This window comes from Tamandua tetradactyla, chromosome 1, assembly GCF_023851605.1.
Source record: "Tamandua tetradactyla isolate mTamTet1 chromosome 1, mTamTet1.pri, whole genome shotgun sequence".
NCBI lineage: Eukaryota > Metazoa > Chordata > Mammalia > Pilosa > Myrmecophagidae > Tamandua > Tamandua tetradactyla.
The window spans coordinates 174,039,512-174,111,600 of NC_135327.1; the positions used below are offsets into that span (position 1 = coordinate 174,039,512).

The window sequence follows — 72,089 nt, forward strand, 5'->3', positions numbered from 1 at the left end:
CACCGTTTGCTTAAGAAACACCTCAAACCTAACATGACTGAAATGGAATTTGTGATTTATCCCCACAAACCGGTTCCACCTACCAGTTCCTCAGACCAAAACCCCGGCATCATTCTTGACCTCTCTCTTTTTCTCACATTCCATACCCGATCCATCAGGAAATTCTGTTGGCTCTATGTACAGAATATATCCATAATGGAACCACTTCTTAGCACCTACAGTACCTCTATCTGATCCTCTATCTTCTCTCACCTGAATAATGGCAATAGTCCCTAAGATGACAGTGTATTCTCAACAGAGCTGTCAAAGTCATTCTTTTACAATGTAAGACTATGTGACTCCTCTAATCAGGATCTGCATTAGTTTGTAAGCTGCCAGAATGCAATACACCAGAAATGAAATGGCATTTTTTTTTGGCATGGTAGGCGACAATTCTGCCACTGAGCCACTGTTGCCCACCCAAAATGGCTTTTTAAAAAAAAAAAATTTTGTTAATAAAATCAATCAACATATAACACAAATATTCCTAACATATGAACATTCCCTACTTGGTGTGCAATCAGTGGCTCACAATATCATCACATGATTGTATATTCATCACCATGATCATTTCTTAGAACATTTATATCACTCCAGAAAAAGAAATAAAAAGAAAAAGGACAAACTCATACATACCATACCCCTTACCCCTCACTCTCATTGACCAAAAGTATTTCCCTCTACCCAATTTATTTTAACATTTGTTCCCCTTATTATGTATTTGTTTTTAATCCATATTTTTTACTCGTCTGTCCATACCATAGATAGAAGGAGCATCAGAACAAGGTTTTCACAATCACACAGTAACTTGTGAAAGCTATATCATTATACAATCATCTTAAGGAAACATGGCTGCTGAAACACAGCTGTACAGTTTCAGGCACTTCCCTCTAGCCTCTCTAATACACCTTAAGCTAAAAAGGTGTTATCTATATAATGTGTAAGAATAACCTCCAGGATAATCTCTTGACTCTATTTGAAATCTCTCAGCCACTGACTATTTATTTTGTCTCATTTCTCTCTTTCCCTTTTCATTTGAGAAGGTTTTCTCAATCCCTTAATGCTGAGTGCCAGCTCATTCTAGGATTTCTGTCCCACATTGCCAGGGAGGTTTACAACCCTGAGAGTCATGTCCCACGTAGAGAGGGGGAGGGCAGTGAGTTTGATTGCCGTGTTGACTGAGAGGCTACATCTGAGCAACAAAAGAGGTTCTCTAGGGGTGAATCTTATGCCTAATTGTAAGTAGGCTTAGCCTATCCCTTGTGGAGATAAGTTTCATATGAAAAAACCCAAGATTGAGGGTTCAGCCTATTGATTTTGTTGTCCTCACTGCTTGTGAGAATATCAGTCCTTCTCCATATGGGAAAGTTGAATTTTCCCCCTTTCTCGCCATTCCCCCAAGGGGACTTTGCAAATACTTTTTATTCACTGTTCAAATCATTCTGGGATTTATAAGGGCATCACTCTGGACAAACCTACAAGATCTCATGCCTTACTCAAGGTTCCATGTACTTATGATGTTTAGTTAAACTGTCTATATAAGTTACATTAGGAGATGCACTAGTCCAAATATAAATTTTGTACCAAATAGACATTTTTTGCTTTAGTCTCACACATAAGCTTAAGTTTTAAAATATGAATTACCATCTATTTTCAATACCCTGCAATATTGACATTCCTTTGTTATTCCTCATACCAAAACATTTTTAAATTTGTACATTTAATCACTGTCCTTGTATACTCGAGGCATTCCTAGATTATACCATCTCAGTCTTTATCATCTATCTTTCCTTCTGATTTCATTTGTGCCCCCAGTCCTTCTCCCTCTATCATTCTCACATTCAGCTTCATTCAGTGTACTAACATTATGGTATTACAGTTAGGTAGTATTGTGCTATCCATTTCTGAATTTTTACAATCAGTCCTGTTGCACAATCTGTATCCTTTAAGGTCCAGTTACCCAATATCTAACCATTTCTATCTCTTGATGGTCTCTGTTTTTAACTGAAATTCTCCAAGTTCATTCATTATTGTCGGTTCATATCAGTGAGACCATACAGTATTTGTCCTTTTTTTTTCTGGCACTCTCACTGAGCATAATGTCTTCAAGGTCCATCCATGTTGTTACATACTTCAAAATTTTATTCTGTCTTACAGCTACATAATATTCCACCATATGTATATACCACAGCTTGTTTAGCCACTCACTTATTGATGGAAATTTGGGCTGTTTCCATCTCCTGGCAATTGTCAATAATGCTGCTACAAACATTGGTGTGCAAATGTCCGCTTGTGTCCCTGCCCTCATGTCCTCTAAGTAGATACCTAGCAATGGTATTGCTGGATCCTATGGCAATTCTATACTTAGCTTCCTGAGGAACCACCAAACTGCCTTCCAGAGTGTTGTACCATTTTACATTCCCACCAACAGTGGATAAGTGTACCTCTTTCTCCACATCCTCTCCAGCACTTGTCCTTTTCTGTTTTATTAATAATGGCCATTCTGGTGGATGTGAGATGATATCTCATTGTGGTTTTGATTTACATTTCCCTAAAAGCCTGAGAAGTTGAGCATCTTTTCATGTGCCTTTTGGCCATTTATATTTCCTCTTCTGAGAAGTGTCTGTTCATGTCTCTTGCCCACTTTGTAATTGGGTTGCTTGTCTTTTTGTTATTGAGTTGAACAGTATCTTTATATATTCTGAATACTAGATCCTTATCTGATATATTGTTTCCAAATATTGTCTCCCTTTGTGTAGGCTGTCTTTTTACAGTCTTAACAAAGTTCTTTGATGCACAAAATTGTTTAATTTTGAGGAGTTCCCATTTATCTATTTCTTTCTTCAATGCTTGTGCTTTGGGTGTAAGGTCTAGGAAACCGCCTCCTATTACAAGCTTTATAAGATATTTCCCTACAGTTTCTTCTAACAGTTTTATGGTGTCAGATCTAATGTTTAGGTCTTTGATCCATTTTGAGTTAATTTTTGTATAGGGTGTGAGATATGGATCCTCTTGCATTCCTTTGCATGTGCATATTCAGCTCTCTAGGCACCATGCATTGAAGAGACTGTTCTGTTCTAGGTGAGTTGGCTTGACTGCCTTATCAAAGATCAATTGTCCATAGATGACAGGGTCTATATCTGAACAGCTATTTGATTCCATTGGTCAGTATATCTGTCTTTCTGTCAGTACCATGCTGTTTTGACCACGGTGGCTTGTAATACGCCTTAAAGTCAGGTAGTGTGAAACCTCCAATTTCATTTTTCTTTCTCAGGATGTTTTTAGCTATTCAGGGCACCCTGCCCTTCCAGATAAATTTGGTTATTGGCTTTTCTATTTCTGAACAGTAAGTTTTTGGAATTTTTGAGTGTTGATCTTATAACCTGCCACTTTACTGTACTCATTTATTAGCTCTAGGAGTTTTGCTGTGGATTTTTGGGGTTTTTGACATATAGTATCATATTATCTGCAAACAATGAGAGTTTTACTTCTTCCTTTCCAATTTTGATGCCTTGTATTTCTTTTTCTTGTCTAATTGCTCTGGCTTAAACTTCCAACACAATGTTGAATAACAATGGTGACAGTGGACACTGTGCTGGCCCCGCGGTTCCAAGGTCAGAAAGGGGGCTACACAAGAATGCTGCAAATCCCAAATTGGAGTAAACAGGATCGAGTCAAGATGGCAGTGATCAAATATAAAGGGAACTGCCTCCCACCTCTACCGCTGCCTCACAGAGACAGCAACCTTACACTCTTAAACCCACTGTTGCATGGAATGTGGCAAGATCTCAGCCAGGAACAGGAATCCAGCATCCATAGCTCCCCCACAGCTCAAACACCAGAGATTTAACTGGAGTTGAAGGGTCTATGACCTTATCTGTGCCGGTGATCACAGGCCTTTGCATTTCACTTAATCTGAAAAGACCTGAAGCTAGAGTTGCAGAATGGACAGACTTAACAGGGCCCAAAACTTTCTGGAAGCCAGACAGCCATCTTTTGTACAATAGATAAAATTATTTGTATGGATAGATTTTTAAAAATTGTCTTTTTCCTTGTCTTGTTCCTGATCTTAGGGGGGAAGTTTTCAGTTTTTCCCCATTGAGAATGATGTTAGCTGTGGATTTTTCATATATTCCCTTTATCATGTTGAGGAAGTTCCTGTCTATTCCTATCCTTTTAAGTATTTTCAACAAGATAGGATGGTGAATTTTGTCAAATGCCTTTTCTGCATCAATCAAGGTGATCATGTGGTTTTTCTGCTTTGATTTGTTGATAAGGTGTATTACATTAATTGATTTTCTTATGTTGAAACATCCTTGCATACCTGGGATGATTCTTATTTGGTCATGGTGTATAATTCTTTTAATGTGCTGCTGGATTTGATTTACAAGAAGTTTGTTGAGGATTTTTGCGTCTATATTCACTTGAGAGATTGGTCTGTAATTTTCTTTTCTTGTAGTATCTTTGTCTGGCTTTAGTATGAGGTGATGTTGGCTTCTAGAAAAGTTAGGTAGCCTTACCTCCTCTTCAATTTTTTTGAAAGTTTGAGCAGAATTGGTACTAATTCTTTCTTAAATGTTTGGTAGAATTCACATGTGACACCATCTGGTCCTGGATTTTCTTTTGGGGGAGCTTCCTAATGACTAATTCAATTTCTTTACTTGTGAGTGGTTTGTTGAGATTGTCTATTTCTTCTTGAGCCAATGTTGGTTGTTCGTGCCTATCTAGGAGGTTGTCCATTTCATCTACATTGCCTAGTTTATTAACATAAAGTTGTTCATAGTATCCTCTCATTACCTCCTTTATTTCTGCAGGATCAGTGGTTATGTCTCCTCTTCCATTTCTGATTTTATTTATTTGTATCCTCTGTCTTCTTCTTTTTGTCAACCTTCTAAGGGTCCGTCAATCTTATTGTTTTTCTCATAGAACCAACTTCTGGTTTTGTTGATTTTCTCAATTGTTTTCATGTTCTCAATTTCATTTATTTCTGCTCTGAGCTTCATTATTTCTTTCCTTTTGCTTGCTTTGGGGTTAGTTTGCTGTTCTTTCTCTAGTTCTTCCAAGTGTACAGTTAATTCCTAGATTTTTGCCCTTTCTTCTTTTTTGATATAGGCATTTAGGGCAATAAATTTCCCTCTTAATACTGCCTTTGCTGCATCCCATAAACATATGCTGTGTTTTCATTTTCATTTGCCTCTAGATATTTACTGATTTCTCTGGTAATTTCTTCCTTGACCCAATGGTTGTTAAAGAGTGTGTTGTTGAGCCTCATATATATGTGAATTTTCTGGCCCTCTGCCTATTATTGATTTCCAACTTCATTCCTTTGTGATATGAGAAAATGTTTTGTATGATTTCAGTCTTTTAAAATTTGTTGAGTCTTGCTTTGTAACCCAGCATATGGTCTATCCTTGAGAATGATCCATGAGCACTTGTGAAAAAGGTGTATCCTGCTGTTGTGGGGTGTAATGTTCTATAAATGTCTGCTAAGTTTAGTTCATTTATTGTATTATTCAAATTCTCTGTTTCTTTATTTATCCTCTGTCTAGATGTTCTGTCCATTGATGAGAGTGGGAAATTGAAGTCTCCAACTATTATGGTAGATATGTCTATTTACCTTTTCAGTGTTTTCAGCATTTGCCTCATGTATTTTAGAGCACTCTGGCTCAGTGCATAAATATTTATGATTGTTACGTCTTCCTGTTGAATTGCTCCTTTTATTAATACATAGTGTCCTTCTTTGTCTCTTTTAATTGTTTTACATTTGAAGTCTAATTGTTGGATATTAGTATAGTTATTCCTGCTCTTTTCTGATTGTTGTTTTCATGAAATATCTTTTCTCAACCTTTCACTTTCAACCTATGTTTACCTTTGGGTCTAAAATGTGTTTTCTGTAGGCAGCATATAGATAGCTCCTGTTTTTAATCCATTTTGCCAGTCTATGTCTTTTGATTGGGGGTTTAATCCATTAACATTTAGTGTTATTACTATAAAGGCAGAACTTTCTTCTACCACTTTGCGTTTTGGATTTTATATGTCATATCTAATTTTTCTTCTTTTTACCTTTACTGATAGTTTTCATTTCTACACACCTCTCTCTGCTATCTTTTTCTATCTGTTTCTAGAGCTCCCTTTTGTATTCCCTCCAGAGCTGGTCTCTTGGTCACAAATTCTCTCAGTGATTTTTTTGTCTGAGAGAAATTAAAATGTTTTAATTTCCCCCTTGTTTTTAAAGGACAATTTTGCTGGATATAGATTTCTTGGTTGGCAGTTTTTCTTTCTTAGTATTTTAAATATATCATGCCTGTCTTCTCACCTCCATGGTTTCTGCTGTTAAATCTATGCATAGTCTTATTGGGCTTCCCTTGTATGAGATGGATTGCTTTTCTGTTGCTGCTTTCAAGATTCTCTCTTTCTGTTTGACATCTGACATTCTGAATAGTAAGTGTCTTGAAGTATGTCTATTTGGATCTATTCTGTTTTGGGTATGCTGCACTTCTTGGATCTGTAATTTTAAATCCTTCATAAGAATTGGGAAGTTTTCAGTGATAATTTCCTCCATTAGTTTTTCTCCTCCTTTTGCCTTCTCTTCTCTTTCTGGGATACCCACAACAGATATATTTGTGCGCTTCATGTTGTCATTCAATTCCTTGAGTCCCTGCTCATATATTTCCATTCTTTTCCCTATATTTTCTTTTGCTTGTTGCATTTCAGATGTCCCATCTCCAGTTCACTAATCCTATCTTCTGTCTCTTGAAATCTAGCATTGTAGGTTTATGTTGTTTTTTCATCTCTTCTACTGTGCCTTTCATTCCCTTAAGTTCTGTGATTTGTTTTCTCAGACTTTCAATTTCTTCTTTTTGCTCATCCCTTGCCTTCTTTATATCCTCTCTCAATTCATTGATTTGATTTTTGATGAGGTTTTCCATGTCTGTTCAAACATTCTGAATTAATTGTTCCAACTCCTGTATCTCATTTGAACTGTTGGTTTGTTCCTTTGACTGGGCCGTATCTTCAATTTTCCTAGTATGATTTGTTATTCTTTGCTGGTGTTTAGGCATTTAATTTCTTTAATTAATTTATTCTTGAGATTGTTTTCACTTTTTTTTTTCACCAAGGATTTTCTTGCTGGATGGGTATATTTTCTATCTGTTCTTTGACATTCAGTTCTGCTTATTCTAGACCTCTAGCTTAGGTTTTGTTTAACGAATCAGAATTTTTCAGTTCTTATTTTCTTGTTTCTTGCCTTTTTTTTCCCTCATGAGGGTCTACTTAGGTATCATAGACCCAGTCATATTTCCTAGACCAAACTGGCCTCCTCTCAGAAGGAAAAAGTCATCTGCATCAGTTTTCCCTGAGGGTGAGACCCAGCAGGTTGAAAGACTTTCCTGTGAAGCCTCTAGACTCTGTGTTTTTCCTGTCCTGCCCAGTATGTGGCAATTGTCTGCCTGTGGGTCCCCCAGCATAAGGTGATGTAGTACCTTTAACTTCAGCATGCTCTCCCTGCTGGGGTGTGGTTGAGACAGAGGAGAGGTTGTAGGCTGGCATTAATAGCTTCAGTTTTCCAGATCCTGGGGTCTGAATTCCTTGAGGGAGGGAGTCTACCTGATCTGGGCTCCACCCCTCTCCTGGGGAGGGTTCAGCCTCCAGACAAGCTCAATTTCACCTTTGCTTGGGGCAGTTGGAGCCTGAGAAGTCTTGCAGGTGTATCCAAAGAGCAGTTAAGCTATAGAAACATAGCCATAAAAAAGAGAAAAAAAATCCTTTTCAGAGCAGGATCCTCAGTCCTCAGGTTTGCCAGTCAAGAGCTTAAGTTGGTATGTTGCTCTGTGTATCTCAGGTCTTATGGGCCTCCTCCTTTCCTTCATGGCCTAGACCCTTTCAAGTATTTTGTTCTGTATGATCCAAGAAAACCTCTGTTTTTCTCCTTCCTTTTTCTGTCAGCCCTACCCCATCTGTGCCAGGGCAAAATCAAGCAACCTTAGCTTTTTTACCAGAAGTTCAGCTGAGCTGGGGGCCTATTTTCAGTGATCAAAATTTGTTAATTAATTCCAAAAACTGGAGCTTGGTAGAGCTCAGCCCCTTGCTGCTAGTAAAGTCCCTTTCCTATCCCCTCTGGGAACCAGCCTTCGGGGGACGGCCACTGGCCGCTGTGGCTTGGGGGACTCACAGTTCTGGGTGGGCTCACAGCCTGTCCAGCTTGTCCAGACTGGTGTACGCTGTGTGTCTGGTCACTGACGTGGCCCCAGCAGTTGTTCTGTACTGTTCTTGGCTATTTACTATCTGCTCTGGAGGACAAACTAAATCCCACACCTCACTAAGCCACCATCTTGGCTCCCCCTCCCAAAATAACTCTTTAAAAGGGAAGGTTAATAAGTTGCAAATTTATAGTTCTACACCCATAAAAATGTCCAAACTAAGGCATCCTGGGAAGGATACCTTAATTCAAGGAAGGCTGATGGGTCAGGAACACCTCCGTTGGTTGGGCAGTCACATGGCTGGCATCTGCTTGTCCTTTGCTCCTGGGCTCTGTTGTTTTCAGCCTCTGTACCTGTGGGGATTTCTCACTTTGCTTCTCCAGGACTGACTTTCATCTCTTGGCTTTCCTTGGCTCTCTCCAGGTTCTGGCTTGCTTAACATCTCATGGTGACATCTGCTGGGCTCCAAGCATCTTTAAACATCTGTGTCTCTGCTCTCCAAGTGTCAGCATCTTTGTCAGCTCTGTTCTTTCCACAATGTTTCCTCTTTTAAAGAATTGTCCAGTAAATGAATCAAGACCCACCTGGAATGGGTGAAGTTGCATCTCCATCTAATCAAAAGGTCACACTCATAATTGGGCATAATCTAATCAAAATTTCTGCCCTACAGTGTTGGATTAGGATTAAAAGAAGTGTCTGCTCCCATAATATTGGATCAGGATTAAAACATGGCTTTTCTGGGGGACATAATATTTTCAAACTGGCAAAAGATCCTTTCAAGGGCTTTCAGGTTGAAGCCCAATGCATATAAGGCCCTCTCTAACCCATAACCTCCCTTATTTATCCACCAGTCCAGCCATGCTTGGTTGGCTCCTTGCTGTTCCTGCTCCTGACCTAGGACCTTTGCTCTAACTCAGGTGGTAGCAAACTTTTTCTGCAAAGGGTCAGGGAGTAAATATTTTAGGCTTTGCGGGCCATTTGGTCTCTCTCCTGCTATTGAACTCTGCCCTCACAGCGTGGAAGCAGACATAGACAATACATAGACGAAGGCCCTTTTGGGGCGGGACTCAGATTTGCAGAAGCCTGCCCCTAGCAGCACCACTAGAAGCCTCCAAGGCCCTCTTTCTCTATACTCTGCCTGGGAGGTCAACTGCGACCCGAGGGTGTACAGAGAGTTTTTACTTTTCTCACTGCCTGTTTTGTGCAAGACGGTGTGGAGACTGAGCAGTGTGCGTAAGAAGCTTTGGGTCCAGGGAAGAAAAGACCCTTTAGGCAGAGCTCCTTCCCAAGGCAATGTGTGATTTAAACCAGCCTTGGGAGAGGGGCACCAAAGACTCTAGAGGAAGGAGTGACCACTTCTGGATGGGTGGAGTCAGGGAAGACTTCTGGAAAGGGGTGGCATTTTGAATTACAGGGAAGGAAAATCCACCATAGGAGAGCATGGCATTTGTCTGCAGACAATCTCTGAACCAGCGTCAATGCAAGCAATCTGCTAATGGCATAAGTAAGGATGGTTTCTCAGACAGCCAAAACCTCCAGCCCTAGCAGATGTTGTCAAATGTATCCATTTTGTCCTATAATCTTTAAATAATCTTTTCATAAAGTACCATCTGAAGGAAAGACCTAATCCATCCTCTCCCAGTAGGAGGGGAATTATCTTTCTGATGGTATAAAATAATCCTTTTAGGTGACATGAAACCAATTCTTAGCCTAAATCTCTTCTTTTTCCCCTCCCACAGGTGCCATCATTATTGTTAAGAACTACCTTTAAGAAATAAGTAGAAAGGCTGGAGGGGTTGTTTTGAGGCTCAAATAACATTAAGTTGGAACCTGATTCTCCTAAAATGAAAGCATGGATGTCTGATTGTCTGTGCTGAAGAGCTTGCTGCTTCCAGTTGGAGGGGAGCCCCCCCACCCCCGCTTTCCCTACTGGGAGCAGGAGCTGGGACACTGGCCCATTCTCCTGAGGCTCCGCCCTAATAGGCTCTCCCGGGACTGTGAGGGGTTAGGTGGGAAGAGGGATTAAAGGCAACACACAGTGCAGAGAGCATTGAAGTTGGAGCGTTCTAGAGGTGGTGGGGTGCATGCAGATAATCTATTTTCTAGCAATCTCATTCGAAGGAAAGACAGACTGGCTGGATGAGGAGGGCTCAGAGTTTAGAGTCAGAGATTTTGGGTTTGAGCTCTAACTTTGCTGGTCCCTTTATTGTGTGGTTTTGGCACATCACTTAATTTTTCTTTTAGGATCTGTAAAATGGGAATGACATTAGTAAAGCCTTTTCTTACAAGATGCATGTGGGAAAAGCTATATAAATATTAAATGAGGAAGCCTGGACCAGCATTTAAGAGCCATACTCAAGATGAAAGAACTGGTGAGGACTCAAGCTAAATGAGTACACAGTGTCCTTGGATCTTGGGATCCTCTTCCTATTATATCAGGAGAGTAGCTATTTTTGTAGAGTAACTTTATCAACACAGACTTGCTTATGAGATGAAGAGTGGATCCCACTATGATCAGTTGCAACCTTTTTCCTGGTCATAGCATGAGAACATGTGCCCTTCCTCATGACTGGTTTCTCCCAATCTATTATTTCCATAGTCTCACCTTGTACTTAATACCATCTATTGTAGCTATCTACTTACCCAAACAAGATTTGTTAAGCACATAATATGTACCTATCTGGTTCTGTATGAGGTTTTGGGGGCTCAAACAAGAATGGTTATGTGAGCCCTTAAGGAACACACAGACTTGTAGAGGAGTTTATACTTGAACATTCAAAATAGACATGAGCCTGTGATGTCTTCCAATAGAGGTTTACATAAAATGCAAAAGGGTGAAAGAAGACTGGAGCTCATAATCATAGCTATTTTCATTTTCGCAGAAGGAGGGGAGGAAGGGGAATCGTAGCTGAGAGTCTGAGCAGGGAAGAAGTGAGGCAAGGAGGTTGGAAGGGTCAAGGTCATTTCAGGGAGAGGAAACACTGAGTGCAAACCCATGTTGGAGCAGCTGCCCAGATTCAGCGTGGCAGGATGGAGGTGAGGGGTGAGGCAGTGGTGGGAGAAAAGCTGGGGAGGTTGGAGGAGCCAGAACAGCACGGTATAGCACAGTCTCTAAAGGGTTAAGCTTTATCCTGCAGTGCCTTTGAAATCCTTCTAAACAGGGGAATGACATTATCAGATTTTAGAATGATAATTCTGATGGCAGTGTGTAGCACAGATGGGAGGGGAGCGAGTTGGAAACTGGGACTCCTGTGCTGCAAAGATTGTGATAATCCAGGCAACAGATGATGACGGCCTGAGTGAGGGCAGGTGCATGGGAATGAGGAGAGATGGATGAGGGAGAGATTTTAAAAAGAGAATCAACCTGGAGCCTGATTGGGATGGGGGTGGGGGCTGGAGGGAGGGTGAGGAGAGAAGAGTTACCCTGAGGTTCCAGGTTTGGGTGGTGGTGAATTACAGCATCCTTAATCAGGGAATTCAGGATGAAGAGGAGGTTGGGGTAAAGGGAGGAGAGCAGTTATGATTTCTGCTTTGGGGTTGCTGAGTTTAGGAGTCTGAGAGACTGCCAGGAGGCACTGCCCATTTGGCGGTTGGAAATGGTTTTCAAGTTTAGAAGAGAGTTTCAGTTCTGCATTGTGTAAGTATTTTCATAGTGTCTCTTACGTGCCAGGTTTCTTTCTAGCACCTGGAGATGCAGTAGTAATTATGATGGGCAAGGTCTCTACTCTCACAGAGCTTTTATTCCAATGAAGGAAACAAATCAGTAAACACATGCAAAATAAAACAGGATAATATCATAGAGAGGGACAGGGAGGCTACCTTAGATAAAGGTTCAGAGAATATGTTTCTCAGGAAGAAATTTGAATCAAGGCAAGAATAATGATAAGGACCCAACTGTGTGAAAATCTCAGGGTAAAAAAGCATTTCCAGATAGAGGAAACAGCATATGCAAAGGCTTTGAGAATGTGGTTTGCATGTTCAAGGGAGAGAAAGAAGGTCAGGGTGTCTGGAGTGTGGAGGGTGAAGGGATGGAAGTCAGGACACCAGGCTCCTGACTTCCATCAGGATTAAGATGTATCAGTCAAATTAGGCAAGACAATGCAAGGTAATAAATAGCCTCTAAATCTCAGTGGTACACAATAAAGAGATTTACTTATCATTCATGCTACATGTCCATTATGGATCAGATGCACTGATCTCCACTTCAGGGCCCAAGATAGATGGAATAGCCCCCATCTGGGATACTTCTGGTCTCCTGGAAGATGGGAAAGAGAAGGTAGCCAGATCGTATGATTTAAATCTGTGTGGACGTGGGTGTGACACTTGGCCAAAGCGAATTACTTAGCGAGATCTGCTATGGGGGTGAGGATGTGTAAGCCTCCCAGAAAGAGGAGCAGTAAACACTGAGACCAGCAATACAATCTACCACATAGGCTACAGTGAGGAGATTGGATTTTATTCTAAGTGCTACAGGAAATCACAAGGTTTTCTTTCTTTCTTTTTTGAACAGCAGGACATTGGTATTAATTCCCAAGATGGGTTAAAATGAAAGAAGAATGAAAATAGGAGATAAGGGAAGTTAGGTAACTCAGAAAAGTATGTCTCAGACACTGAGCACATATGACAAGGAAGTTGCATTATGGTAGAGACCTGTAAATAGTATCAGGACAGGGCCCTCTGCACGAGGAACCCTGCGGTTGACCTAGCCCTATCTGGCCTCCTAGAGTCTCCAGTTGTGGAGGTTATTGGTCACTCTTTGGTAGTTTGTAGATAGAGGACCCTGGAGTATCAGCCTCCTGACCAAGATCATAGCTCTGACCTCCCCATGAGTCTCCTAGAGAAAGATGTGTAGGATGAAAATTGGAAAAGAAAAGAAAAGAACGCCTCAGTGCTAGGGAGGGTGGGCTCTTAACCCCAAAGCAGAGAGCTCTGGTAAGTCAGACTGAAGGAAGCCAAAAGAACTGGATTCAAACAGAAGGGGGCTTATGTTTTACCCCCACTTCCTACACATGATAAGAAAAATAAAAAGCTCATCCCTTATTGTGAGTCTTCTTTCCTTCCTACATGGAATGATGAGAGAGAGAAGAGAACAAGATGGCTGGGACTGCTCACCAAGAGCAGGTCCCAGGACAGTGTGCTGCACGAGCTGATGAGAAAACAGGGCGATGAAGCAAGCTGTCTGCAAGTTCACTGAGCAGTGTAGATCAGAGAGCAGACACCAGCCCACCTTTAGGGCAGAGTGGCTCCACTCGCATGCAACTGACCAAGCTATCAAACTCACCAGTCTGAATCAGTCTGCCTCCTTCCATAGGGCGGAGTAAGAAGGGGGTGAAATGGCAGTGTCCTTCCCTCATATGCTTTACTTCCCTTTTGTGCTTCCTACTGCACCTTATCCCTCCATCCCAGGCAAGAGAAAGGAGAAAGCCAGATGGAGGAAGAGAACCTTGACCTGGTATCTTCTGCCAAAGCTCTACCTGGCAATGGTTCCACTGGGTTCCTCAATGCACGGTGATCTCGGAAATAAGGAGGGCAAACGTGGCCAAGATATCTAGGACAGCTGCCTTTCCCCGCTCAGAGATTTCAGAACACCAAATCCGGGCTTCTGTTTTTAGAAGAGAATATCTCCTCTCTCTAACTAAAACTATACACATCTTATGGGCAAAGTCCATAGTTTATACTTCTTTTGACATCCCACCCCTTATGAGCCGAGCATGGAGCAGTCAAAAATGAATAAAAATATTTATATTAATGAATGAGCAAATGAACAAATGATTTCCCAGAAGGTTTATCTGGAAACCACACTTGTGGTCCATCTTTCCCACTAGCCACAATGTCAGTGAGAAAGTTCCCATATGTAGAAGGATGGAGACAGAAGGAAATTCACTGTGCTGTCAGAGAGGGGGAGCGACAACCTCGGCTTTGTGATTCTCTTCCTGCTGCCAGGGCCCCGTGGCCAATGGTTAAGAGAATTACAGCGTGTCACAGTGTTTTCTCAAGGGACTAAGATGGGCTCAGGCCATTACCTGTGGAGCTGGCCAGGGAGCACCTACCTGTCAAATTGGCTGGAACATAGAGAGATATATTCCTGGTGAGTTCTTCTGTGACACCCTGGGGCTTTGGTGACAGAGTTAATTAATCAAGACACCACTGTCAAAATTAAAGTGAGGAGGAAAAGTCAATTAGTGATTGAATAGCTAGTGAGGAGATGTTTTTAATGAGGTTCTCTCTAATTTGAGGTACATCTTTCCCTCCCCTCTTCCTTTTCTAAGTATGCAGGGTTGAGGAGGAGGGAGGGACAAAGAATGTATCTCTCTCCCTAATTTAAACTTATACTCTGGGGCAGTTGGGGATATTAAGTCTGCACTTCCCCAGAACTCCATAAAGCTATTTATCACTGCTCTGAATTCTTTGCAGCAGGATGTTCCTTTCAGTTTGCAGTAGGCTCTTTAACGCCTCTTTGGCAGGCTTGGCCACACTCCTGAAATGATCTGAGCTGAGAAGGGAGGACACAGACAGGGAGGGAGGACGGGCCCGGCTCTCCAGGGGACTAGCTGCCATCACTCCACTGCCCACTATTTCCTTCAACTCTATTTGCTTCTGCAGAGAGAAAGGGGGAGATTATGATGTTTCACAGGCATTCCAAACCCTTGTCACGGCTAATAAAGGTCTGGCCGGAAGACGGAGCAGGCTCTGGTGCTAGGGATTTGGGGAGAGAAGGAGGAGTAGCTATTATTCCAGCAGCACTTCTAAAGCCAAGGAGCTCAGGGACCAAGAGGGAAAAACCCGTCTGAGGGTTCCTGCTTCCCACATTTTACTGAGTCCACATGGGGTGTGTTGACAGTGGGAGAGCAAGGCTGAGGGGCATAAAAGGAAACCACAGAGCATCAGGTAATTATGGTCAAGAGAGCAACACAGAAGGAGGAAATTCAAGGAGCCACTGACTGGAAGTGAAGCATTAAGCCAGAGGACTCGCGACAGCAAGATAAAAGGCGTGGTGTGGACCCTGCTGGCCTCAGGACCCTGACTAGCATCAGGACCCCGGCTTTGGGACAGCTTGAGCTTGAACCTAGGATTTAATTTTACTAGTTTTTTAAAATTAAAAGTGGGGGGGGGGTGCAAGGGTAATTCAGTGGTAGAATTCTCGCATGCTATGTGGGAGAATCGGGTTCGATTCCTCGCTCATGCACTTCTCAAAAACAAATAAGCAAAAACAAAGCAAAGCAAAACAACACAAAAAAACCCCAAATAAGCAAACATTCAACAAATGATGCTGCAATAAGGGGATACTCATATGGAAGAAGAATGAAATGTGACCCCCGCCATATAGTATACAAAAAAACAGAACTTGAACAAATAATACATGTTCATTGTAGGGAAAACAAATGAGGAAAAAGAAGTTAATCATCTTACTATCCACAGATTAGTCACTGCTAATATTTTAAGACCTTTTCAATGTAAATATGTTTAGTGTTTTGTATTAGTAAGCTCATAATGCTATCTGGTAGGCATAAGTATTTGGGTCAGTGGAAAGGCCTATTCAATTTGTTATATTCACAAATTAAAAAAAAAGTTTAAGATTTACTTTCTAGAAATCAAGAACTCTTGGGTAAAACTGAGTTTCTCAACTATCTGGAAAATAATGGAAATGTTGCCATGGATTACTTATGCAATAAAAACAAAACAAAACAAAAAAACACTGTAAACAAAAGAAAATGACCAAAGGACAAAAATGATATATGAATATCCCAAGAGATATACCTTGCTCTTAACAGAAAAGTGCAAAATTGTAAAAATATCAATAAAAAAGAAAAATTGAAAATACTTTCATATAAAGAAAAGCATGAAAATTCAGATAACCAAGCTAAAAAGAAATGATTTCAAATCTAGCACAAAATAAATTATCATTATGTTTTATTTCCTTTTCATAAAAACCTAAAGGACTATAGCATAACTATGTGTTCAGTTTGTTATGTAGTCTTCATACATATGATTTTTAATCACTAGGGTATTCTCTGTAAAGTAAATTCATTGCATTTAGTTTAATTATTGTCCAGTGCTGGATTTAAAAGTGCTTCAGATTATAGTTACAAAAATCCTATAATTAACATTTTTATGTATACAACTTTTTTAGTTTGAATTATTTCTTAAGAATAGATTTGCCTAGCAATGGGGACAACCAATTCAATAGGCTGAGCCCTCGATTTTAGGGCTTGCCCCTATGAATCTTATTCCTACAAAGGACTGGCTAAGCCTACTTATAATTATGCCTAAGAGCCACCCCCAGAGAGCCTCTTTTGCTGCTCAGATGTGGCCTCTCTCTCTAATTCAGCTTGGCAGGTGAACTTACCTATGTGGAACATGACTCCCAGGGGTGTAAGTCTCCCTGACAATGTGGAACTTGACTCCGGGGGATGAGCCAGGACCTAGTTTCATGGGAATGAGAAAGCCTTCTTTTTTTTTTTTTAATTAATTAACGGAAAAAAGGAAATTAACCCAACATTTAGAAATCATACCATTCTACATATGCAATCAGTAATTCTTAACATCATCACATAGATGCATGATCATCGTTTCTTAGTACATTTGCATCGGTTTAGAAGAACTAGCAACACAACCGAAAAAGATATAGAATGTTAATATAGAGAAAAAAATAAAAGTAATAATAGTAAGAACAAAACAAAACAAAACAAAAACCTATAGCTCGGATGCAGCTTCATTCAGTGTTTTAACATGATTACTTTACAATTAGGTATTATTGTGCTGTCCATTTTTGAGTTTTTGTATCTAGTCCTGTTGCACAGTCTGTATCCCATCAGCTCCAATTACCCATTATCTTACCCCATTTCTAACTCCTGCTGAACTCTGTTACCAATGACATATTCCAAGTTTATTCTCGAATGTCGATTCACATCATTGGGACCATACAGTATTTGTCCTTTAGTTTTTGGCTAGACTCACTCAGCATAATGTTCTCTAGGTCCATCCATGTTATTACATGCTTCATAATTTTATCCTGTCTTAAAGCTGCATAATATTCCATCGTATGTATATACCACAGTTTGTTTAGCCACTCGTCTGTTGATGGAGATTTTGGCTGTTTCCATCTCTTTGCAATTGTAAATAACGCTGCTATAAACATTGGTGTGCAAATGTCCATTTGAGTTTTTGCCCTTAGTTCCTTTGAGTAGATTCCCAGCAATGGTATTGCTGGGTTGTATGGCAATTCTATATTCAGCTTTTTGAGGAACTGCCAAACTGCCTTCCACAGTGGTTGCACCATTGCCATTCCCACCAACAGTGGATAAGTGTGCCTCTTTCACCGCATCCTCTCCAGCACTTGTCATTTTCTGTTTTGTTGATAATGGCCATTCTGGTGGGTATGAGATGATATCTCATTGTGGTTTTAATTTGCATTTCTCTAATGGCCAGGGACATTGAGCATCTCTTCATGTGCCTTTTGGTCATTTGTATTTCCTCCTCTGAGAGGTGTCTATTCAAGTCTTTTTCCCATTTTGTAATTGGGTTGGCTGTCTTTTTGTTGTTGAGTTAAATAATCTCTTTATAAATTCTGGATACTAGACCTTTATCTGATATGTCGTTTCCAAATATTGTTTCCCATTGTGTAGGCTGTCTTTCTACTTTCTTGATGAAGTTCTTTGATGCACAAAAGTGTTTAATTTTGAGGAGTTCCCATTTATTTATTTCCTTCTTCAGTGCTCTTGCTTTAGGTTTAAGGTCCATAAAACTGCCTCCAATTGTAAGATTCATAAGATATCTCCCTACATTTTCCTCTGTTTTATGATCTTAGACCTAATGTTTAGATCTTTGATCCATTTTGAGTTAACTTTTGTGTAGGGTGTGAGAGATGGGTCTTCTTTCATTATTTTGCATATGGATATCCAGTTCTCTAGGCATCATTTATTGAAGAGACTGTTCTGTCCCAGGTGAGTTGGCTTGACTGCCTTATCAAAGATCAAATGTCCATAGATGAGAGGGTCTATATTTGAGCACTCTATTCGATTCCATTGGTCGATATATCTATCTTTATGCCAATACCATGCTGTTTTGACCACTGTGGCTTCATAATATGCCTTAAAGTCAGGCAGTGCAAGACCTCCAGCTTCATTTTTTTCCCTCAAGATGTTTTTAGCAATTCGGGGCACCCTGCCCTTCCAGATAAATTTGCTTATTGCTTTTTCTATTTCTGAAAAATAAGTTGTTGGGATTTTGATTGGTATTGCATTGAATCTGTAAATCAATTTAGGTAAGATTGACATCTTAACTATATGTAGTCTTCCAATCCATGAACACGGTATGCCCTTCCATCTATTTAGGTCTTCTGTGATTTCTTTTAGCAGTTTTTTGTAGTTTTCTTTATATAGGTTTTTTGTCTCTTTAGTTAAATTTATTCCTAGGTATTTTTTTCTTTTAGTTGCGATTGTAAATGGAATTCGTTTCTTGATTTCCCCCTCCGCTTGTTCATTGCTAGTGTATAGAAATGCTACAGATTTTTGAATGTTGATCTTGTAACCTGCTACTTTGCTGTACTCATTTATTAGCTCTAGTAGTTTTGTTGTGGATTTTTCTGGGTTTTCAATGTATAGTATCATATTGTCTGCAAACAGTGATAGTTTTACTTCTTCCTTTCCAATTTTGATGCCTTGTATTTCTTTTTCTTGTCTAATTGCTCTGGCTAGAACCTCCAACACAATGTTGAATAATAGTGGTGATAATGGACATCCTTGTCTTGTTCCTGATCTTAGGGGGAACGTTTTCAATTTTTCGCCATTGAGGATGATATTAGCTGTGGGTTTTTCATATATTCCCTCTATCATTTTAAGGAAGTTCCCTTGTATTCCTATCCTTTGAAGTGTTTTCAACAGGAAAGGATGTTGAATCTTGTCAAATGCCTTCTCTGCATCAATTGAGATGATCATGTGATTTCTCTGCTTTGATTTGTTGATATGGTGTATTACATTAATTGATTTTCTTATGTTGAACCATCCTTGCATACCTGGGATGAATCCTACTTGGTCATGATGTATAATTCTTTTAATCTGTTGTTGGATACAATTTGCTAGAATTTTATTGAGGATTTTTGCATCTATATTCATTACAGAGATTGGCCTGTAGTTTTCTTTTTTTGTAATATCTTTGCCTGGTTTTGGTATGAGGGTGATGTTGGCTTCATAGAATGAATTAGGTAGTTTTCCCTCCGCTTTGATTTTTTTGAAGAGTTTGAGGAGAGTTGGTACTAATTCTTTCTGAAATGTTTGATAAAATTGACATGTGAGGCCGTCTGGTCCTGGACTTTTCTTTTTAGGAAGCTTTTGAATGACTAATTCAATTTCTTTACTTGTGATTGGTTTGTTGAGGTCATCTTTGTCTTCTTGAGTCAAAGTTGGTTGTTCACGTCTTTCCAGGAACCCGTCCATTTCCTCTAAATTGTTGTATTTATTAGCATAAAGTTGTTCATAGTATCCTGTTATTACCTCCTTTATTTCTGTGAGGTCAGTAGTTATGTCTCCTCTTCCATTTCTGATCTTATTTATTTGCATCCTCTCTCTTCTTCTTTTTGTCAATCTTGCTAAGGGCCCATCAATCTTATTGATTTTCTCATAGAACCAATTCTGGTCTTATTGATTTTCTCTATTGTTTTCGTGTTTTCAATTTCATTTATTTCTGCTCTAATCTTTGTTATTTCTTTCCTTTTGCTTGCTTTGGGATTAGTTTGCTGTTCTTTCTCCAGTTCTTCCAAGTGGACAGTTAATTCCTGCATTTTTGCCTTTTCTTCTTTTCTGATATAGGCATTTAGGGCAATAAATTTCCCTCTTAGCACTGCCTTTGCTGCGTCCCATAAGTTTTGATATGTTGTGTTTTCATTTTTATTTGCCTCAAGGTATTTGCTAATTTCTCTAGCAATTTCTTCTTTGACCCACTCGTTGTTTAGGAGTGTGTTGTTGAGCCTCCACGTATTTGTGAATTTTCTGGCACTCTGCCTATTATTGATTTCCAACTTCATTCCTTTATGATCCGAGAAAGTGTTGTGTATGGTTTCAATCTTTTTAAATTTGTTAAGACTTGCTTTGTGACACAGCATATGGTCTATCTTTGAGAATGATCCATGAGCACTTGAGAAAAAGGTGTATCCTGCTGTCGTGGGATGTAATGTCCTATAAATGTCTGTTAAGTCTAGCTCATTTATTGTAATATTCAGATTTTCTATTTCTTTATTGATCCTCTGTCTAGATGTTCTGTCCATTGATGAGAGTGGTGAATTGAAGTCTCCAACTATTATGGTATATGTGTCTATTTCCCTTTTCAGTGTTTGCAGTGTATTCCTCACGTATTTTGGGGCATTCTGGTTCGGTGCATAAATATTTATGATTGTTATGTCTTCTTGTTTAATTGTTCCTTTTATTAGTATATAGTGTCCTTCTTTGTCTCTTTTAACTATTTTACATTTGAAGTCTAATTTGTTGGATATCAGTATAGCCACTCCTGCTGTTTTCTGGTTGTTATTTGCATGAAATATCTTTTCCCAACCTTTCACTTTCAACCTATGTTTATCTTTGGGTCTAAGATGTGTTTCCTGTAGACAGCATATAGAAGGATCCTGTTTTTTAATCCATTCTGCCAATCTATGTCTTTTGCTTGGGGAATTCAGTCCATTAACATTTAGTGTTATTACTGGTTGGATAATATTTTCCTCTCCCATTTTACCTTTTGTATTATATATATCATATCTGATTTTCCTTCTTTCTACACTCTTCTCCATACCTCTCTCTTCTGTCTTTTCGTATCTGACTCTAGTGCTCCCTTTAGTATTTCTTGCAGAGCTGGTCTCTTGGTCACAAATTCTCTCAGTGACTTTTTGTCTGAGAATGTTTTAATTTCTCCCTCATTTTTGAAGGACAATTTTGCTGGATATAGGAGTCTTGGTTGGCAGTTTTTCTCTTTTAGTAATTTAAATATATCATCCCACTGTCTTCTAGCTTCCATGGTTTCTGCTAAGAAATCTACACATAGTCTTATTGGGTTTCCCTTGTATGTGATGGATTGCTTTTCTCTTGCTGCTTTCAAGATCCTCTCTTTCTCTTTGACCTCTGACATTCTAACTAGTAAGTGTCTTGGAGAATGCCTATTTGGGTCTAATCTCTTTGGGGTGGGCTGCACCTCTTGGATCTTTAATTTTAGGTCTTTCATAAGAGTTGGGAAATTTTCAGTGAAAATTTCTTCCATTAGTTTTTCTCCTCCTTTTTTCCCTTCTCTTCTCCTTCTGGGACACCCACAACACGTATATTTGTGTGGTTCATATTGTCTTTGAGTTCCCTGATACCCTTTTCAAATTTTTCCATTCTTTTCCCGATAGTTTCTGTTTCTTTTTGGAATTCAGATGTTCCATCCTCCAAATCACTAATTCTATCTTCTGTCTCTTTAAATCTATCATTGTAGATATCCATTGTTTTTTCCATCTTTTCTACTTTATCCTTCACTTCCATAAGTTCTGTGATTTGTTTTTTCAGTTTTTCTATTTCTTCTTTATGTTCAGCCCATGTCTTCTTCATGTCCTCCCTCAATTTATCGACTTTATTTTTGAAGAGGTTTTCCAATTCTGTTCATATATTCAGCATTAGTTTTCTCAGCTCTTGTATCTCATTTGAACTATTGGTTTGTTTCTTTGACTGGGCCATATTCTCAATCTTCTGAGCGTGGACCGTTATCTTCTGCTGCTGGCGCCTGGGCATTTAGTCAGATTTCCCTGGGTGTCGGACCCAACAAGGTTGTAAGATTTTTCTGTGAAATCTCTGGGTTATGTTTTTCTTATCCTGTCCAGTAGGTGGCACTCGTGGCACACGTTTGTCTCACGTGTTTGGAAGGGATCCCCCTGGTCACCGATCTCCGCGGCCTGGGGATTTCCGATCCAATTCTCTCCGTTGGTTCAGGGGGCCGCGCGTGGTGGGGGCGTTAGTCACCGCAGCTTGAGGGGACCCTGTGGCTGGTCGCCGGCCGCAGCGGGCCCGGGGAATTCGCCACCGGACCAGGAAGTTGCCCACGGGGGAGGGGCATCGGTCACTGGTCGCCGTGGCCTGGGGAATTCCCCACCGCACCAGGAAGCCGCCCGTGGGGGAGGGCCACCGCGGCTTGGGTAGCCCTCTGATCCGAGACTCGTAGCCGGACCAGGAAGCCGCCTGCAAAAGAGGGGCGCCGGCCGCCTCAGCTTGGGAAAGTTGCCTCTCCGAGACTCTCAGCCGGCCTGGGAAGGAGGGAGGGAGCAGCTCCAGCCACCACAGCTGCCGCTGCTCGGGAAATAGCGCACCACTTGGGGATCTCACCGCAGCCGCGTCTCGCAGTCAGACTAGCCAGTCCAGACTGGGGTACGCTGTGTGTCCATTCCTTGCCATAGCCCCGGGAGCTGTTCTGCACTGTTTCAGTTCACCTAGTAGTTGCTTTGGAGGAGGAACTAAGACTCATGTACCTTACTAAGCTGCCATCTTGGCCCCCGAGAAAGCCTTCTTGTCCAAAAGGGGGAAGAGAGTAATGAGGCAAAATAAAGTCTCAGTAGCTGATAGCTTTCAAACAGAGCCAAGAGGTTATTCTGGAGGTTATTCTTATGCATTATATAGGTAATCCTTTTTAAATTATAGTGTATGGAGTGACTAAAGGGATGTACCTGAAACTGTGGAGCTGTGTTCCAGGAGCCTTGATTCTTGAAGAGGACTGTATAATATAGCTTTTACAATGTGACTGTGTGATTGTGAAAACCTTGTGTCTGATGTTCCTTTTATCCAGGATATGGACAGATGAGTAAAAAAAAAAGAAGATAGAAAATAAATAAATAATATGGGAGATAAAGGGTAAAAATTGGGTAGATTAAAATACTGTGGGTCAATGAGGGGGAGAGGTAAGACGTATGGGATGTATGAGTTCTGGTTTTTTTCTTTTTATTTCTGTTTCTGTAGAGATACAAATGTTCTAAAAATGATCATGGTGAAGAATACACAACTATGTGATGATATTGTGAGCCACTGATTGTATGATGTGGTTGCATTGTATGTGTGTGGATTTTGCTCAATAAAAAAGATTTGCATAAGTGAAATAACTGGGTTAAAATGTTTGAACAATATAAATCTAGATTAATATTGTAAAATTCCTTTATAAAGTTATTGTCCAATTTATGGGATTATTAGTTTCACTACACCCTTACCAGTCAAAGATGCTGTCATTAAGCTTTTATCAAGGTATAATTATTATAAAATGCAATGCACATTTATTAAGGGTTCAATATGATTAGTTTGGAAATTATATATAGCTGTATAACCACCACCCAAAATAAGATATAAAATATTTTTCTCACCCAAGAAAGTTTCCTGTGTCACCCCCACAACCCATATTAGGCAACCAGTTTTAAATTCTGATCACCATAGAGTTCTTTTGTCTGTTCTTGGACTTCGGATAAAAGGAATTCAAAAGAATACAGCAGAATGGATTTTTTTTCTAGCTCTTGTTGCTGTGTTCAACAAAATACTTCTGAGACTCAGCTATGTTTTTGTATGTATCAGTGGTTCATTCTTTTCTATGATGAGTAGGTTTTCACTTGTATGAATATACCAGTGTGTTCATCCATTCTGTTGATGAACTTTTGGGTTGTTTAAAATTTGGGGCTGTTATGAATAAAGCTATTATGAACATCCATGTATCAGTCTTTTTGTGGACATACATTTTCATTCCTTTTTGATTTTGTACTTCAGAGATACTGGGAACAAGAGGGTTGATGTATGTTGACTTTATATGAAACTGCCAAACGCTTCCCCAAAGTACTTGTGCATTTTTTAGATCAACTAGAAATCTATGAGAGCTGCTCCATATCCTTGCCAAAATTTAAAACCATCAATCTGCTTTATTTTAGCCATTTTAATGGGAGTGAAATAATATCTCATATATATTTTCCTGATGATCTATGATCTTAAATACCTTTCAAACTGCTTTTTACGTACTTATTGTCCATTCCTGTTTTTTCTATTGTGAAATGTATTTTTAAATTGAATTGTGTATCTTTTTATTATTAATTTATAAGAGTTTTTATATTCTGGATATAATTCATTTGTCAGATATACAGAATATTATTTCCCAGTCTCTGGCTTGTTATTCTTTTTAGTAATAGTGTCTTTGATGAGGAGAAATATTTAATTTTTGATGAAGAGCACCTTATCAATTTTAAATTTTAAGTTAGCCCTTTTATGTTCTAAGAAATCTCAAGATTGGAAAGATATTTTTCCTTCTTCTATGGGAATTCTTCTAAAGGTTTGCTTCTAGAGGATTTATGTATCTAGCCTCTATATTTAGAGTTATGACACAGATTAATTTGGGGGTAGAGAATGAAATAAAGTTTGAGGTTCTCTCTTTCTTGTCTTTATTATCCAATTGTTTCAGCACAATTTGCTTAAAAGACAATTATTTTACCTCATGCAGTTGTCTTGGCAATTTGATTGAAAATTGATCGATGGTAAACATGTAGATCTATTTGTGAACCATCTCTTCTATTCACCTGATTTATTTTTAGCTTTGTACCAATTCTCTACTGCCTTAATTACTCTAGCTTTATAGTAAGTGCTAAAATAAGGACTTCATACATTGTTTTTCTTTTTCAATATTGTTTGGCTATTCTAGATCATTTGCATTTCCATATAAATATCAAATGAAATTGTTACATTCTACAAAAAAAAAATCCTGCTGGAATTTTGACTAGGGTTGCTTTTGATTTATAGGTCAACTTTAGAAGAACGAATATTTAACATTATTGAGTCATTCAACCAAAGGATTTGATACATCTATTTAATTAAATCTTCTTTGATTTCTATTAACAAAGTTTTGTAGTTTCAGCATAGAAGTATGGCACATTTTTCATTAAATTTATTCCTAGACATTTAACATTTTTGGTGCTATTGTAAATAATATTTCTAATTTTATTTGCCAATTATTTACTTAGAATATTCATTGAGTGTATAGAACCACAGCTGATTTTTTTATATTGACCCTGTGCTTTGAAACTTTCAAAAAATTTCTAATCATTTATTATAATATTTTCTTAGATTTGTTAAGGGTTTCTACATAAAAATCATGCCCATGAATAAAGAGAATTTTACTTCTTCCTTTCTGACTTGCATATCTTTTATTTCTTTGTCCTATCTTATTGCATCAGCTAGGACCCAATGTTTCATAGAAGTAGTACGAGTGGACTTTGTTCCTAATCTTATTTCATCATTAATTAGGATGTTATTTGTTCATTTTCATACATCCCTTTTATCAAATTGAAGAAGTTTCCTTATATTGCTAGCTTGAAAAAAATAGTAGAGTTTTCTTTTTTAACTATGCAAGGGCATTGAATTTTGTCAAATGCTTCTTTTTTGCATATGTTGAAATGTTCACATAATTTTTATGATGAATTTATATTATGTGAATTTGATGAATTACAATGATTATTTTTGAATGATACATAAACCTTGCATTCTTGGGACAAATCTAACTTGTTCCATAATGTATTATTCTCTTTATAAATAGCTGGATTTGATTTACACTAATATTTTGTTAAGGACCATTGTTTTCATGCTTATGAAATTATTGTTCAGTAATCTCTTTTGTAATGTCTTTTTTTAGGATTCAATATCAGGGTTCTGGTTGCCTTATAAAACAAGCAGGAACTGTTTTATTCTCCATTTCTAAAAGTGTTGGAATAAGATTGGCATTATTATTCCTTAAATGTTTGACATAATTCAACAGTGAAGCCATTTGGGATTGGAGTTTTCTTTGGTGTAGGATTTTTGTTGCTGTTTTAAAATGAATTCAACTTTAAAATAGCTTAAGAGCTATTTAGATTTTCTATCTCATCTTGTGTCAGTTTTTGTAAATTGTTTTTTTTTTTTCCCAAGGAATTTGTCCATTTCATGTAAGTTGTCAAATTTAATAACATTAAGATGGTCACAACAGTCCCTTGTTTTCCTTCTGCTATTGAAAGGCTGTGGAATGATAGCACTTCTTTCATTCCTGGTAATTTTTGTTCTATCTTTTTTTACCCTTGAGCACATTTGCTAGAGGTTTATGAATTTTATTAATCTTTTCAAAGAGCTTAATTATAACTATGAATTTTCTCTGTTGTTTTCCATTTTCTCATTCCTTAATTTCCTCTCTTAATTTTATTACTTTCTTCTACTTGCTTTAGGTTTATTTTGCTGTTCTTCATCAAGCTGTGCAAGGTAGAAGCTTGAAAATTTGACTTTCTACCCTTTTTGTTTCCTGTTATAGGTACTGAATGTAATAAATTTACATCTAAACATTATTTCAAATGCATCCTGTAAGTGTTGATGTGTTGTGTTTTCATTACCATTCAGTTAAAAAATATTTCTAATTTCCCCTATGATCTCTTATCCACTTATGGGTTTGTTTTTGTTTTTGTTTTTTTTTTGAAACGTGTTAATTCCAAAACATTTGGAGTTTTCTAAATATCTTAGTGTTATTTATTTTAAACTTAATATTGCAGTGGTCACATAATTTCCTTTGTATGGCTTCAGTGACTTGAAGTATAATTGAGAGTTGTTTTATGACCTAGGTCCTTAACAAAATGTGTTTGTTTCATGTATATTTGAAGAGTGGTTTTCTGAAAATTTTTGGTGCAGTGTTCTATAAATATCAAATTGTTTTTCAAATCTACTATATCCTTACTGATTTTACTGTGTGCTTTTTCTGTAAATTACTGTAAGAGATATAAAAATCTCCAACTATGACTGGTTTTCTTTCTCCTTTTAGTTTTGTTACTTTTTGCTTCATGTATTTTGATGCTCTATTTTTACAGGTCTATACAATCATGATTGTTATATTATCTTGATGAGTTTAACCTTTTATCACTATGAGTGTCTTAATCTTCAACAGTACTCTTTGTCTTGAAGACTACTTTTTTATTATTGATAGAGCCACATTATGCTTGCTTTCCCCCCATTCTTTTACTTTTATCCTGTAAGTGTCTTTAAGTTTAAGTGTCTTTCTTATAAATGGCTATAATTGGGTCTTGCTTTCTTACACAATCTGACAATCTTTACCTTCAAATTAGAATGGTTAGCTGATTTACATTTAATATAATAATTGATATGGTTGGGTTTAGGTTTATCATCTTGGTATATGTTTTCAGTTTGTCCCATCTGCTTGTTTTTCCTTTTCTGTATTCTTTTAAGTCAATTAAATATTTTTAATATATCAAATTATCTCCTTATTGACTTTTAAGCTATACGTCTTTTTGCCATTTTAGTGGTTCCTCTACAGATTACCCTATGAATCATTTATTTATCAAGATCAACTTTTAGATAATAATGTACTACTTTATGAGCAACATAAATCCCTTCAGCAATATGATTGCATTTACTTCATCCTCATCTTCTATGCTCCTGTTCTCTTATATTTACTATTACATATGCTCTGAAATCTATAATTCGTTCTTATAATATTTCTTTTAAACAATTAAGGGTGTTTTAAAGAATTAATAACATGCCCATTGGTTGTTTTTATAGTTTCCATCTCACTATTGAAATCCCCCATTTATTCAAATTTATTGTCCATCTTTCCCCTAGATTTATCCTGCTTTTTTGTTTTTGTTTTTTATGATCATGGTCTCAATAATTCTAACATCCAGGCCATGTCTGGGTCTTCTTTTTATTGTTCCTCTCTTGACCCTATGTTACATTTTCTTGCTATCTTGTATGCCAAATTTTTAGTTACATTGGGCAATGTGTGTAAAAGAACAGCAGGGTCTGAAGGAAATAATATGAACCCACTGAAAAGGATATATTCCTTCTTTATTTAGACTGCTAGTGTGAGGGATGGAGTCAATTTAAGTTATATTTGGGCAGAGTATGAGCTTTTTGCCACTTTAGTCTTATCCAGTTCACCACTAGCTTTGCATGTCTTGAGGCTGGTATCAGAAACGTCTCTTATTCAGTACTCAGGGGCATTAGTGACACTCAAGGTATCTTTTTTATGCTTCATAGCCCACTGCTGCCAGCTTTCCAAACCACAGAAGGTTTTTCTCTCTTACCACTTTATAGCCAGATGCCACCTTTGGGTTACTGGGAAGTTTTGTCCCCCCTCTTTAGTCCTGTCCCCAGTTTCTACAACTTGGGAAACCTTTTTCTACCTTCTGTTTCGCTCCAAGTCTTTGGAGGGAAATTGTGCTGCAATTGGTGAATGCATTTTGTTCCTTGAAGGGAATCATCTCAGCTGTCCTCTCATGCTTCGAACCTCCATCAGGCCACTCTCTCACACTCAGAGAAGGTTTCTCATGCCTTACGGGAAATCTCTGAGTTCTCCCGCCTTGCCTTTAGACTTGGGTTTGTTATTCTTTTGCACTTGATAAAGACGCATGTGAGAGCATTGGCTTGTGGGTGCGGACTCGCTCTGTGGGATTCTAATCTATCGCATGAACTCACTTGCAGTCATTAAAATGCTGTTAAAAGTTTGACTGATTTATGTAGTTTATAGCAGATTCAACCTCTTCCTGCCACTTCTTAATGGATAGAAGCAGTCATAGATCACTTCTATCCTAGAAAGAGTTTGTCACATTGAAATTTAGTTCATTTGGGTTTCTTTGCATCCATAGCACTCTGAAGGATTTTTAAAAACCATAATTATAATTATGTAGCTTATCTCTCATGGCTGGGACAGGTTCAACAGTCACTTGTGGCTTTGTACATCCTGATCAGAAACAGAAGCCTCAGAGGTAGAACTTTAAAATGTATGCTAATTTAAGAAAATTAAATTTAAGGAAAAAGGTACCGTGGTGTTTAATTTATGCTTTTTATTCTTTGGGAAACAAACATTGTCTCAAATTTTTGTGTGCTAGTTATAATGCTTCTTTTGTATCTTTGGTCCCTTTTATCTGTCAGTCTTAATTTTTGTCTGGTCAATATATCTGAGGTCTTAAATATTGAATATAGTATATCTTTGTTATATTTGCTGCAAGTTTTTATTTCCTGTCTTTTTAAGTTTATATTTTTGTAGTCAAACCTATAGATCTTATTTTTAAAAAATATTTCTTTTATTGCCTCTAAGCTTGTAAGATTATTTCTCCTTTAGAAATTTGGAAAATATTCAATTCTATTTTTCCTGAGATTTTGATGTTTAAAAAGAAAACACTTAGCCCTTACACTCAACCAGAATTTATTTTAGTGCATAACATAAAGTGAGATTCGAAAATTACCGTTTCTCCAAATTGCTAGTTAATTGTTTCAACGCCATTTATTGAGTAATCCTTTCCTTCCCTCGTTGAACTGTAATGAATCTTACATCTCTGTACATAATCAGGTCCATTTCAGTGCCATCTGTTCTTTTACAGTGATCTTTCTGTCTGGTTCTGGGCAAACAGAGATGAATTTTTGAAAATACAAAGCTAAGGAGCTAACTGTGGGCTTGAGATGTTCTCTTTAGAGCCCATGAATTACTTTCTCTCTGAAAGCATCTGAGGGAGCTATATAACTTTTTTTATGTAATTGTTTGTCTAATTGTTAAATCCCCAAGAATTAAAACTCTTTGAGGCCTGGAATTTGTCCTCGACAGTGTTAAACTTTACCTGAAACCTGTTTTTCTAGAAAACATCAATGGTCAAGAAATGTCCACCCTTTTGTGTTCAGGGAAATGGCTTACTGCAAAGAACTACATTTCCCCAAATGACTTACATAAGACTTATGGATAATTTCCTTGTTTACCTGTGACAAGGACAGACACGAATCCTTCAAATTCCCGTTCTTTGTCTTATAAATTATTAGCTGAATTGTTGTCCTCACTGAAAAAGCTGGATGATAAACCTGCCAACTAGTCTTGACCGAACCTTAGTTAGACTTCTACCTTCTCCACAAGCCCTGAACTTTACTCATCTATGATAGTGAATTTCAAGTCTCAACTTGGCTAGGTTATGGTGTCCAATTGTTTGGTCAAGCAAGCACTGGCCTGACTGTTACTGTGAAATTATTTTGTAGACGGATTTAAATCATTAGTCAGTTGACTGCATTTATGGCTGATTGCATCTATGATCAACAAAGGGGGTAGCCTTCAACAATAAGAGAATTCTCCTCATCTCATTGGTTGGAGGACTCAAAGTGAGAACTGAGGATTTCAGCAGGTAGAAGAATTTCTCTCTACTTCAGCCAGCCCACTTCTGCTAGAGAATTCAATGTCATCTTCATTGCCATTTGTAACTTGCAGCCTGCCCTATGGAATTCAACCTTGCCAATCCCCATGGTCTCATGAGATGATTCCTATAATAAATCTCTTAATATTTGCACACATATGCATCTTGTTGGTTCTTTTTCTCTGGAGAATGTGGAACAGCCACTCCTTCATGACCCCTCCTGAAAATAGGCTGACCACAAAGAAAGATACTCTCTGATCAACTGTCCAATCATACTACTCATTCATCCCATTCTCCAGTGCTCAGTTCTTATTCATTTCTCCCTGTAACAGCAAAGCCCTTTTCTGCCTGCCAGTCTAGACACTTGCAGATCTAGTGCTCAGAGCATGCCCCTTATTGTAATCTCCGTATACCACCCGTCTTCTTGAATAAATTCTCTCCTTACTCAACTCGAGATTTGTTTGTATATGACATCCTTCACATCATTGTATCTTCTATGATAAATCACTCAGTGTTTAATCTACAATAGATTCTCATTGTTTATTTATACATTGTCTGAAAAATAAGATCCATTTTTCCTAATTGTGGGTGAAACTCACATTCTCTGAGGACTACTGAGAAGAGACATAGGGTCCACTATGTTTTTCTCAGGGACGCTTTTGGGCAAGAACCTATGCTTTTGGACACTGGAGTTTCCTTGGTGGAAAGTGATTGTAAACCCACCCTTGGCTCTTCTTATCCTCTTTTCAATAGTGTCAATGGAATAATACAATATGCGTTTCTTTTTTAAAGGCTGAGATCTTTAAATTAGCATCATGTTTTCAAGGGTCATCCATACTGTATCAATACTTTATTCCTGTTTCATGACCAAATAATATTCCATTATTTGGATATACTACATTTTATTTATCCATTCATCAGCTGATGGATGTAATTGAGCCGTTTCCACTTTGGGGCTATTATGAATAATTCATGCATGTCTTTGTCTCATATGTTTAATATTTCTTGCATATATGCCAAGGAGGGGAATGGTTGGGTCCTATGGTAACTCTGTGTTTAACATTTTTCAGAACTTCCAAGTTTTCCAGGGTGGCTGTACCATGTTACATTCCATCAGAAATATATGGAGGATTTCAACTTTCCCACATCTTCATCAACACTTGTTTGTGTGTTTGGTTTTTTTGTTTGTTTGTTTTTCACATGGGCAGGCACTGGAAATTGAACCTGGGTCTCCAGCATGGCAGATGAGAATTCAGCCACTGAGCCACCATGGCTCTGTGTGTTTGCCGTTTTAATTATAGCTATCTTAGTGGGAGTGAAATGGCATCTCACTGTGATTTTGATGTGCATTTTCTTAATGTTTCATGATGTTGAGTTTCTTTTTATGTGCTTCTTGGCCATTAGTATATCTTCTTTGGAGAAATGTCTATTTAAATCCATTGCTCATTTTAAAAAATGGGTTATTTTGTCTTTTTATTATTGAGTTGTAAGAACTCTTTATATATTCTGGATACAAGTCCTTTATAAAATATATTATTTGCAAATGTTTTCTCCCTTTTTGTGGGTTTTCTTTTCACTTTTTTAAGGGTGTCATTTGTAGCATAAAAGCTTTTAATTTTGATGAGGGCCATTTTATCTATTTTTTCTTTTGCCACTTCTGCTTTTGATCGATATTATCAAATTGCCCTTCAAAAAGGGTACAACAATTTACACTTTCACCAAAAATGAATGAGAATGCATTTTTCTCTAAATTCTAGTTGTTATTGGACACTATTTTGCCTATATAGAGATGAAAAAATTGAATCTAGCTACTAATACAATTTATATTCCTGTAATTGTGTGAGATGGAGCATCTTTTCTTATGCTTAGGGGCTGTTTTCTATGGACTTGTTGTTTCTTATTGTTACAAAGAATTCTTTTTTATATCAAGCAAATTAGCTTGCCTAATTCATATGCTGCAAATAACTTATCCAATTGTCTTTTGTCTTTTGACTTTGCAATTTCTTTTTTTGCCATCGATGTTTCTTATTTTTACATAGTTAGACTTATTAATCTTTTCTTTTATGGCTTCTACATCACTTTCAATTCAATACATAGGTGATCATAATTTACTTAAAGCCAACATTGTTGAATATTCAAGTTCTTTTTACTTCTTAACTATTTTAAACAAATCTGGTGGCTATATATTTGTACTAATTATTGTCTACTTACTTTGGGCAAATTCCTAAAAGGGGAATTTCGGAGTCAAAAAAGTATGAAAAATGTAAACAGAAAGGTATTGCCAAGTCATGGCCACCAATTTTCACCCCCTTTTGTGACACTGATGTATCAGTAGCTATGCCTCGTCTCTACCAAAAGAGTTAGATGCTGGAGATGAAAAGGGGTGAGGCATAGACATGTGAGGCCTTGAGGTAGAAGAGCATATCAGAGGACATTGTACGGATTACATCATAGGAGCAAATTCAAGCTAATATTTTATTGTTTAGCTTTTACTCCTTCTGCCATAATTTGCTGGAGGTGTTTATTTGGAATCCCTGAATCTTAGGGGTGGGAGTGAGGATTAATTGGAACTCTGCACTATAGCTGGGCTTGTATACAGTGATGAGGACTTTTCCATCATCAAGCAAGTTGGGGCCCCATCTCTCCAATTTCCTGCTAATTTTGTGCTTATGGTCAGTTTATTTTACATATTCCCTCTATGCTGTTCTGTAATCTTTTAAAACTACACTGAAACAAAGGGGGAAATTCTATCCACTTATGGATAATGAATTGGGAATAAGTTTGTTTTCTCTCTCTTAAATATAAATAAAAGTAAATTGAACAAATCCTGGGTATTCGTTGCTACTGATTCTACCAAAAGTAAATTGCTTTCTGCCCTGCATACTTAAAGACAGGCATGAAGCTTAATTTCTCTATTTTCAAAACCGAAACTAGTCTAGACACTTTAGATCAAATGACAGGGTGGCTGATTTGTCTGATTCTTTTTTATAAACTCTAAAGGACTCCATAGTGTTACACCCAGAAATTCGTTTTTACTGATCAATCTTTTACATTAACTTCAAAGATCACACTTCTATTTATGTCCATGCCATCCTCCCAACAAGACGATGAGCTTCTTGAGAGCAGGGTTGCAGTGTGATTGACCCTGATATACTCATAGCTCTGAGCAAGGCACACTGCTCAAAGAGGTGCTAAATAAACAGTTATCAGAGCAGGATGTATAACCACACATTATTTCCTCTGGAAGGCTTACAGCTGTCAGTTTCTCAAAGCAGGATGTTTGCTCTGATCTGACAATGCAGAATCTTACTTCCTGAATAAAAATATTCATTTTACAGAAATTTCTGCAGGGTAATGTATGAGAGGCTGGGGTCTGTGTATATAAAACCATTTGACATTAGTACAAAAATTGGAGTTAGTTTCTCCTCTGCTTAATTTTTGAGTTCCTGTGTGCCTCTGGGCAAGTCCCTTAAGCTCTCTGATCCTTACCTATGGAATGGAAATGAAAATAATGCCTACCCCACAAGACCATTGTTCTCATACATTTGAACATGCCTTTAAGAATCGTAAACAGCAGTATCCAAATGAGTTAGTTGGGCATAAGTTCTGCCACCATTATTCATTTACTTTAGCCAAATACTATGGGAGAGCTCCAAGATTCTTTTTAAATTTTGTTTTAAGTGAATGAATTCCCTTTTAAAATTCTCCTGGTGCTTTAAAAATTAACCTTTATGTCATCCAGGATATTATATTCATATTTGCAAATTTAAATGCAGTTAGCTGGGTCTCATTTTACCTTTTCTCTCCTGATCATTAAAGAGAGGATCTGGTTCCTACTTCCCATTTTGGTCCAAAATGGGACAACCCTGAGGGGAGAAAGGCAGAAGGCCCCACTCTACAGGGATCCTCAGGGCTACATCTCAGACCTGTCAGAGCCAATGTCATAAACCATTATCAGAGCCACATGGAAGGGAAGCTGAATAACTCAAATGATCTTTGCAGTCTTTAAGCACCACATTTATTTGTCCATGTATGATCAATATTCTATGCATTCAGTAGTTTTGAGCATACGTATTGCACTGGGCAATGACTATCTTGGTACGAACCAGGTGTGAACAAAACAATACCGGGGAAATATGGGTGGCCCGGCAACTGGGGACAGGGATGGATAAGCAAAGAGCCCCACATGATGGAGGCAGGAGAGTTCCAGAAATTCCCTCCCACCCACCTATTCATGTATTTGTTCCAGGCACTGGGGATACAGCAGGGAACAAAGCAGACAATGATCCCCCTGCCTTTGGAGAGCTTATTATTCTAAGAAGATGTTGGGACTAGGATGGTGGGTGAGGGAGGGTTTGATTGCTCAGCTCACCTGTAAGTACAGACCTGAAGGAGGTGACTGCATTAACCAGGAGAGGAGCTGGAGAAAAATGTTCCAGGCAGAATAACAAAAATGCAAATGTCCTGAGGGCAGAGGTGCTCTGCATTTGAGGAATGGCCAGGAGTCCATTGTGGCTGGGATTGGGTGAGCAAGGGGGAGAGGGAGGGAGAGGAAGGGAAAGGGGTTTGACATAGAGTGCAGGTAGGGCCTTGAGGACAAGGTCAGCCAGTAGGGGTAGGGTGGGGGTATTAGCTACGGTGGAAGGTGATTCAGCTAGGGCAATTGGAGAAAAGACTTTATAGACTGGGCCTTGGGTGGGGGAGCCCCAGTAGGTATGTCACCTGAGCAGAAGCCAAGGGCAGTGCCTGATGCCCAGTAGGAATGCACTTTGCTTTTCTTGAAGAACTCAGTTAGCTCAGACTAGGGTGGGATAGTGGAGTGGGACAGTACCCCAAAGAATTCTTTGGCTCCCAAGGGCTCAGGACACTCTGCTTCAGAGAGGAGATACTGTGAGTGGTTGCCAGCTTAGTTCTGTCAGGCCACCTAAGTCGTCTGGCCTGGGTTACACCACAGACCCTTGGTGCCCCAGGCTGAGGTTACCCACCTCTGCATACTCCTGACCAGAGCACAGGCTAATTCTTCTTAATTAACTTTTAATTTTAGAATAATTTTAAGTTTATAGTAACGTTAAACAGAAAGTACAGAGTCCCATCTACCCAACACCCAATTTCTCCTATTGTTGACATCGTATGAGTATGGTACATTTTGTCACAATTAGCCATTGTTTTATAATGAAATATAACACACTTACAAAAGCACGTGTGAAACATAAATGTGAAGTTTATAGAAGAGTAATGAAATGAACATTGGTATACCCACTGCCCAGCCCAAAAGACACCCAGAAATCCTGTGTCTCTTCTAATCATATATCCCTGTGCCCTTAGATGATCATTAAATTTTGGATCCATCATTTACTGACCTTCCTTGTAAGTGTTTTTTCAGTCATGTATGTATACATTCCTCAATAATATACTGTTAGTTTTGCCAGTCTTTGAACTTTGCATAAATGTGGTCACATTGCATGTCTTCTATTGTGACTTGCTTCTTTCATCAATATTAAAAATTTCAGGTACATTACATCCACAGTAATGTGAGTAGCTGTAGGTCATTCATTTTCAACTGTTATATGCCACAGATTATCTCTACTCTCCTATCAATGGACATCTGAATGTCCAGTTTGAGGTTAGTCCAAACAATGTACCTACACATATTCCTGTGCACATCTCTTGGTGTCTGTACAAGAGTTTGCTTATTCCTTATAGCGGAATTGGAGCTCAGTGTACTTTTTTTTTAGATGCATGGTCCAGGAACTGAAAGTTTAGTATATTTTTATTAAACATTGTTCAATACCTACTCTGTTCCAGTGCATCAGGTGCTTTATGTATCATGTAATGTTCACAACAAGCCTGTGAAAGAATATAAACTGTCAACTATAGACAAAGAGACAGAAGCTCAGAGAGTTGAAGTTACTCACCTCAGCTGAGAAGCTGTTCAGTGGCTGAACCAGGATTTAAACCCATCTCCAACTGACTTGGGTCCCTCCTCCATGACAGAGGCTGTGAGTATTCTCCAGCAACCTGTGCTTGCCTGGCCTGACCCTAAGGCCCAAACTGGTTTCCAGTACTAAACTGTTTCTATTTATTCTGTCCTGATGCTGACTAAACTTTTGCTATAGCCCAATTTGGGCTCATGTACTACTTAGAGTGAAAAGTATTACGTTGTTACCCCGTCATGTAAGGACATCTTACCCTGAGTTTACCCAAAATGTAAACTAATAAGTACATATCTTAGTTGTTGACTCAAGTTTGACCTACATGCCACAATGTTTAGGTTGTTTGGTATTTTAATGCAAGAAGGTAAGGCTCAAAATATGAACATGGCTATCTTTGTAGTGAAGGAGAAATGTGGCCTGGATGATAGGTCAGGTGAGTGGATTTTAGCTGACTTAACAGCTGGACGTCCAGAGGATTAAGATGAAGTGATGTCAATCTGGAGGAACGTTCTACTGGAATGCTTCAAGGCGCTGTCCTCACTCTGTGTAGTTCAAGTTCTATTGTCAAAGACTTGGATGAATATTTGTTAATATTCATCACATTTGTTAATCATGCCAATCATAGTTAATGTAAAAGATGACAAAATCAGGATTCCAAAGATCTTGAAAAAGAACACAGAAGTTCACCCTGGTATATATGAATATTTAGTGATATCATAAGTCACTTTGGGAAAAGAAAGATAATTTAATGACTGGATCTAGAGCAATTGGATAACTGTGCAAAAATAAAGGTAGATCTTTATTATATTATATACCTGGACTAAAGACTTTAAAATAAATGTTGAAATTTTAATATAACTAGAAGAAAATATAGGTAAATATTTCTCTAATATTATACTAGAGAAAGAGTTCCTTGGGATAAAGGTAATGAAGAAAAAGAAACTTAAAAGGAGAATTGCAGAACTAACTAGATACAAATTTGAAGTTCCCTATATGAAAATTACCATAAAAGTAAAAGTTAAAATACCCAAAGAAATTTTTTCAAAATAAAAGACAAAGAATTGATGCATTTATTATGTAGAGAGCTGTCCCAAATCAATAAGGAAATAAAGATGAACCCTCCAGTAGAAAAATGGGCAAACAATTTAAAGGAAAACTCATAAAAGAAGAAATATTTAATAAAGAACAAGTATACCTGTAATATATATTTTTCACCTAACTGTTATCAAAGAAATCAAGAGAGAAATTTAAAATAAAATAATTTTTCCCCAGGCAAATGTTTTGGAATTATTTCCAGCTCTCTCCCAGCTCTTTTCCAATCAAATCATGCACTGAATTTAGGGATCTATGTCACTCCAGCTTGTGCTTGTTTTGGGTCAATCTTTGCTGGGTAACCCACCCTCTTGGCTATATGACCCAGGTTCTAAATTGAACAACATGGCTCAAAGATTTGATATGTGTTTGGATAGGTTTTGGTTTGCAACTAACTTTTCATTTTAAGTGATTCTTAACACTCTGGTTCTTTTTTGGAGAATTTCTCTCAACTTTGCTCTAGGTTACAACCAGATGTCCTGCTGTACAGACCCAAGTGTCAGAAATTGAGTACATGCATAAAAGTCTAACAATAGAAGATTGGTTAAAATAACCAAGGTGCATCCAATTGGTGGATATAATGAAACCTCCTGAAGATGTGTAGGAGAATATATAATAACTTCAGGAAATGTTCATGATGCAACGTTGGAAACAAAAATGAGAAATTAAGTTGTATATTTCCTAGGACAACTATTAAATAGGCACAGAGGTAGATAGATAGACAGAAAGATAGATGGTAGACAGATAGAGATAGATAGATACCTAAAAGACTGGATGTGAGACAGAAATTTAATGGAATCTATTTGGGTAGTGGTGATTTTTACTTGCCACTTTATACTTGCATATTGTTTCCAAATTTTCAATAGAAGCTATGAATTGCTATCATTAAAAAAGAAGAAAATTGCTTAAAAAGGTTGGAACCAAGAATACAAACCAGGAAGGAGTCATCCAGAAAAACAAATGCAAAGTTTCCTATCAAAGTCAAAGAAACTTATGGCACATGTAAGAACTGAAGCAAACTGAGATTTTGACCAACCACAAAAGTTCAATAAAAGTTCAAAAAAGGTCAAATGTGTCAACTGTGTGAAGTGCACGATTACAAAATTAAATGCTTTCGCAGATGCACTTAAAGGATTGTACCATCCAAATTAAGGTGGGTTAAAATTCCACCAAATTAAAGCCAATGGATAGAAATGTAAAGGCAATTTCAGGTTCACAATAGTGGGAAAACCTTTGATAATTAAGGTTGTCTTAAAGAAAAAAACCAATGGGTACCTCAAGAAGGTCTAGACTCCCCATTTTTCTTTTCCGATATTCTGAACAAACTCGCATACATTTTGTGCTTGGTTTCTCTAAAGTTCTGGCAGGTTCTCAGTCCTGTGTGGGGCTCTCACACCCCACCTACTTCCTCCTTTAGGTTTTTGCAAACTCAATCAACAGAGACATGCCAGTCTTGCTTTTGAAGCCTATGTGGAATGTGATGGACCCTTGGCAAGGAAGCAAGATGGAATGCTGATGGTGGACAGTGGGGAAGGAGCTGTCATTCCTAATCAGAAAGAATTCTGTTTCAGCTCCTAGACAGCTGACATAAAGCAGGGTCTTCAGCTCAGCTGGAGTGGGGAAACATTCCCTGATTGTCACAAATCAGAATTCATTAAGGGACCCCAGCGGGTGATGGATGTGTCTTGCCAAAAGGAGAACCTGATGGGTGCCAGGTTTTCTGTCCCTGCCCTCCTACCTTCCATACTCTGTGACCCATTGCTGGTGGTGAGCACTTCTAACAGAAGATTTGGCCTTTTAAATCCCCAACCTTAGCAACAAGACATGGGCTGGGCAGGGAGGGAAGTAGATTGGGATTTAGGACATCTCACTTCTGACTACCTTTCTTGGAGCTGCTCCCCCCTTCCTAAGTGATGTGGTTGAGTCCATGGCAGGGTGGGCCTCAGTTTTCCTGAGATGAGCAGATGGGAAGGTGAGGTGCCAAGGTGAGTCAACATCTGTGAAGAGTCAGAGACGGTATATTGAAAATGGGTACTGAGCAGGGAGGAAGCAAGAAAGCACAAAATTAGAGTTGGTGCATGAGAGAAAGAGATTAAACAGAAAAAGAAAAATCACCAGCAGCTTTGGATTTACCCAGCCAGAGTTCCTCCACTGGGCAAGGAAAGCTTAAGTAATCCAAATTAATTTCTAGTTAAAGGCAGAGCTCAGAGAGCATTCAAACAGGTTTCCACAGCTGGCATCAAATTTCACTGGGAGATAAACTCCTCATCCTAAAAATAAGCTGTGTGTGCTGAGAGAACAATTGAAAACAGCCCAACTCTAGGCACAATGCTGTGTTTACAAACTTCCAATCATTCATTCAACATGGTTAGAGCAAGTTTCCAGCTATACTAGTCTCTCCGCTTCTACTTTGAGTCACATTCATGGTCCCTGCTGCCTTAGGGTTGCTCACAGTCCAATGCAGGATATACACTGATAAAGAAAGCATTACAGATCAAAAATTACAATATACATTACGATCATGTATATTGATGGCCCTATTCAAAGAGGGCAAGGAAGGAAGCAGGGAAAGATGGAGTGGGAATGGGAAGTTAGGTTGCTGAATTAGACATCTTAACCCAGCCTTGAAGGACCAATTGTTATCAAGGTGAAGAAGGGAGAAACGTGGCTGCAGGCAATTAAGCTAGCAGGTGAGGTGGCAGGAAGGTAAGAGGGAACTTAAGTGTGCTCTGAGGAAATGCCAGTAGTCTGTGACTGCAACATGGCCTGTACCTGTGAACATGCCCCAGGTACACGGCCAGGATGGGATTGGACTGTGCAGTGGAGTTTGGATTATATTTTGGAAGATAAGGAGTTCTTGGAGGTTTTAAGTGGAAAAGCAACACAATCAGATTTACATTTTTGGATGATTGCTCAGATAGCATTTTGGAGGATGGATTGAAGGTAAAGGTGGAGGAAATGAAAGCATCTGCCAGACTCTAGCAGTCTTCTAGGTAAATAGACTGTGGCTCAAACTAAGGTTCTGGCAGTGAGGATCAAGAAAGGAGGTGGATTTGGGAGATCCCAAGGGATAGAATCTCAAGGGTCAGATTTGGTGACCAGGGTGTGCTGGCCTCAGACATGGGGGATAGAAGGAGAAAGGAAGTCTCAGCTGTACAGAGAGGACCAACTGAGACCTGCAAGGTTTGAGGCATCTGTAGGGCATCCACAGAGCAGGCAGGTTAGAGCCACACCCCTTCCTTTTTTGCCATTAATTCCTACCTCTGTAAGGATGCACCATCTGTTGAGCCAACTGAGCTCCACCAAACCCTAAGCAGCAGCACTCCTAGGATGGGGCTGAACACCCCTAGTGGGCTGGGTTGTGGTATTGTGATAAACGATTTCATGGTGTAAATGTCTCATTTCTATTGGGCTGGGCTTTGAGAGCTGTTTTTGAGTGCTAGACCTCAGGGGCTAAATAGGACAGTAGTTTCCAAATTGTGTTTCTTGAAGTCCTAGGCTTCTGGACTGCTAAGCGAGGACTGAGGAGAAGGGTGGGGCACGGAGGGAGAGAGGCAGAGATCAGAGGTGTGCTCCAGGCCCTTGGAGCAACCCTGCTACGTTTAAAAACTAGTTTTGGAGGAAAAGACACTTGCAGATAAATGTATGGTCTATATCCAAGAGAACTTCACATCCTGGTAAGGAGACTAGTATGAAATCTGGGGAGGCAGCAAGTCAGGAAAGAATCCCTCCAGGAACATGCCCAAGAGCTTAACATAGTGCTAACTGCAGCCAGAGCGGGCCATGTTTGTGAGAAGTCCTTGGAGGAGGTGGAAGAGGAATTAATTATGAGGGTATATAAAGCTGGGGCAGGGAAACCACAGAGAAATAATGTAATGCTGAGTGGCAAGCTGGAGTCTACATGCCAATACCAGGTCACAGATATGTTCTAATTGGCTCTCACGTTATTTTGTAAAATATTTTATTTCTTTTGCATGGGCAGGCACCAGGAATCAAACCCAGGTCTCCAGCATGGAGGCAAGAACTCTGCCTGCTGAACCACTGTGGCTCACCCTCTCACGTTATTTTTTGAAATTTGGAATTAGTTACCTGCATTTTAAAATCAGGAGGCTTTAAATAAAATTTTAGACTTTGCACTTCTCTTGAAAAAACAAAGCCAAGTTCTGACCACACCAGGTTGATATTCCCCGCAGGCAAAAATCAGCTCAAATTGGCTTTAGGCAGGCATGGGCTTTCCAGTTTGCACCAGCCCCAGTACCTCTTGCTTACCTTGAACCTACTTTTTTCTTTGATGGTGTTTACTTGGACATCTTGAGCATTAGAAGTTGCAACTTCTGAGTTCAAGGCACCTATCATAAGCTAGCCAGGCAAGGGCCAGGTGCTCATTCTTTTCTTAACTTAATCCTAAACACTTCTCCAGCATGAGATGACTGTTTTCTCTCTCCCCAACAAAGACTTTTGCTTAAATTGAGTTCCTACCATAGGCACTATCTCCCTTCTACTATCCAACCTCTGTACACGGATGCAGATGTCAATTCTGGGCTGGGATGCCACTGTACAATTGCATCTGGGACGGACGTGATGAAAGAGAAGTATATTAGAGCCTACAATAGAGGGCTTTGACCCTTTAAAGAATGGGCAGGATTTCTCTGAGATCTGGTGGGTAAGAAGGAAATAACAATGAGAAGCTAGGAGGGAAAAGTGTGGCAGGTAGAGGGGAGAGTAGAGTGGAGAGATGATAGGGAGGGAAGACATGGGTAGATGAGCTTGGAGGCAACCACAGAAGCCTGGGAGAAAGGTGCTGACTTGGATTAAAGCAATGGAAGGGGATGGATTTGAGGGAGTTTTAGGAATTAAATAGATGGCACTGAGGAATAGATTTGTGATAAGGAGAGAGGAAAGGAATATGAAATCATGTCCTCTCAGTTTCTGGTTTAGGTAACTGAGTGGTGGCATTTACAGTGATTGGGAGTTATAGGGAAGCATGTGCAAGGGACAGTCATGCCTTTGTACCTTCTGAGTTTGAATTAACTTTGAGAAATCTAAGAAGAATTGACTAATAGCTAGAAATGCAGGTCTAGAGCTCAGAGGAAAAGTTTGGACTCTCTAAGAAAAGCTTTCTGCAACCACACTGGTTTGATGGTTGGCTGCATACTGGGCATCTTGCATTCTCAGATATGGACAATCGCATCATTAATCCTTTCATTCATTAAATGAACATTTACTGGACACCTACGGCTGTGTTAGGCCCTCTACTAGGTGCTGGCTATATAGGGGTGAACAACAGATGCCATCTCTCCACTCAAGGAATTAAGCCAGGGAGGCATATAAGAAGTGTGGGCATAATTTGATGCTCTTACCTCTAGTTTGAGTCTACCGCCTTACACTGTTGGGGTCATAAAATGGGAGGTTGGTGTCATTCTTATTTTCTTTTCCCTCCCTAGGCTGGGAATAACTATTTAGAACAGACATACTCAAGTTTTCAAACTTGACAGCTACCTTTCAAAAGGAGTTTCAAACCATCTATGCAGATTATTTATCTTGAAACTTTGAATAGGAAGCTCTGAATCCTCTGAGGATGGGAAACAGACTTTGAACAACTTTGTGCTTAAAATATTAGAACTGATCTCCTAGCCCTGAAAGAAATATTTCAAGTGCTGTGCAACTTATCCTTTTTCAATATTCATGGCCAAAAGAGTAAATTAATCATGAGCATGATTTGCTCACCTGTCTACTTCTCTAGATGTTAAATATCTGGAGGGAGGAACTATGCTATATGTTGTCTAGTACAGTCCATGGCACACAGTAGGCAATTAATGAATATATGCTGAATAATTAAATGGATACAGAGCATCTTTTGAATAGTGTCTCATTCTTTTAGTTGATTCTTGTCTTATTTAACCTTGTATGCTTTAGTCTCTTCTCAGCTGTAACGGAAATTGCTATGGGTAAGAATTTTGGTTGTATCATGACGCTGCATTCCCAGAAAAGACACACTACATATTTGTTGATCAATTGCTTAGAGTTAGAAAGATTGACCCTCTAATCATTCTCCGTCATCTATAATGACTTCCTCAGTGAGGTTTTCAGTTTTCTCTGGTTGTTAATAGCAAATCCAAGTCATTTCTTGAACACTTACTATATATATTAGGCAGTGTTCCAGTTTGGTAGCTGCTGGAATGCAACACACCAGAGACGGATTGGCTTTCAATAAAAAGGGATTTATTTAGTTAAGTATAGTTCTTCAGAGGAAAGGCAACTAACTTTCAACTGAGGTTCTTTCTTATGTGGGTAGGCACAGGGTGATCTCTCCATGTTTCTGGGTTCCAACAACTTTCCCAGGGGTGATTCCTTTCTGCATCTTCAAAGGCCTGGGCTGAGCTGCGAGTGTGAGATGAAGTATGCTGAGCTGCTTTAGCTGTGCCACATTGAGCTCTCTCGTTTAAGCACCAGCCAATTAAATAAAATATCATTCATTGCAGCAGTCATGCCTCCTAGCCAACTGCAGATGTAATGAGCAACAGATGAGGTTCACATGCCATTGGCTCATGTCCACAACAATAGAACTAGGCACCTTCACCTAGCCAAGTTGACACCTGAATCCAACTACCACAGGCAGTATATATAGATTTTGTATGGAAGGACTTTGAGGTAAGAAAACTTGGTTCTTCAGCTGTCACACACTAAGCATTTTGTCTTTGTCTGCTCCTAATGTCCTAGGAAGCAGGTACTATTCTAATTCTTATTTTACAGATAAGAGAACTGAAGCTTAAAGAGATTAAACAACTTGTAAATGGGGATCTCAATCCAGGTGTCCTGATTCCACCACCCACACTCTGAGACAGAGATTCCCCAGTTTCAGTGAATATCAGAATCACCTGGGAGCCTGGGAATATTCCTGGCCATGTGATTTGGTGAGTGCAATGGGGCACCAGAGTCTGTATTTGGACAATCACCCAGGGAGGATTCTGAAAGAAGCAGCTCTGTGGGCCACTGTGCCATCATCAACACGGAAGCATTTGTCCAGAGGCTTAGACTGACCATGTCTCATGGCCACAGACCTTTCGCTGAACCTCTGGGGAAGATGGGTATGACATTTTCCCACTCAGTGTTTCCAGAAACCTATAAATCTGGAACAAAGCTATGCTGAGAGTTCTTGCAAGCAGGACTTTGTCATGATGCACTCCCGTAAATTTGGAAGCTCTTATGCATTTGATAAACAAGGTCTCCAAACACCTAGAATCAGTCCTGTAAATGAGATTATCTTTCTCTCCCCATGTCACTACCTTGGAAATAAAACAAATGAACCTCAAGGAGGGACAGGAAAAGAAAACCCATATTTACCCCCCCGGTGGGGTTGTGTGTAAGGCTAGAATTCACGAGGGACCACTTGCATTGCTGATGGGAGGGTGAAACCCTTTTTGGTACACAGGGAAGAGGGCGGAGGAAAGGTGACTCAGTTTTAGGATAGATACAGGATTCTTATCCAGAGGGAGAAAATAGAGTATTCTGGAGTGGGAAGAGCTCAGGCTCTAGAGCTAAGTGGACCTAGGTCAAATCCTTCGGGGCTGTCATCTTTGGCCATCTTCTTATCTTCTCTAGATTCAATCTCCTTATACATAAATTACCTACTTTGCAATGTATTGTACAGATTAGAGATTACAAGGACACATTGTCCTGCACAGGCTAGATCCTCAACAGAATGCATCTGTTAGCACGGGACAGGAGTTTTCAAGAGCTTCACGGTGAAGGAAATTGGCATCCAGTTTTCCCCTAATCTAGGGCTAAAAATCCTCCATATAACACCCAAGGGAGAGTACTGGTTTAAACATTAACTCATCAAGTGGGAATGAATATTTATTAATGGTTACCAAATTTCTTCCCTACTCTTTGGCCCTGGCTCCCCTATTTTAATAGTTGATACCTACAATATTTCTGCAGAGCTGGGCTCAGCATTTCAAAAGACCAAGAGAAGGGATCCAGGAGCAAGGAAGTTGGAAGAACTTATTAGCTGATGTTAAAGATACAAGTGATGTTAAAGATGGAAGATTGAAAATGTTTTAGAGCCTGAAATGGAGTAACTATTTGTTTTCTGAGCCTTTGATTCACTGTTGGCATATTTATAGGAGACTATAGGCTATTAAAGTATGTGCAGGCTAGGCTACCTGCCAAGGAAATCCTGGCTTGGTTCCTCCTGGAGCTTGCCAAGACTTTGCTGTCCTTGGTAGCCTTGAAGCCAGGGGACATTAGGAGGCCACAAGACAGTTCTAGGATAATAATGTGGAAACAGGAATACTAACTAATATCTAGAAAGGTACTGTGATGAGTGCTTTATCTTTACAGCAAATCCTGTGAGTCAGATAATAACACTACGGCAATATCCTTTAATGATTGCATTCAAGGACTCGGGGAAGAGGAGTGCACGAGAGAAAGTCCTGACTTGTACTTACTATGTGAACGTGAGTAAGTTCTTAACTTCTCCAGGTTTTGGTTTCCTTACCTGAAAAGTGGGAATAAAAGTACCTATCTCATAGGGTTATTCCTTTGATATTTTACAGGTAAAACATGACCAATATCTAGTATAACACTCAGTAAAAATTAGATATTGTTACCTCCATTATGTAGATGCAAGCCCTGAGGCATACAATAAATAGCATGCTCAAAGCCACACAGGAAGATATGGAGGAGCCAGAATCCCAGCTTAAGGATGTTTGACATCATGCCGTTATTTGTTTTTGTTTTTTTTAACAGTGTTTTTCATACACTATACAATCCATCCTAAGTGTACAATCAATGGCTCCTAGTATAATCACGTTATGCATTCACCAGCATAATCTATATGAGAACATTCCCATTTCCTCCAAAAAGAAAGAAAAAAAATCCATATCCTTCCCTTATATTCCTGTATTTTTTATATTTAGCCTTGATATGGTGCCTTTGTCATAATTAATAAAAGAATATTACAATGTCACTGTTAATTATAACCCTTAGTTTGCATTAATTGTATTTTCCCATATACCATCCCATTATTAAACCTTATAATAGTGACATACATTTGTTCTAGTTCATGAAAAAACTTTCTTATATTTGTACAATTAACCACCTTCATCGTCCATTCTAGGTTTTGCTAAGGTATACAATCCCAGTTTTTATCTTCTAGCTTTTCTTCTGGTGACATAAGTGACCCTAATATTCCTCTTTCAGCCATTCTCACACTCAGCTTTGTTAATTACTCTTACAGTATTGTGTCACCATCACCCAGTATTGTGCTATTCAAGCTGAACCTTTGCAATCCACCTTATTAAACTTTCTATATTCCTTAAGCACCAATTGCCCAGTCTCCTTCTATCTCCTGATAACTTATGCTCTCGAATTTAACCCTCAGAGTTTGCTCATTATAGTGAGTCCATATTAAGACCATACAATACTTAAACCCTTGTTTTTTTGTTTGTCTTTTTTTTTTTTAAACATGGGCAGGCACCGGGAAGCGAACCTGGGCCTCCGGCATGGCAGGCGAGAATTCTCCCACTGAGTCACCATCACACCGCCCTATGCCCTTGTTCTTGATCACTGAACATCCTGCCTGCACTGAAACATTTCCTCAGGGAGTCTTGCTCAATTCCAGTGACAGGGAGAGGCATGGCTTCTGGTGTCCCCATACTTTTAAGAGGCAAGACCCTCCAGACTAGAAGGGTAGAAGAGAGAGGGTGTTGGGAGGCCCAAAGTGCACCCAGGGTGGTTGCTGCTGTGAGGGCTCGTGTTTTCCAACGGTGTTGGGTGTTGTCTTGCTTTGGGCTTTCTGGGTAAGCCACCTAGAGAGGCTGCGGGTATGGCATATTGCCTTCATTTTGACTTGTTCCTTGGCCATCATCCCAGGAAAGGGTGTTTGAAAGGACTGGATTTGTGGTGTCACTGAGTTGGAAGGCTGACTGTCCAGTCCCAGGAAGAGCATGCTCTGTGAGAAGGGTGCAGTTTCTCTCTGTCCACTAGTCTGCCCACCTCTTTCTTCCCTCTCCTCTCCTCCCCTCCCATCCCTTCCCTCTCGTCTCTCCTCGCCTCTCCTCTCTTCTCCCTCCCTCCTCCCCACCGCCCTCTCTCTCTGTCTTTCTCTCAGTCTCTCACTGTTGCTCTTCTTCAGAATTCCTAAGACAAGAACAAAGAGTCAGCAGCCTGGTGGCTTTCAGCCCACATTCTTGGAGCAGTGGGCTGGAACAGGACCCATGTTTCTCAAACTGTCTGTGAGGAAGGCACAGTGCTTTCCTTTTTTTCAATTAGCTGCAGAATGATATGCTAATATAAAATATCTGTTTATCTGTTACAGAATGATATTTTTATAAAATAAAACTAAATTTCTCGAAAAATGAAATGAAAGACATAAAAATGCAAGTCCCCCTTTTTTTATTATTAGGAAAATACAGACATAACATTACTTTTCAAATTGCTGTAAGAGTTTCAAAATGCTTCTTTGAACTTCTGTACTTATCTTGCTGTGGACTAGTAAAAGACAATCTGTAGATTGGCCCTGAAAGCCACTTTGAATGGCCCTAGTCTAAATAACCTGAAGTGGGAGTATTGACCCTTCAGCTTGAGGGGTTTGAGGAACCCCCCATCTAGAGACGGTAGGCCCAGCTTGCAGCCATCAGTTTCAGCAATGGAGTGGCCCTTTACTGGGGGCTGTGCTGTGTCAACTGTGGCATTGGCCATGGCCAGCAGGATGCAAAGGATGTGTATAAGTGCTGTCTCCTGTCCCCTGCAGACTGGGTGCCATACTGTGCGTCAGCTTCCATGTGGTTCTACTGCAGCAGCACATGGGAAGGAGGCCCCAGGCTTGAGGCTGATAGACACTGAAGAGCTCCCATAAATAATTGCCTTTGAGGCATAGGCTCCAGGAGGAGGACAAAGAGACAGCTTCTTATCTTTGCCTCTGATTGGCAGGACCATGTGAGACACACTGGAGGGTTATTTGGAGAGGGAACCAGAGGGAAGCCAGGGGCCCCCTCCACGCAAACTTGCCTGTCATGGACCTGAGAAGCATGATAGCATATCAGATCTCTTCTCCCCTTAACCTTGTCAGCCTGTCTTCCAGCTCAGACAGTGCCAGCAGTTGACAAGAGGGAGGGAGGATGATGGGAAAATTCTTCTTCTGGCAACAGGGAATCTGTTATGGGGTCTCTGAGGGAAGGGAGCATGCTCTAGAGTCTTATTTGCCAACATCTTGAATCAAACTTGCCCAAGCAATGGTCCCTACCCATCTACCATTTACACTCACCCTGAGCTGTGTCAGCCCATGCACACTCTATTGCCTGAATCACAGTTTAAAGTAGCTTTAGCTTGATTTCTGAAAAAAGCTAGCGTAAGGATTGAGGGAGAAAGAAAGACCCTTGTGGCATTGGGTGGGTGTTTGTGCCCCCATGGAGGCTGCATGGGCACCTGCTTCTCCACCTGTTGTCTCTCCTTACCCCTTCTGATTCAAAGCCTAGATCCACTTTTGCACAACCCATTATTTTCCTCTCTGAGAAGGGTTTCTTCCTGCTCTCAGTCTATTTATAGCATAACTGATGACTGACAGGTCCTAACTCAATTAGTCAATCCAGTTTATGACTCATTCCTGAGCTGCCCCAGGTAGGGCCATTCATAGTCCTGTCATTACCGTTTCACATTCCAAAATACTTTAAGCTCTGAGTAACAAAAGGGACAAGTTCCACTGAGTAAAAAGGAGTCTTCTGTAAGTCAAGGATGGCAGCTGATGGTGTCTGCTTCCCAACTTCTGCAAGGCTGGCAGGGACGTGAGGCCAGCAGGGAAAGGTGACAGAGCCTTTCCCACTGCAGGAATGGCTGCCCCAACCTCCCAGGGAGCTTTGCTCTCAGCTTCTTTCCTTTTTCTCACCTTTATTCCTAAACAGCAGCCTTTGTGATTCTTTCCCATGAAATCAAGACATGACAAGGACCAGGTAGTTGGGATTTAGGCACAGATGGAACAGGAAGGGGCATTTTGGCCATGCAAGGTATCAAAGCCTAAAAATTCAAGGCTAGGACAATAATCCTGGCACTCCAATTGGGGTGTCTTGGGACCTGTCAGCCAGATCAATCTGCAAACCACATTTACTCCCAAAATGGTATAGTAAAGTGGTTGAGTGCAGGGTTTTGCACTCAGACAGAATGGGACCTCTCTGCATTAAAATACCTCTTTTCCAGGGGTTTTTCAAGTGTCAGAGGATCCCATTCATTGCCTGTCCTGTGGTTTAGGCAAGTCTGCGAATCTCAGCATTATCATTGTTTTATAGACGGGGGAGAAATCTTTCTTTTACCCTATTAGCATCACCAAAAGCCACAGTTGTTTAGATGCATCCAATCAAGGGTTAACCACTGGAAAAAATCTCTGCAGAAATCCATCCCAAATCGTACAAATACCCAGGAGAAAGCTGGAGAGTAATTGCAGGTAGCTGGAGAGCCAGCGCGTCTCCACAAATACCTTTTAAATGTGATTGGAAGGTACTTGGTGGATGTAGCCATTCAATATAAATGCTAAGTAATGATGACGGAGCCCATGGAAATAAGGAGTACTTTCTGCCTACCGATGGCATCTGGCTTAAAAAGCTCAAGCCACAAAAGCTCCTTCTGCAGGCCAGCCAAATCCAGATCATCTTGCCTCCCTGTGCTCCTGAAAAACAGGAGTGAGGTGTTTACTTGTGGGGTGGGATGGATTTGAAGAGAGGAGCAGAGGCCACTTGATTTCATTCCAGGAGGGCCCAAACCCACCTTCTCCTGTCTTTGTGTAATGGCAAGAATGTACCCATCATTCTTCTTGCTTCCTTCATTTTTTCTTTTTTCTTTTTCTGCTCCATTCCTTGTCTGGCCTGACCTGGAAGTAGCACATCCAGAAGCTGCCTCATCCTTCCCTTACAGTATATGGTGCTAAGGTGGCTGTAGGGGTGAACTTTGGGGTCTTGGCTCTACCTTGGAAGATCCAGTGGTCAAGAAAACATATTGAAACTTTACACAATGGGGAAAATGGTTGATGCTGGGCAATTTGGAGGAAAAAACAGCAGAAATTTAAGAGGATGACAAGGTCCATCAGGGAAAGAAAGTGGGATGGGGTCTATAAACCAAAGGAAGACGCTCCCCTTCCTTCTCTGCTCCTCTGGGACCTCCTCTCCTCTCCTTTTGCTTTCTCAATCACTTTTGCTCTCTTTTCTTTGCCTATATTCCTGCTGTACGTAGGATGAGAGAGGATAGGGGGTCAGTGAAGCTCACCAATTCAGGGCAGACCGCTCAGGATGGGCTCACAGACTGGGGAAACTGCTACCCACTGGGGTTTGGGGTTTCTTGGGCAATTTCTTTCTACGGCGGGGGTAGGGCAGAGACACCTTGCTGGGAGTTTTGGGGAACACCATTCTCTACCCCCATTTTCTAAAGCATCTGTACAGATAAAAGCAATTCATTGTTTCATCTTTGTCGTAGAAAATAGAATTAACTTAGATTAGGCAAGGAAAGTTACATTATCGATGGAATCCTCCTTCTAACCTCCCTCCCTTTGAGGAAAAAAAAAATCAGAACATACAGAAAAGCCCAAATAAGAAAATAGAAATCTCCTACAATCCCATTACTCAGAATTAAATACAGTTAGCTTTTGCTATAACTTATTTCACTCTTTTTCCCTCGGGAAAAATATAGTTTTAGCAAAAATAGGCATCATACAGTAATAAAACCTACTTCTTGAACTTAACAATATCCATAAACATTTTCTAGTTTCATTAGATAGTTTCCTACAGCATCCTTTTTATGTTTGCAATGAATTTTATTATATGGTAATAGTATAATTTATTTTATAATAGCAAACATTTATAAAATGCTTCCTATGGGCTAAACTTTACACACATCATATAATTTATTTCTCACCATAGATCTTTGAAATAAATATTGGTGTTTTCCTCTTGTATAAAAAAGAAAACAGATTTGGAGACAATATTTTGTCCCAGGTCACATGAGGAGTGGCTATAAGAGCTGGGATTTGAATTCTGCTCTAGTTCTTGAGTGTCACCATGAGCTACCAATTTATGTTGCGCTTAACCAAGCACTGTTTACCAGTATTTAGGATGTTTCCTGCTTTAAATATTACAGAGCCGTGAAGAACAGCTTTTCATTTATATTTTTTAATTTACCCATTGCTATTTTCTGGGATCATTTCTAGGAACAAAGCAATGAGATCAAAGTCAAGAACATCTTAGGGGATTTTAGAGGATTTCAGCAGAAGCAGACAGGACACAGGCAGAGCCAATCCCAGAAGGCACTGTGGGTGAGGCTGCCCCCAGTCTCTGATTTTCTGCTCCTTCCCAAACCCACCATCAATTTAGATGTCCACCGCCAATCTTGAGACTGACCTATTCTTGGCACCCTTACAAACACTGAGAATTCTCATGAAAAAAAATCATTGCCATATCGTTAAGTTGAAATAAATGGTATTATTTTTATATGAAATTTTAAATTTTCTAATATGGCTTAAATTGGTTAACACATCATTTGTATTTCTTCTTTGTTGACTTTCCTATTTATGTTCTTTGGGACAGGGCACGGTTTTGACATCCAGGTGTTCTCTTTTAAATTTATTTTCATTTTTTGGTATCACAACAGGAATTTATTGGCTCAGTTTCAGAGACTGGAAGGCTTAACTCCTCTCAGGGTCAGCATCTTCTGGCAATCTTTGGGGTTCCAGGGGCTCTTTTGGTATTGGTGTGTTCTTGTATCCATTCCCTTCCTGGAATGAATGAATGGACTGCATTTCTTAGAGTCTCCTTGGAGAGACCTGGAACAAGAAAAACTGATGTTGACCTGGCAAGGCTTCCATTTTTACTTACTCTAGAATATAATGCTTGCTAAGATTGGTCTGTACTACCACAAGGACTTAGAGGTTATTCTTAGAAATGGCAGACACAGGAGCTATCTATGTGGCTCTGTGTTCCTAGGAAAAATAATCCAAGCTTACCACTTATTGAACACCTACCATTTAATAAAGACCTCTCAAGTACACATTATTTTTGTCTTTATCACAATCACCCTTATGCTCATTTTACAATTGAGTAGCCTGAGGCTCACGACTTGTGCTGGGTCACCCATCTGACAATTGTTGCATTCCCTCTGCATCAGGCTGTTCATCAACGTAAATTATTAAGAGGTTTGGGAATCCCATTCCCCACCTCTCCTCCAGATTGACAATGCTTATTTCTTCATGACTGTCAAAATATTGGACAATTGAGACCTAGGAAATTTTTACTGAAGATCTTATTTCAAGGAAGTATAGATTAAATGATTTCTAAAACGTTTTCCAGTTGCTCACATCTGTATTCAAATGTACAGCCTTTGAAAACAAAAAGATGCACATATGGTGCTCAGGATCTGCCTCTGGTCATTCCCCATTGCTGAGGAGATGCCCGGCTCCATTTCCCCAGCTAGGCAGGTTTGCAGATACCTCCCTGCTCCCTCACACAGTCCTCTACTGTCCTGTTATGACACTCCCTTCCTATACTTCCTCCTATGCTAACTGAGGAGTCTAGAGCCTTAGCAGGGCTGGAATGACAGTACACCAGCACAATTCCAACTGAGATTTAAAGTCAGATTGGTCTCTAAACAGATATGTTTATGACAACATCTCCTGGGACTATTTGCCAGTGATATTGATGTAGAGTAGAAGGGACAGCATTAAGATAAAAAGGGGGAAATATGGGAAGATGGAAGAGACGGTAGGGTGTCTAATTTCTAGTTTCTCTCTAAAGTTTTGGCTGTGTCTTGGAAAGTGTGGCTGTAAATAAAGCTAAAAGAATTTGTATGAGGTTGGGTTAGATTAGGTTATGTTGTGATGTGGTGGGGAAATAATCTCAGTTGGTGTGACACATAGAGGTTTATTTTTCACTAAGTCAATGCTGGCTTCATGCCTTTCTCAAAGATTGCTACCCTTCATCAGGCGACATGGAAATGCAGGTCACTTGCATCTTGCTCTGCCTCTGAAACAGGTGGCTTCCACAGTTTCATGGAGAGGGAAGAAAGGCATGGAGAATTCACAATCCCTCTTTGATGATTTGACCCAGAAGTTACATGCCAATCATTTCTACTTCTAAACCAATAGCTAGAACTAATCACATGATGCCAACTTAATTGCAAGGGCAGCTGTGAAATGCAGAGGACAGTGAAAGAGGAAAGAGAATACATAGCATGGTCTATGAAATGAAGTATTTCCATGAAGGACACAAACAAACTCAGATGATGAAGCAAATGGGTGAGGAAAATAACATTTCTGGGAGGCTGGAGGGAACGTAGCCTGTTTGGCACCTTCAGAATTTTGAAGCTGCAGGAGCATGGGAGATGGTCGCTGGCTAGGAAAACATTGCCTTCCAGCATGTACCAGCAGGAATAGCTGCAACAAGGGGACCTCCCTTGACTGGTCTAAGGTGGAAGTGGGGAGCAACACCAACAAGGACAAAATAATTGAAGTACATGAGACCTACGTATGGCCATACGGAAAGTCCTCCGAATGTCTGGTGCTGAATTTGTAGGCAGGGACTATGAACCAGTAAATTTAGTTTATCAGTGTTCACACTACTCCGACAGAATCCAAAGGTTGGTGAAGGCTGGGGATATTTGGCTTAAACCCCAACTGCTTGTCAGATAACAAGAATATGAGTCATCCAGATGGCTATATCTTAGCCTTGGAGAACCAATTCTCATTTAGATTGGGTCAAAATATCTTGGATTTAAAACCCTATTGTAAGCTTTTAAATATATTAACTCCATCATCCTTAAAGTGTGGGATCAGAAGCATCAGCATTGCCTGGGAGCTTGTTAGAAATACAAAACTCTTGGGCCCCATTCCAGGCCCACAAGTGAAAAACACTAGGAATGGACAAGCTGTTTTAACAAGTCCTCCATGCGATTCTGTGTCTTGGTAACACTCTGCTGGGAGTGTTTTTCTTCCCATTCTGCAGAATTGGAAGCTGAGGCTCAAAGAAACTACAAAGTTCTTCTTCTTGGGTCAAGATTTAAACCCAGGTCTCATGACTCTTAATCCTGTGCTCAGATCTGGGGTTAGACTCCTTTCCCATCCAGAGACTTGAATCCTAGATTTTTAGGTAATAAATATAGGCCAGAAAGGACTTACAGAAAATCTCTTCCAAATTTCTCATTTAACAGTTGAAGAAAACAAAGCTGAGAGAAGTTAGAACAGATACTTAATGGCAAAGCCAGTAACTGGAGCAGTTTCCTGAAATGTGGAACAGTGAGCTTCCCCTAGGGAATGAAACAATCATAATTTAATTTCGTGCAAGGCCCATGTTTCTGCTGAACAGATCTGATTAAGCATCTGCATTTGGACAGGGCACCTGTACTTTCTCACCTCACTCCCTTGCCCTATTCTGGCCTTGGGCAGAGCCCATGATGTGTGTGATTTGGCTGTGGTTCTGGTTGGAGGGCTCCCTAAGGTCTAATGACAGAGGACCCAAAATGTGAATTTCCACTGTTGCACAGAAACTGTAAGGGATCCGTAAGTAACCAGGGGCCCCAAAGGGTCTAGAAGTCCTCAAATTCATTCCTGACTTTTGAGGTCTCCTTGGGACCTTGAATTCCTAGTTTCTCAGCCTAGAGAGAATCTAAGTCTAGCTCTCCTCCCCTTTTGGGTTTTGGGGATGCATTTCTGCTCCAAATATTATAAATATATAGTGAAAACATGAGCATAAAATTTGAGTCTCAAAGACCCACATTATATCAGATATGCAGCTGTGTGATTCTATCTTATCACTTAATCTCTCAGTGCTTCCATGTCTTCCCCCAGAAAATGAAGAAAGCATCACGTAGTTCACATGGTTGTTAGGAGAATTAAATGATCCAGACATATGCAAATCCTTGGAACAGTGCAAAGAACTGCCAAGTGCCTCCTTTGTCTTGTTTTGAATTTTTATTGAAGTATAAAATACAGAAAACGGCTTAAATCACAAATGAATTCTCACAAATTGAGCATTCTCAAATAACCTTAGCACTCAGGTTAAGAAAATGGACCAACATCTTAGAAGTGGCCTCATGCCCCATTCCAGGCACTGGCATCACTCCTCTCTGAAGGTTAACCATTATCTTGTCTTCTAACACCACGTCTTGGTTTGCTTGTTTTAAAATTTCATGTAAATGGACTCACACAATATATAATCTTTTGTGTCAAGCTCTTTTCACTCAACATTGTGTTTATAAGGCCCATACACATTCCCCCTTTATATTTTAATGGTTAATTATGGCCATTTTGATAGTTTGTAGCATCTTGTATTGCTTCTTTCATCCTGATGTCTTGTGCCCACAAAGTATTTATCTTTATTTTATAAGGCTAGCTGGCTGATGGTTGATGATGTTTTCCCCATCTACCTTTGTCTTTAATGAAGTCAGAACTGTGGATCTTTAGAAGACAACAACAGCCAAAGTGCTTAGGTGAGTGGACACTTGCTGAACCAGTGTCCTCAGCTCTGAGATCTCCTACCCAGGAATGGTAGCCCTACAGGGATGACACCTCTGCAGACCCGTTCCAGTTTCCTGCTTTCTTGCCAAGGGAAATCAGTCCAAAGAGGATGGCTTCAAAGCTCTGCCTCTCTTCTTTGTCAGGCTGAAACACTTCCTCTCCAAAAGCCATGGGATAAATAATAGATAAAATCATTGCATTTGATTAAGATGGTTTTCGGGTCCTCAGAATATTTTACTGAGGCATTAAAGGAACTTCTCTTCTCCACAACTGGTGGAGGTGAATAGGGGAAAGAACATACTTCTGTGCAGTGCTCTGGTGTGTGCAGAAACAGGATAAAAATGAACTCCAGGATTTGGGGGCCATTTTTTTCTTGCTGTTTGGGGGAAATATCCTTTTATACCCCAGGATATCCTGAATCATCTCTAAATGTTAAAATATATACATTATATTTGTGTGGGGACCTGTTAAATTTGTATTTGCATACATACTGCAACCCAACCCCAGCCTTGTACCCACAACTTCACAGGTAAAAAAGAAATGAACCACAGCTTCTAACCAATGGCTCCACTGTATTGCTTTAAGGATCCTTCACTGCTAATTCCTCAGGGGTTAAGGATTGATGTTAATAAAGTTACAACATTGGTTTTTTTTTTTTTTTAAAGGAAAGACAGAGAGAAGGAAGGAAGGATAGAAGGAAGGAAGGAAGGAAGGAAGGGAAACATTTTTAAACATTTTCTTGTTTTATTGTATTTTGTTTTTCCGTTTTTTGTTACATGGGCTGGGGCCGGGAATCGAACCGAGGTCCTCCGGCATAGCAGGCAAGCACTTTGCCCGCTGAGCCACCGCGGCCCGCCACAACATTGGTTTTTTATTGCATGGGCAGGCACTGGGAACCGAACCCAGGTCTCTGGCATGGCAGGTGAGAACTCTGCCATTGAACCACCATCGCACTGCCCATGACATATATATATATATATATATATATATATATATATATGCTTTTTTTTTTTTTACATGGGCAGGCACCGGGAAACGAACCCGGGTCTCCTGCATGGCAGGTGAGAACTCTGCCTGCTGAGCCACCGTGGCACCCCCGGCATTGGTTTTTAAGGATAAAAAAGTCATAGATGGGGCGGGCAGTGGTGGCTCAGTGGCAGAGTTCTCACCTGCCATGCCAGGAACCCGAATTTGATTCCCGGTGCCTGCCCATGCAGAAAAAGGAAGAAAGAAAGAAAGAAAAAGTCATAGATGCCAGCATTTTAGACATCAAATGCCTCTCAAATAGCCTAGCTCCTTATTCAGTGTAAACGTCCCTTTTATTGCATCCTTGAAAAATCAGTTACTTTTAAAAATTTTTTCAGTGAAGAGGAGTCTTCTCTTTTAATCCCAACCTCCTTCAAGACAGCCTGTTCTCTTGATGAACAACCATGGTTATTAAGAAAGTTTTTTGTTGAGCCAAAATGTTTCTGTAGTAATTTCCACCCATTAGCCCTAGTTCTTTCCTCTAGAGTCACCCAGATCTATTCCAATCCAAATAACAGCTCTTTAAATATTTGAAAAATAGCTGTGATGCAGCCTCTTAGGTTACTTATTGAATTCATACTTTTGACGGGAATTGAATCCTCTCTTCTCAAAGCTAACATTCTTAGATTTTAAATATTTATTATACGAAGTGGTTTTTGAATTCCACTTTTGAGTACTTCCTAGTTTGTCAATGTCCGTTTTGAAATGTCATACCTCACATTAAAATGTACTGTTAAACTATAATAATTAGAACATTGTAATGTTAACACATTAGGAATTAAACAGATCAAAAGATTTCATTGAAATCTCAGAAACAGTCCCAGATATATGTGCAAGATTTTAGTGCATAATGAGATTTCTGTTTTGCATAATTTATCAAAATAAATTACAGATGGTCAAGGATTTCAATGTAAAGTCAATGTCTAAAAGAAAACACTGATATGGTTGCATAATCTTAAGGTGTGAATGACTTTCTAAGTATAAGTCTAAATGCAGCAACCACAAAGAAAATGCCTGATTAATTTGATGACATAAATGTACTGTTTATGTGAAAATATTATCAACAAATAAAGAGGCAAATGATAAACTGGAAAACATTTTTGTAATATTCATATCAAACGAAAGATAAATATGCTTACTATAAAAAGAGCTCTTGAAATTAATTTTTAAATAAAAGATGAATCATCTTAATAGAAAAGACAAAGGAAATAAACAGGCAATTTAAAAGAAATTCAGTATGGTAAGTATATGAAAAATGTTCAACTCCGTGAGCAAAAGAAGATATTTTCATTAAACCAAACTATTATTATACATTAATAAAACTTTAAAAGATGAGGGGAAAACCTACTAAATATTGTCTGTCTTAGCAGAGCATGGGAGGAAAATATACTCTTATCTCCTGCTGCTTTAGGATCAACTGGCACAGCCATTCTAGAGCACTACTTAACAATATTGATAATATGAATTTAAAAAGTCAAAAAACATATGCATACCATTTGACCCAGAAATTCCACTTCTGAGTAATTATCTTAAATTAATCGTCAGTATTATGCCTAAATACTTATATATAATGGCTATTAATTGCAGCATCAATTTTAACACCACCTTTGAAAGTTTTAAGATCATATATCCCTAGACTAAATAAGTCAAATGGAGCATGCACCTAATATACTTATAAATCTGCTACAAATTAGATAGTTGTACATTGTAATGACATATATATTATAAAACATTAAATAGATGCACTAAAGGATGAGTTAATTTGAATAAAAAAATAGTAATATATATTTTAAATGAAATACATTACTTTGTGCAGTTTCTATGATGGGAAACCATCACACTAGTGACCACTGATTTTATTATATCAAAATTTGAAAACATCTTAAACGTTCACAAATAGCTAAGTGTCATATAAGTTTTGTTTACTATGATGGTCAACATAATGGAATAATAGATAGAATTGTTTTTAATGCAACGTAGAAAAGAAGATTATAAAAACAATATGTACAGTGGCTCCACCTCTCTGTAATGGTGAAATAACTTGTATTGGCTTACTAATTAATATTATAAACTCTGGACAATATTATCATAAAAAAATCAACACACTTGAAGGCACTGGAGAGTGAACAAAGACAGGCACAAATAGAGGGGTACTGATCTCTGATAGTAGGGAATTGTGCTGGGTGAGAGTCACATATATATATTTTTGTCCTGAGGGCACTCCTGAGTGCTCCATCTGGAACAGCTAGAAGTCATGCAGAAAGCTTCAGAGCTACTGGCTTGCAGAATCAGATGACAGAGATTAAGGTGGTAGAGTCCCTAGAAAGTGAGGGTGGAAGTCTCAAAAGGGAGGGAACTAGAGAAGAGGGAGCCCCCAGATCTGCATACAAATGCAGACCAGATCATTGGTTGACCTCTGAATTGGATATGTGTAGGGGACTCTCCTAGGAGCTCAGCATAAAGCAATAACTGGAAGGTAGAAAGAACTGAGCAGCAATTTCAGGTGTTAGCAATCACAGGAGAGACAGAGTTTGGAATTTGGAGTTTGAGTCTGTCAAATTATTTCCTACTGTAATGAAAATCAACAATCTTCAGAAAAAAGAAAGAAGAATCCAGGGTCTCTACAAGATGTCACTCACAGTGCTTAGTATAGAAAGCTATTAGACACAAAGAAAGAAAAATATGACCCCAAGTCAAGTGAAAAAACAGTCGATAGAAAAATAACTCAAGATGACCCAGATGTTGGACATAGCTACAAGGATTTTAACACAGCTATTATAAATAGTTTAAGTGTGAGAACTTAGAGTAAAATATGCCAATAGCAAATGAGCAGATGGGGATTCTCAGCAGAGAAATGAGAAAAAAAATGAAAAAGAACCTAACGGAAATGCTAGAACTAAAAATTGTATGAGTTGAACAATTCACTGAATAGGCTTAATGTAAATTGGAGTAGAAGAAAGGGTTATGGAACTTGAAGATAAATCAACAGAAATAGTCTAACCTGAAGAACAGAGACTGAAAAGACAAAAAAAAAAAGGAACAGAGCTCAGTGGTCTGTGGGACCATATCAAGCGATGTAAGGTACATGTTCTGAGATCAGATGAAATACCCAGCATTAGCAAGGTTTATCTGACCCATCCTTCCTAATGTTCATGATGTTACTGTGCTGCCTGGGTATTAGACGCAAATGGTCAACACTTCATCTCATAGGACAGTATTGGTTTTATATTTATATATCCAGATTACATTTTAGCTTTTATCTACTCATACTACCAGTTCTCCAACATTATTCATTGAAATCACTGGTAGCAATTTCCCCTGACATCCCGTATGTTCTAGTTTGCTAGCTGCCAGAATGCAACACACCAGAGATGAATTGGCTTTTAATAAAAGAGGATTTATTTTGTTAGATCTTCAGAGGAAAGGCAGCTAACTTTCGACTGAGGTTCTTTCTTACATGGGAAGGCACAAAGCGATCTCTGCTGGCCTTCTCTCCAGGCCTCTGGGTTCCAACGTCTTTCCCCAGGGAGATTCTTTTCTGCATCTCCAAAGGCCTGGGCTGAGCTGCAAGTGCTGAGATGAGGTGTGCCAAGCTGCTTGGGCTGTGCTACATTGCGCTCTCTCATTTAAGCATCAGCCAATTAAGTCAAACGTCATTCACTGCAGCAGGCATGCCTCCTGGCCAACTGAAGATGTAAATCAGCAACAGATGAGGTTCACGTACCATTGGTTCATGTCCACAGCAGCAGAACTAGGTGCCTTCACCTGGCCAAGATGACAACTGAATCTAACTACTACACTGTACCATATAACCATTGCTAGGGTATAGTCTCCATGGGTCTCTTGTGGTACGAGCAGAAGCATTGACTATCTTTGTTCTAGATTATTTTAAGGATCTATTTATAGTAAACATCTAAGAGATAAGAGACAGTTTTTCCCTCCAGAGCAAAGTATGGGTTTGTTTACTGTCCAGTATGATGAAAGTAATATCTCCTTCTAGGGCACAAAGGTCAGGAAAGCTTACTGCCCATTGTAACCGATTCTAGTTCCCTAAGCTCAGGATTTTTTCCTGTAATACAGCCCACCGAGTTAGCATAGTCCACCTGGCCTTGTGGGGATCTGGTGCAAATAGCATTATGTTTATTGCTATTGCTGTGAGTAATAAAGTCTTTGTCCTTTGTCTTTCTCCCAAGAGTGTGACTTCTGCCAGCATCCATGAAACTGTGGCAGGCTAACTTGTTATCTTGTAAGGAAGGTAAAATCTCATCTCTTTCACAATTCTTGACCACCACTTCCTCTATTAGCAAACGATTGTTAAAACCTATTCCCCAACAACCAGCTAAGCCCCTCTTCCCCACTCATCCCCAGTCACGGCATTCCCTGTATTCAGTACAGCTTAACTTTGTCCCAACTGCCCTCCTCCATCCTCTATGTCCCCCATCTGAGCCACCCAACACACTTTCTTTGAAGAAAGTAGTTTCTTCCAAAATAGCTCCTCTGTCCAATTTTTCTTGCAATAAGCAACAAAGTGGCATATCTTTCAATAATCAGTGATAATGTCTTAAAAATACAAACATGAAGGAGACTTGCATGCTATGTGAGGATGAGTTGGTAACAGTTGGCTGTCAGAAGATATCATAACCTTTCATGTTCTACAGAGAGGCCAGGAGAGCAGGAGAGGAAGGCTGTAGACTCAGGAAGCAAATATCTTTCAGTTTGGGGCTGTCCAACCCAGGGAACTGCACATGAAGTCCTATCCTGTGGGTTGCTGCCCACTCCAGCTCCTTATTCTATAACTGTGCTCCTCATGCAGCAGCTGGGGTTACAATTTCTGGGCTTGACTCTACAAAGTAAATGAGAAAAGGGCCCTGGCTTAGGCTCAGGGCCCAGGTAGGAAAAGAGCTGGGCAGTATAACTAGCTTTTAACCAGAGAACAGGACTTAGCCAGGGTTACTGCATATTGCCCTTCATTTCCATGATTATTAATCTAGACTCTGTGCTTAGAAAAGGGAGAAAGCAGAAACTGAGACACTGGTTGTCATATAAAGAAAAGAAATATTATTTCCCATATTTGAGTCCAGCTCCTTCCATAATAGGAGACATGAACTTTATCATAGAGAAAATGAAACTCCCTGACACTTGGAAATTAAGATCTGGCAAAGACCAGAGTGGCAACTGATGGATTTTCTGGGATTGGATATGAGGGCATGAACTGCTAGAGAGAGATCAAAGACCACTGGACTATGGGGCGCTCCAGGGAAGGAAGCGAATAGACCAGGCAATCACTCTGCTCCTGACTCACCACCTCTCTCTGTGTGGTCCCCATGTGGGCCTGGGGTAAGGAAGTCCAGGGCCTGGACCCAGGGGTGACAGGAATGACAGCCTAGTGCATGGCCTCACAAACCTATAGCTCTATGCCAGGAGATTGTCTCCTGTTTTTTTTTTTTTTTAATTTTTAAAAATTTTCATTTTAATTGACAAATCAAAACATCATATAAACATGAACATTCTTAACATACAAACATCCCATTCATGGTGTACAATCAATGGCTCACAATATCATCACATAGTAATCTATTCAGCACCGTGATCAGTTTTTAGAATATTTGCCTCACTCCAGAAAAAGAAATAAAAAGAAAAAAGAAAAGACTCTACATACCATACCCCTTACCCGTGCCTCTCATTGACCACTAGTATTTCCATTTACCCAATATATTTTAACCTTTGTTCCTCCTATTTTTTTCTATACCCCTTACCATTTCCTTTCATTGATCACTAGTGTTTCAATCTACTCAATTTGTTCTAACATTTGTTCCTCCTATTATTTATTTTTTTAATCCATATGTTTTACACATCTGCCCATACCATAGATAAAAGGAGTATCACACACAAGGTTTCATGTCTCTTGTTTTGAGCCGATAAAGCCTTCTGAGGGTTGGTCAGCATGGTATGAACCACAGGAGGCTGTACCATTTCCCAGCTGAGAAAATTAAGACCTAAAAACTTTATAACAGAGTTCACAAACACTTTTAGTTGATGTTTAGAAAATAACTGTGTGCCACATGAGGAAACCCAGAGACAAGATTTTCTAGAAGCCAGGTGGTCAGGAGTAAGGAATGGTTTTTATATGTTTTGTTATGTTTTGGAAAGAATCAGCAAATCTAAAATCTGCATCTTTCACATTCATCAGTGGGTATTTTCATCTTTATTGTAATTTTGAGTAGAGCAACAATTGCAGATAATTCCCCCTGCCTATTATCATCCTTCATTAGGACCAAAGTATCCAAGAACAATGTACAAAGAGCTTTATGCCCCTTTCCAATCTTTCTCCTAACAAATAATATGAAGGGACAAGAGCAGAATGGAGAGAAGAATGAATACTTTCTCCCATCCACTTGATTTTCCCATCCCATCTCTGAATTGATCGCCTGATGTCAATCAAAGTTTCACCTCCTGGGACATCTGTTTCTGTCTGACCAACTAGAGTCCCCACCAAGGATGGAGAAGCCAACCCAGCCCAACTCCCTGGCTGAGGCAGACTCTGATCTGATGTACACGAGATTAGGCTCAGCCAACTAGGCTTTGTGTCTTGGTAATGTGTACTAAGAGAAGCTGAAGGACTTTCTAACTGGTGGTGGAATTTGTGTTAAAAGATCACAAATAATTGCTGCTTCAGCAGCACATATACGAAAATTGGAACGATGCAGAAAGGGGATTAGCATGGCCCCTGCATAAGGATGATGTGCAAATTCGTGGAGCGTTCCATATTAAAAAAAAAAAAAAAAGATCATGAACAATTTAGGGGTGGAGGCAATGCTGAGTCACTGGCATATCAGCGGGAGCATAAATCATTGAGTATATAAAAAACTCTTCCCAAAGTCTAAAAGGCCCTACATGATCTTGCTCTACCAGCTTTCTGATTTCACTTCCTGCCATTGATCCTGTGCTGTTTTGAAAAGATGTATGCCCCCTAGATAAGTCATGTTTTAATCAAAATCCCATTTCATAAAAGTAGAATAATCCCTGTTCAATACTGTATGCTCGAAACTGTGATTGGATCATCTCCCTGGATGGTGTGATTTAATCAAGAGTGGTTGTTAAACTGGATTAGTTGATGACATATCTCCACCCATTTGGGCAGATCTTGATAAGTTTCTGGAATCCTATAAAAGAGGAAACATTTAGGAGAATGAAGGAGATTCAGAGAGAGCAGAGAATGCTGCAGCACCACAAAGCAGAGAGTCCCTCAGCCAGCACTTTGGAGATGAAGAAGGAAAATGCCTCCTGGGGAGCTTCATGAAACAGGAAGTCAGGAGAGAAAGCTAGCAGATGACGCTGTGTTTGCCATGTGCCCTTCCAGATGAGCTAGAAGCCCTGAACTTCATCAGCCTTCTTGAACAAAGGTATCTTTGCCTGGATGCCTTAGATTGGACATTTCTACAGACTCATTTTAATTGGGATATTTTCTTGGCCTTAGAACTCTAAACTAGCAACTTATTAAATTCCCCTTTTTAAAAGCTATTCTGTTTCTGGTATACTGCATTCCAGCAGCTAGCAAACTAGAATAGATCCCTTGCTCCCTCTGCTCCACCTGCCCTTGTCTCCGGGCACCTGCTGTTGCCTTTTGACAAGGAAGCTTTTCTCCAGTTATTGCCGTTATTCTCTTCCTCAGCAAATTCAGTTCTCTGCTCACAGGTCACCTTCTCAGGGGCCTTCCCTGACCATCAGATCTGGAAGGTGCCTCCTGTTGTTCTCTAGCCCAGAGCTGTCCTGCAGAAATAAAATGTGAGCCACATGTGTCATTTAAAATGGACTGGTATCCACATTAGAAAAGTAAAAAAGAGAAAAGAAACAAGTGAAATAGATTTTAATGATAGATTATATTTATCCCACAACAATGAGAACATTATCATTTTAACATGTAATCAATATAAAATATTATTAGTGGAGTATTTTATACTCTCTTCATACTAAATCTTTGAAATCCATTGTATGGGCTATCCTTGCAGCACATCTCAATTCAGACAAATTTCATTTTAGTACTCAAAGGCCACATGTCGCTACTGGCTTCCATACTAGGACAGTATAGTCTAGACTTTGATTCTGTTTTATTTTGCTCTCACATCACTACTGGGCATTATATCATACATTTAGTTGTTTGCTTGAGTGCCTGTTTCTCCCACTAGTATTCCATCGGTTTTGTTCACTTTCCTCAGTAACAGAAACATGGTCTGACACATAGTATGTGCCCTATATAGATATTTGTTTAATTAATATATCATTTAACCAATCAAAAAATAAAAGAAGTATTTACTGAGTTTTGACTATGTGTTCAGGGCCATGCTTGGCTTTACATAAGCTGTAAAAGAAAAGCAAAACAACCTTATGTTGTTTATAATCTAGTTGAAAAGGCAAGACCAACTAAAAAACAATTAGAGGAAAATATAAACCCATTATCAAATGCCAAATGGTGTGTGCAAACTCTGTGTGCTGTAAGATTTAGGAGCAAGAAGAGATTGGCAGAGGCTGCACTATTTTTCAGCAGGCCTTCTTGGTGGCATGGGATGTGAGCTCAGCTTTGAACAAAGAGAGAAGAAAGCAGTGTGTACAGGACCCCGAGGTGGGATGGAGCCCAGCATGGGTGAGTGTCTCTAGGGGGAGGCTCCTGTGAGGATGGCAAGCAGGCTCGGGGTTGGGAGATTGTAATAGTATAGAAGAGGAGGCAGAACACAAGGGGCTGGGAAAGCCATGGAAGGAAGCTGAAACTTCCCAAGAGAAATTCATACTTCTCATGGTGCTTCTGGATCTCACTAAGTTCCTTTACTCAAGGAGGTCATAGGTGGGAAGCTGGTGGAGCTCAGACCCTAACTGAAACCCAGACACTATGGAGAAATCCAGAGTCCCTTCACTTTCTTAGGTCTGTTCATTTGTTTTTATCATTCCTTCATCCCCAAATTTCTTTTTCCCTCTCATCTGCCTGCAAAGTTCTTGTCTACCTTTAAGGTCCAATTCCAACATCACTCTTCTGGGAAGCTCTCCCTGACTCCCCATGGCAGCCTCGTGTTTCCCTGGTGTTTTTAGAGTAGCTTTGAGAGAATGCATTTCACTCTGCTTTAAACATATGAGCACGGATGCACTCCTCCCCACTAAGGAGTAAAGTTTTTCATCTAGAAGTCTCTTTATTCATTGCTGCTTGTCCCTGGTCCCTGACACCCAGTAGCCACTCCGTGGATGCCTATTGGAATGATCTGAGCAAATATAAGACAACACTGCTCCCTCTCTTTTTCATTTCTTCTAGTTTGGCCATGACCCAGATAGGGTGGGGTAGGATGGCATATCTTCTAGCCATGAAGCAGTTGCAGAACGGTTTTCAATGGCAGCCTGAGACCACTTATTAGTTACTACTCCCCATGAGAAAAAGATCTATAGTCTGTCCTTCCTCGTCTATTTAAGCGTCTTGAGAAACAAGCTCTAGGTAATGCCTTCTACATCTAGAAGCTTTCTGGTTTCAGCCCATCTCTGTCATGAGGTGTTCTGAATCACTTGGAATAAATGACTGTTCAGGGAAGGGGCAAGAGATGGGTTTGTGGCAGAGCAAGGAGGGCAGGGCAGAAAGGGTGCCACAGCCTCCTGGCTTCTATTCTTGGCAACTTCCTCATTCCTTCTGTTGACATGTGAGAGTGTGACCAGCCCCCAGGGCTCCTGGAGCTCAGCTGCAGCCAAATTGCCTTCTCAGGAATAAACAATAAGGAAATAACCAGACTGTTTGATGATGATGCCCGCGGCTTCTAGGTCTGACCAGAGATTGACTGGCTGGGCTTGGCACGGCTGGCTTCTGGAGAGAAGGGCTGCCTGACTGGAGACAAATACAGTGAGTGGAGAAGTGGCAGAGGAGCTCAAGTAAGAGGTAGAGGAAGGGAAGAGGAGGAGGACACGGAAAGAAGGCAGTATTTAGGAGGTGGGAAAGGGAGGTGGGACAAGGAAGGGGAAATGATGTAGGGAAGGAAATGTTGGCAGGCAGAAAAGGTGGGAAAGAGGGTAGACCAAATGAGAAGGGGTATGTATTAAAGAAGGGATTCTCACCATTTCTGAGAATTTGATGAAAGCTATGGATCCTCTTCTTGTATAGTTACACACACCAACACATGCAAATATGATGGTTGCATAAATTTCAGTGAGTTCATGGAGTCCCTGAAACATATTCCTGTATTCTCAAAATATCCAGAAGCCACCACCACCACCTGGTTACAAACCTCTGAATTAAAGGGAAAGATGCTATAGAATGATGAAAAAGTAAAAGAAGTGAGAGGAAGGAGTGTGCGAGGAAAAGGGATCTGGGAGACCGTTTCCTTACCACTTGCTTCTTGGTCAGTCTGGCTGTGGGGAGGGAGGCTGAAGGACCTGTGGTGTTCAGAGTTCTCCAAGGACCACCTCTGCTGCTGTGATGAGCTGCTCTCTATTCCTTCCAGGGCCCGTGTTTGAAAGTCTTTTGTCATTATACCTGATATCTTCATCTTGATGTATGGGAAAAAGGTAAAATTCAGTGTCACCGAATTTGACTAAACATTGAATTTCTTAGCTAATACAAAACGTGTGACTAAAAAATTCGGTTTTGTGTTTAGTGATTAATATCAATGAACATGATTGGTTATTATTAACACTGTCTTTATTATATCAGAGTGAGCTTTTCCCTGTATGACTTTGATTCTCTACCCTGGTCTTTTGAATGTGCACTACTTGTACCTGTGAAAGCACCCCAGCAATAAGACCTACGCGGCCACTTTGTCTGACACTTCGACACACAGTTTGACCTCAGACACGACTGGGTTAAAATCTCACTTTGCCAGTTGCCATTTGAACCACTTTGGGTCAGATAATCACTTCCTTGGGTCTCAGTTTTCTCATCAGTAAAAAGGGTACAACCAATATTGTAAGCTACTTGTGATGGTAAAATCAAGTAACACATGTAAAGATTCATCCCAGATTCTGCCACATGGGATATTCTGAAACCACCAGTTATCATCCTTTCCTCTTTTATTAATCTGCATTGCCTTTTCCTCTGTTTCTAAGTATCTTTTGAAAATTATGAACTAACACATCATAAAAAAGAGGAACACTGCAGAAAAGTAAAAAGAAGGAGGAGAAAAAAATTACCTTAATCCCATCACCCGGAGGCATTTAGTGTTAACACTCTGGTATGTTTGACTCTGTGCTATTTTTAAAACCCTGAAACAGTTGTATTCTCTGTATGTTGATTCTGTGTTTAACTTCAACCATTGTGCTTCCTGGAGCTCAGAAATAATTTAAATGTGAGTGTGAGGAACTTTATGAGTGCATCCTCCGGGGTGGACGAAAACTTATGTTGATGTTTTCCTTTTGTTTTCAGTTTGGCAAGTTGACAGAATCAAAAGCTTCCTAAAGAGAAAAACATTTTTTACTTTTAAAAGAAAATAAACAGATACCAAGGTGCGGAGTGGGTGAGTAAGTCCCTCATCATCCCTGTGCATGCTCTCCCACTAGCTGCATTCTCTTACTTCTTATCGCTGGAAAGTTCCCTGGTTGAAATTACCACCCTGTTGCTTAGCAGTTCATCTGCTCAAGCTTGTTCCCCTCCTGTCCCCAGGAACTCAGGGCCATGTGTTCCCTTGGCCCACATGCTGACAAGCATCTTCCCACCCAACCTGCCACCAGCCCAGTACCAGCAGGGCCACATGCTCAGAGTCTGCCCCTTGCTGAATTTCATAGGCATGAGTTGGGAGTGGGAGGGAGGCAAGCAGAGAGGTGTAGGGAAAACTGGTTCCTTGGCCAAAGGGACTTCCCTTTTCCAAGCTTTCCTGCAGTCTCTACTCCTTTTAATTGATCGTTGCTTGAACATTACTTTGGGGAACAAAAACAACCGACTATTGAGCAAGAGAAAGAAGGACATTACCACAGGAAGAATCTAAACTACTTATTTCCACCTAGTTCTTTAGTCCCCACTAAATCAATAGTGCTGAAAGCTGAGGCTTGGGATGAGGACTCAGAGCAGAACCTCAGCACTGTCTGGCATCTCTCCTAGGTTGCAGGTCTTGTATTGGTAGTCCCCTGACCCCACCATTGTGTGCAGGCTATTGCACAAACTGATATGCTGATTAATCAATTTGCAGTGCTTTGTTATTTTAATAGCTTATTATGTGATATATATATATATGACAAATGTCCTTTTCCAACATAGGGGTAACGGAATTACTGTCTAAATTGAGCAAATATATGGATGGTAGGAAACCATATTTCTGCAGTCAGAGTATAAAAATGCCTTCTGTAATCCAACCAAGGATGTCAAGGATACTTGATTAGAAAAGTTGGTCACTGAAGAAGGTGACTCAGTTTTCCAAAGGAGCATGGAGAGGCTTCTGGGAATGGACAGCAATTAACCAATCTCTGCCTCCTGAAATTCAAAACCAGGGAGACCTGTTAAGAATAGAATAAACAGCTTACAATATAGGACTGTTCTTGGGGCAGGGTAACAAGGGTCCAGAAAAAACTGGAGAAGAGAAAGAACATAGATAGGCTAATGAGGCAAACCCCAAACTAGTGGAAGAGGGCGGGTTTGTGCATAGTGTGTGGCTGAAGTCAGAAGTCCTGTTAGACTCAGGAGCCTGGCACAATGCTTGTGAGGGCATAAACTCAGATGGGAATGGCAATTAAAGAGGGAAGCATGGAGCACCCTTAGATTATCCTTCTGTGAGGGCTAGTGCAGGAAGCCTGGGAGGCATCATGATAAGAGACCAATGAGCTGCTGCCAGCCTAGCAGAGTCCAGTATTCAAGAGCATCTTTGGGTATAAGGGAGAAGTGGGGCAGTAGCAAACTGCTCAGAAACCAGCAATCTCCCCACCTGGATGTGGATGTCAAATGGACTTTCCTTTGAGACAGTGTAAGTCTGAAAATGTGAGGAGGAGAAGCCTCAGATTTTCTGCTTATTTGGTACTTAGATCCTTAACATATTTTAATGTATTTGAAATATCAGAAGAGATGTAACAGGATTTGCACCCTGAGTGTTGTGGAGAAATTCATATCTGTTACACTTATTATACAAGAAATAACTGTGAACTATAGAAAATACAAATCGAAAGAAGAAAATAAAATTAGCCCATATTCTCATTGTCCAGCAACTAATGGCGTGAACATTTAGGTGTATTTTCTCTCATTCTGTTTTCTTAAGAAGGGGATAATGCATATCTTATACTGTCATTTACACTTCAAAATGATATTGGCAGCATTTTTCCATAAAACTGATAATTTTCTAAAACATTAAAAAAATGGCCATAGCATATTCCATCGCCTTGCTGTATCATAGTCTAGTTCACAAAGCTTCTATTATTAGATACAGAGATTGTTGCAAACCCTTTATGAGCTCTGACTCTGGGAATGACTCTGAGCCAGGCTTTGTAGAAGAGGCATAACAGAAGGATGAGACATATTCCCTGGCCTCCGTCACTTTACAATTTGCATAAGGACTACACATCAAGATGGTGGGCTGAGTGGATGTGGAAGGGTGGTCCTTCTATCCAAACATATATAAATCTGGATATAATATAACAAATGTAAATTCAAATACTCCCAGGGCTCCAAACAGAGGGAACTGTTCAGCATCAATGATGAGGCACAAACACTAAGCCAGGGTGGTGGGTAGAAGCTGAGACCTGATAGCCAGACATAGGCCTCAGTGGCCGGGATTGGGGCTTTAATACCCACCCTCCTCCAGAGACAGGAGTTAAGGCCTCAAAACTAGGTGAGTTCAGAGGCAGGGGATAAAGGCGTTCCTGCAGAAAGCCAGGAGCTCTGAGGGGATTAGAAAAACTCAGCTATTTGTTTGGGGATTTTTAAGTGTGCCATCCACATAGGCCTTGGGTAGAAGGCAGTTATGTATCAGAATCTGGAAACCTAAGCCTGAAACACCTGCACAAATTTATACTCTATCAGTAAAGTCTAGAAACTAACATAAATGTAGGTCTAGAACTGGAAAAACCGGTAGGGTGCTAGGAGAGACAAACATAACGTCTTATGTAGAGAGATGCTTTCTATATATGTTTCATACATAGGACATGAGATTCCCAAAGGAAACTAACTCGACTGAAGAAATCCCAATAAAAAATTAGAAACTGCAAAAATCTACAAGATAGAATGAAGATACTTAGGAGCAGCGAACAAACAGGATAACTAGTATTCTAAGATCTAGAGGAAATATAATAATCTTAAACAGAGTATAACTTTCTATATTTAAAATATTTTAAAACATAAAAGGAGGTGTGAAAATTACAAGAGAAGAACAGGGCACTATTGAAACAGGTGAGGAAAGTAGAGAAATGGTACTTCTAGAAGTACAAATGCATCATTACAATAAAAAATTATTGGATATATTAAGTAATTTATTAGATATAATTGAAGAGAGAATTAGTAAACTGGATGGTATATTCAGGCTATCACTCAGAGAAGCAGAAAATATGAAGGAGAAGTTAAGTGATATCGAGCTAAAATAATAAGGTCAAAATGTATCTAGTAGAGTACCAGGAGGAAAGAATTAAGAATAGGTGAGGGAGTCAATATTGAAGAGATATTGGCTAATAATTTTGCAGAATTAAAAACAAATTCAAATTCTTAAATTTAAGACTATCAGGTACCATGCATAATAAATAAAACAAATCCACACCCACATACTTTGTAGATACACTAAGAAAATAAAAAGTAAAAAGAAAATTTTCAAAAGTATACAGAAAGAAGTCAGATTACCACAAAAGAATCAAGACTGTAACTGAAAGTAGATTTGTGATCAAAATGAAAAGATCATAATAGGAAATATAATACATCTTAAAATTGCTGAAGGACAATAGCTATTACCCTAAAATTCAAATCCCCACTAAGCTATCATTCAAAAATGATGGAAAAAGAGATTTTAAAACAGAGTCCCACAGAATTTGTCACTCACAGATCCTTAGTTGAAAGACTAACTAAATGGTATACTTCAGCAATGGAAATTGAATCAAAGGAAAGTAGTAGAATGCCAGAAGCCATAGTAATAAAATAACAGCAAGTAGGTTAAAAGCATGGTGAAACCACTATTTTAGATAACAATAACTACATGGGAGATGAAACTGTAGAATTG

At 39.6% G+C, this 72,089-nt stretch overlaps 1 long non-coding RNA gene and 1 other non-coding gene across 2 annotated transcripts; both read left to right on the plus strand.

Annotated features, from left to right (window-relative positions):
* The first annotated feature begins 14,209 nt into the window (after window positions 1-14,209).
* LOC143687349 (uncharacterized) lies at window positions 14,210-51,835 on the plus strand. Its single transcript, XR_013177508.1, has 4 exons — window positions 14,210-14,325; window positions 44,187-44,347; window positions 45,777-45,892; window positions 51,625-51,835. It is a non-coding gene; the product is annotated as an uncharacterized LOC143687349 (long non-coding RNA).
* Window positions 51,836-63,611: 11,776 nt separating this feature from the next.
* On the plus strand, window positions 63,612-63,718 carry LOC143653533 (U6 spliceosomal RNA). Its single transcript, XR_013161354.1, has one exon. It is a non-coding gene; the product is annotated as a U6 spliceosomal RNA (small nuclear RNA).
* Window positions 63,719-72,089: the final 8,371 nt, after the last annotated feature.